Source organism: Chiloscyllium plagiosum, chromosome 21 (assembly GCF_004010195.1).
Source record: "Chiloscyllium plagiosum isolate BGI_BamShark_2017 chromosome 21, ASM401019v2, whole genome shotgun sequence".
NCBI classification, from domain to species: Eukaryota; Metazoa; Chordata; class Chondrichthyes; order Orectolobiformes; family Hemiscylliidae; genus Chiloscyllium; species Chiloscyllium plagiosum.
This window is the reverse complement of record NC_057730.1, coordinates 10,127,114-10,199,202: the sequence shown is the minus strand read 5'-3', so window position 1 is coordinate 10,199,202 and position 72,089 is coordinate 10,127,114. Positions and strand designations below refer to the sequence as shown.

Sequence of the window (72,089 nt, the reverse complement as noted above, 5' to 3'; positions counted from 1 at the left end):
CAGAGTTTTTGCCTTCCTTCGCACAGTTGTAATTATGGGGCACACATGGGATGGAATCGTTTTCATGTAGATTACAAGACATTACACACTGATATAATGTTTCAATGTGTAACATTCTCATCTCTGAAGCAGACAGCTGAAGGTTTAAGACCCATCCAGAAAAGCACGAGTCCTGTCACTTTCCTCTGGGAACCTTACAGTGGGACTATGGCAAATTTACTTATCTTCTGCCAGTTTGAAAAACAAACTTCTCCCATTGATCCCTGTGTACTGTCACTTCATAGAATCCCTACAGTGTGGAAGCAGGCCATTCAGCCCACTGAGTCCACATTGAGCATCTGAAGAGCATCCCACCCAGACCCACCCCCACCTATCCCTATAATCCAGCTTTTCCTATGGATAATCCACCTATCCTGCAAATACCAGGACACTTTGGTCAATTTAGCATGGCCAATCCACCTAACCTGTATATCTTTGGACTGTGGGAGGAAACCAGAGCACCCGGAGGAAACCCACACAGACACCGGGAGAATGTACAAACTCCATGCAGTCACCCAAGGCTAGAATTAATTCCCAGGTCCCTGATACTGAGAAGCAGCAGTGCTAACCACTGAGGCACCCCTTAAATCAACTTTGTATCTAATCTGCTATTGTCCCTTTTATCCTATATACTCTAACCTTGCTGACCAACTGTGACACTTTATACAGGTTTTCCATCTAGTGCCTGTGAGAAGCTTAAGTTAACTGTATTTTCAGTCTCTGTCTTAACATTTTAAAAGAAAATGGATACGTCAATACTTACAGGCCACCATGCCATATTTCTACCTGCAAGAAAGTATCCACTGAGTGTGTTCCTGCTTACTCTGCATGTGGACTGTAAAGAAGGAAAATAAGAGGCATTAAGCAGGATGTTGCTAAGACAAAGAACATTACATGACTGTAGAAACAAATCACACTAATCATAAGAATACGCTGGATTTTCATTATATCTAGTCATTCATGAGACTTGAGCTAGCATTTCTTATCCATCCCCTACCACCCTTGACACACGAGGCTTGTGAGACCATTTCAAGCGGCATTTAAAAGTCAGCCATATTGCTGTACGTTTAGAGTCACGTATTGGCCAGACGAGGGAAGGGCAGCAGATTTCCTTCCCTGAAGGACATTAGTGGGGCAGGTGGGATTTTACAAAAATTGTTGGTAGCTTTATGGTCACCATTCGTGAAACCAGTTTTCAGTTCCAGACTCATTCTTTCAACTTCAAATTCACTCACTGCCATGGTGGGATGTGAACCCATGTTCTTACAGTATTAATCTTCGAGGAGAAAGTGAGGGCTGCAGATGCTGGAGATCAGAGCTGAAAATGTGCTGCTGGAAAAGCGCAGCAGGTCAGGCAGCATCCATAAAGTTTCAACTTTGATCTCCAGCATCTGCAGACCTCACTTTCTCCTTCTTACAATATTACCCTGGTTTTCCCAGAATACTAACCCTGTAATATGCCACTACACCCCTGCCTCCTCCTTTCAGAAATTATTCTTAATTATACCCATTCTGAGGAAGAGTCACTGGACCTGAAACATTAACACTGATTTCTCTCCACAGATGCTACCAGATTTGCTTTCCCAGCAATTTCTATTTTTGTTCCTATTTGTACAGTCCCTGACATTGTTACAAATCTAAGGTGCTCCATAACTGAGGAAAAATGAATGCTGAGCCACATAAGGAGTTATTAAGAGAAGTGACCGACGGTTTAGTCTACGTGGTATGTCTTAAAGAGCATATGAAAGGAGGAGAAAGGGGTTGAGAGAATTAAGAAAGATGTTTGAGAACATAGGGTCTTGGTCATCTGAAGGTACAGCCAATAATGCTGAAGCATTAAAAATCAGGGATGCACAAGGAGTCAGAATTGGAGGAATGCAAATATCTCAGAAGTTTCAAGGGCTACAGGTCATTGTCTCAACAAACTAGGCTGAATGCATTTAAATTCCACATACCACAACAATTTATATTCATTTCATGAATATCTAGATAGGGGGAAGGATAAAAAACATTGAAACAGTATGTAAAAGTCAACTGGGGAGGGATATTTTGTTAAATTATTTACTAAAGATCTGTAACCAGTACAAAGGAATACATACAGCTAGTACTTACTGAGGAAGTATATGCGATTCAAATGGGACATTAAATTAAGGCCTCGTCTGTCGCCCCATAATAAGCTCCGATTTCAGTGGTGAGAAGTGGATTAAGCTTCAACCAATATCACGGAGACAGATTTTCTTATCATTATCACATTACTGTGTGTCATATATTGTTGTACAAATTGGCAACTGAGTTTCCTGTAGTAGTAACTACACTTCATAGAGTACTTGATCAGTTTTAAAGAGACGTATGGTGCTCTGAAGTCATAAAAGTGCTTTGGAAATACAAGCCTTCCTTTTCTTGCTCCAAGTAGCCCACAAAGCAAAGGCAGCAAATGAAGAGGAAATAGAAGAAGGTTCCCTTATCAGTTCTGAGTTCCTCAATAGACTTGATGGGAAAGGAAACTGAAAGGTGTGCAGGAACAAAAGAACCTCTGGGTATATGTGCACAAATGAGGATCTTGTCAGGTTGAGAAAGTTTGCAAGAGATATGGAATCCTTTGTAAATAGTGGCATAGAATACAAGAGTAAGGAAGCTATTTACAAACCATAATAAAACATTGTTTTGGCCTTGCCTGTGGTATTGTATCAATTCTGGACATTTTAGAAAATATGTAAAACTTTAGCACGGGTGCAGAAAAGAATGATGCGGATAGTTCCAGGAATGAGGGATTTTGGTTATAAAGATAGATTAGAGAAGCTGTTGCTGTTCTCCTTGGACAGAAAAGATTGAGACGAAATTTGATAAAGGTGTTCAAAATCACGTGCGTTTGTAATGGTTCTGTAAGAGTTAATGTTGGATACTGCATTAAGCTTCACCAATCTGAAGTCATAGCTTGAATGGGTGCAGAAGAGCTTTGGGGGACCTTTTGAAGTGAAGATCTCATAGATGTCCTCATAATTGATGTCAAAACATTGAATGTATTCAAGAGGCGGCTAGATATAGCACTTGTGGCACAGAGGATCAAAAGGTATTAGGGAGAAAGCAGGATTAGGCTGTTGAGTTGGACAATCAATCAAGATTGTGAAGAATGGCAGAGCAGGCTTGAAGGGCTGAATGGCCTCCCCCTGCTCCTATCTTCTATGTTCCTATGGCCGGAGTTACAATGTTTACTTCAAAAATGTAATTTGTATCTGATTGACATCATTCAATAAACTAAATCTTGCTCAAGACAAAATGTAGTTGTTGCTCTATCACTTAAACTGAATGGACCTTTAGATCCAGTCAAGGAAAGAGGATTGGTGACAGCATCCTTCTACTCCAAAGTACCAGATGGTGATCAGCAGTGGGCATCGTTGCTTAATGCTACGACTTGAAAACTTCTACTGGACCCAGAATAAGAGGTATTCAGAAGATTAAATTATAGCATTTGAGATTATAGTATTAAACACATTACTACTTGAAGAACCATTTATATAGACAGCCTGTACCTGCAGGCACTTGAATATACAAGCACTGTGGAAAGAACAACAAGGGAGACATGGCAATCTGGGCTAAAGCCCTTACTTCAGGCCTGAAAAGAATGCATAAGATACTGTGTGGGCTAGAAAGAGCTTAAAGCTGAGTCACACCCAATAGATGCAAGAATCTTTAGGAACATGCCTAGTTAGAGGTTCAGCTTGGAAGTAAATATATCAGTGCTCCCATAGGTAAAGTTAAAAATTCCTTTAGAGCAAAGATTAAAACTTTGAGTTATCAACACAAAGAACAAACTGAGAAGGCTACAAACAAAACAGCTCACAATAAGCTTTGCCACTATAGCCCACAGAAACCATGACACACAGCTACAGTAGAGAAATCAAGTGCCATAGAACCATTTCACATCAAGGTTGTAGAACCAGAGCTGTTGCAATATGGAATCCAGGCAACAATGGAACAATCTAAAAGCTACCACTGATAGAAACTAACGTTTGAGACTCTGCAAGAAATATGGTTGAAACTTTATTGCTGGAACAGCACAGCAGGTCAGGCAGCATCTAGGGAACAGAAGATTCGACGTTTCGGGCACATGCCCTTCTTCAGGAATGAGGTCTGCAGACCTCACTTTCTCCTCTGCAAGAAATATGTTATGACCAAGAAAAAAGGCCTCTTCTTGTTAAGACTTGTTCCCAGTTTAGGTTCACATACAAATATGGGTCACCTACTTGAGCTATAGTCTGTGGAATGTTTCCTTGGAAATGAAGACTGGCTTAAACAGTGATGCCCATATCCCATGAATGAATTTTAAAAAATATATTCTTCCACTTTTTGAGATGATACCCACTCAGGTTCTTTCAAGAGGACATTAATCTGGAGAGAGGACAGTATGTAAGAAAACTTCAACAGACTAAAGGAGAAACTAAACTTGGGCACAAAACAAGTGATTGCATACTAGGAATGGAACTAGTCCATTCAGTCCATCAAATCTACTACTTCATTTGATTAAGACATTGTACATCTATAGGCCAAATCCACATACTCATCTTCAACCTCAGCCTAGAGTATTTCAATTCCCTGGAATCAATCAGCTATTCATAAGTTAATAAGATTCAAGACCATTTGACCCATTGAGTCTGTTCCTCTGTTTGATCAGGCTGATATGCTCCTCGCCCCCATTTTTCTGCCCTCTCCCCACAACTCTTCAACCCATTACCAATTTAAAATCTAACTCTTTAAATTTACTCACTGTCCCAACATCCACTGCACTGTGGGGTAGCAAATTCCACAGATTCACAACCCTCTGGGAGAAGTAGTTCCTCCTCAACTCTGGTTTAAATTTGCTCCGCCTTATCCTATGACCTACGACTATGACCTCTCGTCCTAGAATGCCCCATAAGTGTAAGCATCCACTCCACGTCTATTTTATCCACTCCTTTTATCATCTTGAATACCTCTATTTGATCTCCCCTCGTGCTTCTAAATTCTAGACAGGATAGGCCTAAACTGTTCAATCTCTCTTCATACGACAAACCCCTCAGCTTTGGGATCAATCTAATGAACTTCCTCTGAACTGCCTCCAAAGCCGCTACTTATTCCTCAAATAAGGGAACCAAAACTGAGCAAAAATACTCCAGGTACAGTCTCACCAATGCAGTGTATAGTTGCAACAATACATCCTTTCCTTTATTGGAGGAACAAATTCTATATTTCCATTTTTCTTCATTTCCCTCCTAAACCTACTAGCTCTAAATTTAAATATTTGTCCCTCCTTGTTCTTGATTTTATTACCAGTGGAAATTGTTTCTCTGTATTCACTCTGTTGAAATGTTTCTAATATTTAAAACACCTTGATCAGATCTTCCATCAGTCTTCCACATTCAAAGGAATGCAAGAAATGTATTCAATCGGTATTCGTATTTAACCTTCCAAGTCCTGTTTCCATTCAGATTGTCATGAAACTGTACCTTGGCATTAATCATCCCACTTCAACATAGGAACTAAATTTGGAAAGTGAAATCACAAGTTACACAAACTTAAATAAAATGTGTCTACAAGAAACTGAAACTTGATGACAGTATTTGAGAGTTAGGGATCCATAGGCCATCCTAGTTGTTACCTTTACAATCTGCGCATGTCCAGAGTAAAGCTGTCAAGTACTGTCAGCTACATACAAAAATAGGAAAAATACTGGAGAATGCTAGAGATCTGAAATAAAAACAGGAAGTGCTGGAGAAACTCAACAGGTCTATCAGCATCTGCAATAGAGTTGATGTTTTGAGTTCAATAATATTACATTAGATTCCCTACAGCGTGGAAACAAGCCCTTCGGCCCAACAAGTCCTCATGAACCCCCCCAAGGGAGTAACCCACCCAGACCCTCCCTCTGACTAATGCACCTAACACTATGGGTAATTTAGCATGGCTAATTCACCTGACCTGCACATCTTTGGACTGTAGGAGGAAACTGGAGCACCCAAAGGGAACCCACACTGACATGAGGAGAATGTGCAAACCCCACACTGACAGTCGCCTGAGGCTGGAATTGAACCCAGATCCCTGGTGCTGTGACGCAACAGTGCTAACCACTGAGCCACCGTACCACCCCATATTCAAATGAAGTAATTTTAAACTCAAGAACACATGAAAGCAGAAGCAGACCACATGGACTGTCAAGAATACGGTGTCATTCTGTACAATCATGGCTTATGTTGGGCTTCAATTCCACTGCCCCATAACACTTGATTCCCTGAGAGACCAAACCCCAGCTTTAAATGTTTCCATTATGTGATTTCACATCCTTATGGAATACTGAGTTGGAAAAAAATTCACAATCATATCAGAGCCCTCACTGATTTTCATTATTTTTATTATTTTCTTTCATCAGTTCTGAATTGTGAGCTGGAAATGATGTGTGGACTTTGGGACAGTTATGATAAACAGAACTAACAAGTTTTGTTTGTGTGGCCAGGCCTGGAGGCTAATTGCAGGCTAAGCCTTAATTTAAAGGGGTCTAACAGACACAGCAGCGCCAGGAAGAACACTGTGGGTGCAGAAGTTGGCTGTTAATGAGGTCAGTACCTGGGAATTCGATCCAGCAAGTCTGGAAGAGACCCGATGTTCAAACAAATGGCTGTTGTTGAATGAGAACTGAGACCTCAGGAAAAGTCAGTCCGTCTATCAGGGTGGAAGCAGAGTTAAAGTTTTTTTTTAAAACTATGCTTTCTGAGAAATGGTTCTGTGCTGCTGCTCAGACAGCATGTAGATTTGAAAACTCCCTGCCTAATCTGCTACACCATTAACCAGAAGCCCAAAGAGCAGAAAGCTGAGTTAGAAGTATTGCCAGCTTTGCCTGGGTGAACTGAGAGGATGATCCTAAGCAATGTTGTGAGAAAAGCAACCAATGAACCCACATTTATGCCTGTGAAACAATGCATTGTGAAAGTCATTTATATAATCTGGCCAGATCTGTTATCGTTTCTTTATCCTCTAACTGTATTCATTATTTTTGTGTCTGAACGAGGGCTAAAAACAAAAGTTTTTGAGTTTAATCAGTTTACTATGTTATTTAATTTTCCCTCTACTAAAGTTATTGTGTATCTAATAACTGGTTAAGTCTGTTAAGGTACAAACTGTTGTCTAGAAATTAATTATTCACAAAGTCGAGGATTAATTATTCAGGAGCCTGGTTAGTAACTAATGGAGTAACTATTTGAAAGTCTTCCATGGTTTAATTTTACTGTGTTGTGAATACAGAGGTAGAAAGGTTGATTTGGTTCCGCTGTCAAAAAGTGTGGTGATGGAAAAGCACAACTGGTTAGGCAGCATCCGAGGAGCAGGAGAGTCGATGTTTCAAGCATAAGCTCTTCATCGGGAATGGATGAACAGTTTATGCTTGAAATGTCGACTCTCCTGCTCCTCGGATGCTACCTGACCAGCTGTGCTTTTCCAGCACCACACTTTTTGACTCTGATCTCCAGCATCTTCTGTCCTCACTTTCACCTCCTGATTTGGTTCTGCTGTCTGTCTCTATGTTAAAACAACCATTTAAGTGAAGAATTTAACCACATCTCAGTCCAACATGATCACCCATTTATCCTGGGATTCTGCATCCCTGTTATTCTTCCCAAAGTGAATCACCTCACATTTATCTGCATTGAACTCCATTTGCCACCTCTCAGCCTAGTTCTGGTTTTTATCCAAATCCTCTTGCAACCTGCAACATTCTTTAAACATTTAGTGTATTGCCAACAAAATCTTTTTCTTAAATTTGGGAAACAAAACTGCACACAGTAGTCCAAATATAGTGTTCCCAAAACCCCATACACTTGAAGAAATTTATTTACTCTTGTACTCCAATCCAATAAAGACCAACGCAGAGTGGTAGTCTAGTGATAATGCCACTGGACTGATTAAATCAGAGATTCAGGCTGATTGCCTTGGGATTATAAATTTAATCCCACAATGGCAATCTTTGAAATGTAAATTAAATGCAACATCTGGAGTTAAAAACTATGCATCCACAAAACCATTGTCAACTGCTATAAAAATCTATATGGTTCACTAATGTTCACTAAGGAAAGTAAATCTGCCATCCTTGCTTTTATTTCCCAGAACTATAGCAATGTGGTTGACCTACTGCTGAATGGTCTAGCATGCCCATCATCAGATCTAAACATTATTAAACATATTTTTCTGCCTCATCTTCAAAGTCATTAATTGAAGATAAGAAATAACTAAGGCCCCATGCCTTAATTGTGACACACAATTCATTGCCCTGTCAACATGATGTGGGATATAAATGAATTAATGTTATTTCTGCAAGTATAAATTCTGATACAGAATAGGAATGAGAAAATACATATTCAGCAAAAAGAAAGCATGAGACATGAATACAGAACAATGGTGGATATATGGGCAAACAGGAAAGCATCTGTTTCCCCCTTACACGGGGACACAAGAACAAACCCTAATCAAAGAGGTCAAAGTGGCCTCTGGATGGAAATAGATGCTGATAGAAGAAAAGATATGCCTAATCAATAATCTACAATAGACTGACGTAAAACACCCTTATGGGAGTCAGAGATAAGAGTTTGTCACGGACAAAACAGGATAAACAGAAGTTTTGTGATCAGTCTTAAGGAAATGAGTGACGTAAGCGAAGCAGGGAACAGACAATGGAATAAGGAAAAATATGGGGATTCAAACTGTATAAATTTCGAGAGTTTGTTGGATTTAGTGTGCATTTTGTCATTACCTTACCAGGTAATTAGACAAAGCACCCATCTATAGGTGTACAAATAAATGGCTGATTCAGAAATTAGTCTCGGACTGAAATTATTAAAGTGAGTGAGCTTTTGTTTCTCACAATGAGAATGTCTCATTTCTGACCACACGCTGCTTCCTCTTTTTTAACCAGTCTTCTTTCCATATGAATGTATTATACCAATCTACATGTGGCCTTAATTTGTATGTTAGGCTTTGTGCAGCAGATTATCAGATACCTTTTGGAAACTTAACTACACTATACCTACTCATTTCCCTTTATCTACCTTACTAATTACATCCTCAACACACTCCAATAAATGTCCATCAGGATTTCCCTTTAATAAAATCAGGCTGACTTGTGCTAATCATGCTATTCTTTTAGAAGCACACTGTTAATATTTCCTTATTAATGCATTTCATCACTTTCCCAACAATTAATGTCCAGCTCACTGACATGTAGTTTCCTGTTTATTTCCTCCTCCCGTTCTTGAAATGTGATGTAATATTTACCAACTTGAACCTGATGGGACCATTTCAAATCTAATGAAGTTTTGAAAATCATAGATAAGACCATAAGACATAGAAGTGGAACTAAGGCCATTCGGCCCATTAAGTCCACTCTGCCATTTAATCATGGTTGATGGGCATTTCCACTTACCCGCACTCTCCCAGTAGCCCTTAATTCCTTGAGAGATCATGTCTGAAGCAGGAACGTCAGAGACCAGCCACCCAGTGTGAAGGGGGTGGGGTGCAGAGCAGTGTGTGACAGCAGCCAGGGGTCAGACCATATGGAGCCCCTCCACCCCTGCACTGGTCTGTTGTGGAGATCCCATAGATTGAGACTGTGATGGTTGTCTTTTAAATTTGATCATAGAGTGTATAGCTATAATGTGACTTTTATTTTCTTCATTTCTCTATTCTGTATCTAAACATCGGACCAAGTACTTTATGCCTAAGATGGCGCCGTGTATCGGTGGCATTGTTACACTGTAACTAATCTTGTAATTAAAGGAGCTGTACCTCCGTACCTTTGCATCTAAGATAGTGCTTAAGTGGCGAATTACAAACTTTTCACTGTACTCATTTGAGCATGTGACAACAAAGCTAATTAATTCATCAATAAAGCTATTACATTTTAAATCTCAAAGTCTCCAGTTAAGCAAGAACAAAGTTAATTCATTACTTGATGTTAAAATAAAAATCAGTGGCTGTATTGAGAAACTGGGAAAGCCCTAGATCATGAGACAGCAAAAGGAAAGTGCAAGCTAAAGAACAATTATATACTCAGGTGAGACAATTAACAACCAGAGGTTATAGCTCTAAAATCATTGATGAAATAGGAAATCGTTCGTTTAACCCCTGAGTTGTAGGGTTCTGGAAAATTGGTGTAAACTAATTCCATAAATAACTATGCAAAGGAGTCGAACAGATTGTTGAGAATATACAAATTACAGAGAAAAGGTGAGGATGCAAGACAAGGCATGACTGACTACTCTTTCAATATACAGCAAGCAAATGAGTGGGCTGAATAGCCGCCCTTATGTGCTGTTCTTTTTTAATGATTCTAAGTTTTTCTTTCATTATGTCACAAACATTCTATTAAAGTCACATGAACTTTTCAAAGAAGTCAACGCCCTGAATATCAGTGCTGTAGCTATTGACAGTAGTTTAAATAATTTAGAAACTGGAGCATAATGTAGTTTCTTTCCAGTGGTTTCAAATGGAAACATTTAGCAGAAGACTATTGTGCAGCATATGAACCTTAGTCTAGCATTAATTGGTGGATAGGATAATTAAAACAAATTCAGTTGTCTAAACTGGAACAGTAAAAATGCCTATTAAACTGCCAATGGCTTTCAAGATTAAAAATATTAGTGTCAAAGCTTTCTATATACTGGAGATGCAGAAAGGTATTTTAAGCATATCTTGTATAAGACAGAAGATTAAGAGTTTTCATGGTGTAGTGATAATGACCCTACCTCTGACCCAGGAACCCTCGGTTCAGACCCACCTACTCCAAAGGTGGGTACCAACATTGCTGAACTGGAATCACAGGTAGACAGGATAGTAGAAGGGCATGTGGCATGCTTGCCTTTATTGGTCAGTGCATTGAGTATAGGAGTTGAGGTCATGTTGTGAATGTACCGGACATTGGTTGGGCCAGTTTCAGAATACTGTACTTGATTCTTGTCTCCTAGCTAGAGGAAAGATGTTGTGCAACTTGAGAGAGTTCAGAAAGGATCTAAGCGTGTTGCCAGGGTTGGAGGGTTTGAGCTACAGAGAGAGGTTGAATAGGCTGGGGCTGTTTTCCCTGGAGCTTCTGAGGTTGAGGGGTGACATTACAGATGTTTATAAAATCATGAGGGGCATGGATAGGATAAATAGACAAGGGTAGGGAAATCCAAAAGTGGAGGGCCTAGGTTTAAGGTGAGATGATAAAGATTCAAAAGGAACCTAAGGGACAACTTTTTCCACACAAAGAGAGTTGCGATTATGGAATGAGCTAGGGGAAGTAATGGAATCTGGTACAATTACAACATTTAAAAGGCATCTGGATGGGTATATGAATAGGAAGGGTTTAGAGAGGTATGGGCCAAATGCTTTCAAATTAGATTAGATTAATTTAGGATATCTGGTCAGCATGGACAAGTTGGACCGAAGGGTCTGTTTCCATGCTGTACATCTCCATGATTTAAGGTAAGAGGAGCGAGGTTTCGAAAAGACACGGGGGGCACAATTTTACATAGAGGGTGGTTCACATGTGGGTTGAATTCCTGAAGTGGTGGTGGATGTGGGTACAATTACAACATTTAAAAGAGAGTGGATAAGTACATGAATAGAAAAGGTTTGGAGGAAGATGGGGCAGGAGCAGGCAGATGGGATTATGTTCTGCATGGACTGGTTGGACCGAAGGGTCTGTTTCCATGCTGTGTGACTAACTCTACGCTTAGAAAATATAAAAGACAGAAACTTGAATGGTGATTCTTGAATCTCAAATGACTGTGACTACATTTATAGTCCACTTCATTTGAAAGTTCCTTTGTGGAAAACTACAAAAGAAAATCTTACCAAATACGACAAAGCTAATTCATCATCTACAGTCCTTTCTACTAAAGGTACATCCGCGATCCGGATGGACAAATCTCACAATAAATCAATAATCCCGATTTAATTGCTAATTCCCTATTTGGTCAGCAGGACCGGTGCTAACAGGCCAAAGTTAAACCCAGAGTGCAGAGATTAGTAAACAATTGGCAATAAGTCTGTAGCTGACAGCGATAAGAAAGTTAGGGCAAATACTTACCCATATTCCAACAAATACATTCAGCACAAAATATGCCACAATGACTATAATATCAGAGATGCTGAAGGATTGAGCAGAGAAATAATAGCCGCCAGTTCCATTCATCTCCATTGCTTCCCTTGAGTTTGTGTACGTTGAAGCTGTACGAATACAGTTCGAGTTTGGCTACCAGTGGAGTCTCTGGTTAACATATAAAAAAAAGAATGTCAATCAAATGTTGTGTACTAACCCAATGAGCCATTGCAAGAGAAGTAGGTGCCACCTATGCGGTAATTGATGTTTGTTCTTCAATTTCAAAAGCAAAGCTTTTAATCACTGTGACAGGAATCTCTGTAAACACGCAGAAAAGTTAATTACACCACTCACAAACAACCTTTTGCTTTTCACACTTGATGCAGCAGTTTCCACATGACTGTCATTATCTATTAACTAGCAAAGACTTCCTAAAATGTTTTGAGTTTGTTGCTATCCTTGCAAAATTTTTGGATGAAAAGTGTCTCCGCTCTGAAATAGAAAAAAGCTTTTCTCAATGGAGACCGTATGCTGATGTAAGACAGTCTTTAAAGGTGGTGACCTATTTGTTGTGCGTTGTCAGTACTTTTAGCCTTTATTTCAGATTTACTATTTTGTCCCTTGTATAACAATTGGTTCAATTATTGTGTTGTTCAAAATACACAGAACGGCTCTTTATAGTGTAGTGGTAGTGCCCTTAACTCAAAGCCAGGTCATCTAGGTTCAAGCCCTATCTTCTCCAGGGGCTAAGTGTTTAGCACTGTTGTCTCACAATACCAGGGACCTAGGTTCAGGTTCACCCTCGGCTGACTGTGTATGTGGAGTTTGCATATTGTCTGTGTCTGCATGGATTTCCTCCCACAGTTCAAAGATGTGCGGGTTAGGTGGGTTGGCCACGCTCAACTGCCCAAAGCATCCAGGCATGTACAGTTTAAGTGGATTAGCCATGGGAAATGCAGGATTATAAGGCTGGGGTGGGATGCCTCTATGGAGGGTCAGTGTAGACTCAATGGGCTGAATGACCTGCTTCCACACTGTAGGGTTTCTATTCTATGGGTATGTAATAATGTCGCTAGACGGTTTGATTAGGGATACATCGAGGAAACTGCAGCAAGGGTTGGGAGGGGTCGAGTTTAGCTCAGTTGGCTGGACAGCTGATTTGTAATGCAGAGAGATACCAAAAGCAGGTACTGCACTGGGTGTATAATCACAGAAATCCCACCTTCTCAATCTTGCCCTCACCTTAGGCATGGCTAAACTCACTACCAGTTGTCTCTATCCAATGATAGCTTTGGTCTATAGTGAGTAGAAAAGTGTGGCACTGGAAAAGCACAGCAAGTCAGGCAGCATCCGCAGAGCCGGAGAATCGACATTTTGGGCATAAGTCCTACATTCCTGATGAAGGACTTATGCCCAAAATGTCGATTCTCCGGCTCTGCGGATGCTGCCTGACCTGCTGTGCTTTTCCAGCACCCCATTCTAGACTCTGATTTCTCCAACATCTGCAGTCCTCACTTTCCCTGGATCTACGGCAACTTTAACTTTCTTTAGAACAGAAGCTCTTTTTTTTTCCCAAATGTTTTCATATTATGTTTCGTCACCTTTCACTGCATGCAACATTAACGTTTTTGTAAATTGAAAGAACAAATCAATTAAGATCAGAAAGCAGGTTTGGCTTATTATTTCCATTAACTGAAGGTTCTCTTTTGCAATATACAATAGAACAATACTGTTGGGGCTTGAAATAAAACCAGAAATGTTGGAAACAAGGTCAAGCATACGGGCAGTTACCACGGGCTGGATTTTCTGTCTCTTTCTCTGGTTTACCCTACCTCTGGTACAAGCAGTGAAATGATGGAGGCTAAATAATTATCTCCAACTGAAGGCATCACTTGTTTTATTGAATAACCACTTTGAATTTTGTAACTATCCTTTTCTTCTTTCCTTTTGATAAATTTAAGCTGGTTGAGTTCAGTCTGTGGAGTTTATCGCATGGTGGTGGAATGGAACTTTGAAGGAGGAATGGGACCCTGGTTGAAGAACTATTGTGGGCATTAGAACACCATCAATCTCCAATGCTGGATCCATTTATCTGGTCTGAAGTCTCAGCACCAACATAGGCTTAAATCAATTTGAAGAGTGCTGGTACTAACATACTTGTGCCTCACCTGAAATGTCTATGATGCCTTTGGGTATTACAGACAGCATCATGAAGAACTACCTGTGTTTATTCAAGCATGAGGCCCAGAGAAAGTAAACCTGACAGTCACGACATACAGGACACTGATGTAATAAAAAACAAATCAGTCAAAAACCTTTCATTGCTAGAAAGGAGAATAAAGACAGATCTTGAAGACAATGTTACAGCGGTAAGTGAAATGGTTCAGGTCAACCACTCCGGAGATGCACTTGGGAGATCGGTCAACTGATTGGCAAGTTAAGTTTTGTCTCAGATGGTCATCCGCACAACTAGTGCTGTTGTATGCACTTTTGCTTAGTAGTTTAAATAAATTTACACCATTTTTAGTGGAACAGTTTCCAAGTTATGTGCCATTGATAACAGGGTCCAGAAATGTTAGCTGAAAATGTGTTGCTGGAAAAGTGCAGCAGGTCAGGCAGCATCCAAGGAGCAGGAGAATCGATGTTTCGGGCATGAGCCCTTCTGCAGGAATCAGCATGTTAGACCAGGGAGGGAGTCCTACAGCATTAACCATCATAATTTACTGGGCCTTTCTGTGGCACATGCAATCAAACCTATTCCCAAGCTGGCCCTGGAACATTGCTCAGAATCAGAGATGGATAACCTTTCTGGCCCTTAATTCTCCTAACACCAACCTCTAATCTTCAGGTCACCTACTCGGGGACAGAAAAAAATCAGCTCAATTTTCAGATCATTGGCCTTTCATCAGAACTGGACAACATTAGAGACAGGATTAGAGTCAAGATTAGCGTGGTACTGGAAAAGCTATCCAGCATCTGCAGTCCTCACTTTTGCCTAACATTAGAGACAGAACAAGTTTTAAAATGCAAGGAGAGGAGGGTAAAAAGAAAAGGGTAATGGAATGGAAGGCAGGAGAGATTTTCAGACAAAAAAAGAATTGGTGCAAGGAATGGAACAAATAAAGAAACAAAAAGACAGAACTAGAAAAGGGAGAGTCAGTTTAAAAAAAATTGCTCTGCACAACAAGATCTCAGACAGGACAGGGGAGGATGTAAACGTGGAGGTACTGTTGCATTGTTTGTTATGGAGTCGGTAACTGCAGTGAAGAGGAATTGGTATTTATTGAAAGAGTCACCAAATGAGGATTTATAGGCATAATTTAGGAATATGAAGGGGTTAGTCATACTGTGAGGAGTGTATTTATAGACCTGAACCATCAACAGGCAATTGATGAGCAGGTGCATAGTCAATTCACTAAAGCATGTGAAAACAATGATAGTAATTATGTGAAAGGATTTCACTACCCCAATATCAATTGGAATTATCATAGCATAAAGGACTTAGAGAGGCAGAGTTTTCAAAATGTAAACAGGAGAGCTTTTTATATCAACATCCTATAAGAGGCAGTGCAGTGGCAGATCTAACTCTGGGGAAATGAGGCAGGACAGGTGTTCAAAGGGATAATAACTACAACATTGTACGTTTTGAGTTTGTTATGGAAAGGAAGAAAGATGGTCAGCAAAAAAGGGGTTTGGACTGGGATAAGGCAGATTGTATTAAAATAAGACAGGATCTTGCAAAAGTAGACTGGGAACAGCTAGTGGAGGATAAGTGTACAGTAGACCAGTAGGAAACATTCAAAAAGGGACTGGGGGAGTACAAGCCCAACATGTCCCCTTTAGGGTGAAATATAGGAGTAACAGGCCCATGGATCTCTTGAAATATTCAAAACTGGATAAAAAGGGGAAAAAAAATGACATAATAGGTAAAAAAAGGAGCAAAACAACAGATGCCCGAGAGGACTTTTGAAAGTGGAGGGGAAAACTCAAGAAAGGAATTAGGAGAGGAAAGGGTGGGGGGGGCGCATGAAAAAATGCAGGCAGACAAGATTAGGGAGAATTCCAAGATATTTTACCAGTACATTTGGGGGAAGAGAATTACCAGGGACCAAAGGGTCAATCCGTGCGTGTAGGTGGAGGACATTGGTAGAGAGTGTTAAATGAGTACTTCACATCGGTCTTTACTTGGGAGGAGGATCCAAGTCCTTGGCAGTCAAGCAGGCGGCCAGAGGAACACAGCAAGCCAGGCAACATCAGGACATGGAAAAGTCGGAATTTCAGGTATAACCAGTCTTCAGGACTTCTCCACCTCCTGATGCTGTTTGATTTGCGTTATTCCAGCCTCCTGCTTATCTACTTGGGATTCCAGCATCGGCAGTTTTTTTGTCTCTAACTCTGTTAAGCTCTTGAGCAGATTGATATAAGCAGCGAGGTGGTATTAAGGTTTTGATAGATTTAAAAGTGGAGAAATGCCCAGATCTGGACAGGTTATATCCTACGAATCCTCGCCCAAATTTTCAAATTGTGTCTGGCCACAATGGAGGTGACAAAGGATTAGAGAACTGCTAATATGGTTCCATGTTACAAGAAGGTGGTAGAGTTAGCCTAGGAGACTGTAAACCAGTGAATCCCATTGGTCATCAATAGGGAAACTTTTGGTGAAGAATCAAGCAATCTCCATTTGGAGGTTACATTTGATCAGGGATAGTCAGCATAGCTTAATGGAGGGAAATCATGCCTAACAAAGCTAGAACAAGTTTTCAAGGAAGGGACCAAGTGTTTGGATAAGAGTAGGGCAGTTGATGTAGTTCAGACAAAATAAATGATTGGTCAGATAGGCAGGTGGAAGTTGATCCTGATAAATGTGAGGTTATGCACGTTGGAAAGAGCTATACAAGGAAGTACTCAACAAATGGAAAGAGACATGGAAGCAGAGAGGAATAGAGCGACCTTGGGATACTTGAAGGTGGAAAGGGAGGTTAATAAAGAAGTCAAGGTGGCATACAGAACAAATACCTTTATCAGTCATGGCATAGAGTATACGAGCAGGAAGGCCATGTTGGCGTTGTCCAGAGCTTTGGTTGGGCCCCAGCTGCAAACTGTGTGCAACGTTGGTCACCACACAATAGGGAAGATGTACTTCATTAAAGGGCAATCATATCACCTGCTGTCTGATCAGTCCTTGACCTCTTGCACGGTTTCAAGGAAGTTCAAAGAAATCTGCAGGTCTGTTCTGAAAATGTGACCCCTAATTTTAAAAGTACCCCCGCATTCTAGACTGATCCAAAACAAGAGAATATTTTTCACAACCAGTTTGTCAAGGTCATTCAGGACCTTATACAGTTCAATCAAGTCACCCCTCACTCTAACTGCAGTGTAAATAAGCTTAGCCTACCCTCATAAGAAAACCTCCTCCAAACCATCTCCAAGGCACTTCTTTCCTTAAATAAGGAGACCAAAACAGCTCACACAGCATTCCAGATATAGTCTCTCCAATGCCCAGTGTAACTGAAGTAACAGAATTGTAGAGTTCAGGAACAGGCCCAATTCTGCACCAACCATGCTGCCATTCTTAACTCGTCCTGAGTGCATATGGTCTGTATCCCTCTGCTTCCTACCTGTTCATTTATCTAAATGATTCTTAAAACATTGCTATCTTATTTGCTTACATCATCTCCCTTGGCATAGTTTGAGTATCCTCTCCTGGTCCTCTCCTTCAAACTTTCCCCGGCTCACTTTAAACATACGTCCCCTACTATTTGACATATCTACCCATCCATGCCTCAATTTTATATATTTCTATCAGCTCAGCCCTTAGCCTCCAATGCTCGGATGTTAACAATCCAAATTGTTCCAACCTCTCTTTGCAGCTACTACACTCTGATCCAGGGAACATCCTAGACAACCTCTTTTGCACCTTCACCAAAGCTTCCGCATCTTTCCGAGACCTGCAGGTTGGAAGGGTGTTAAGGTCTTGAAACCAAATATGAAATGGGAAGTACTCCTTCATTCAGGAGGTTAATGAAATTGATGCATGTGCAGGGAAACAAATTAGATCAGTTGGGTCGAGGGGGAGGCAGAGATGAGAAAACAGGTCATTCATTCAAATCAGACAAGAATTGTAATTAAATGTATTTCCCATTCATGGCCTCTTATAATTCTAAATGGACTTGGACTTTGCAATGCAAAACATATATAGGGGACAATTGTCCATTAAAGCCAACATTTTAAAAGGCCTACATTTTAATCCATAACAAATAGGAGATAACAAAGGATGTCATGAGGTATGCAAACAGTATAACAATCTGCCAGCTGGTCACTTTACAGCATCAGACATGATTAACAGAAAACATGCTTACCACAGCTTAAATTATGCACAGCTAAGCTAAAAGGCATTTTGTAACTTTATCTGTAAACAGCTCTCTAAAAAGATCAAGTACCATTTGAGAAAAATAGAATATAAGAGGTGAGCTTGGAAATTTACCATAATAAGCACTTGGACAAATGGTTAGATGAAATTGTATTTTATTAATCTGCAAGTTCATTTTTCTGCTTCACTTATTAAAGTGCAAGTTAGTCCAGACAATTTTATGCAACAAAATGAAACAACTTTCTGTAGTGTGATGCTTAACACCCCACAGTATAGTTTTCATCATTCACTGAATTCTGATCAAGTCTTTGGATTTTCATCTTTGGGACGTTGGAAATTTGGTGCCAAACCCAAATCCGATTATCCATTGGACAGTTCCATTGATCCACCAGAGAGGATGGCAATCTCATTAAACAATAAGGCAATACTTATAAAAAGGAACATCTCACACTGGTGTATATTTCTATTGATGCCTGTTGCATTCCGTAGCCATTTTGCTTGTGAACCAAGACAATGTGAACAGAACCTTAAAGTACAGAACGAGTGGAAAGGAACCATCACTGCTGAATTTGACTAATTTTGTGGTCCTGCAATATCTACAGACAAAGTATTTCCTGGAGTGCGAAAGACATAACAATTGCTGATTTTATATTCACACTACGTTAGCTTTAATTTTGATCTGGAATTTATGTTGTACTAGGCTTTTCAGCATCAAATGTCAAGAAACACTTCATGCAAATGGCAATGAAAATCTGAAAATTGGTCCAAAGAAAATAAACAGCTTTTGTGCCTCGAGGGAGGCAATTAAAAATGTCAAAATGGTACGGAAAGATCTTATCCATTATCAGGTGTAACTGGGGTGTTGAGGTACAGATGGGTAGATAGCGTTGAGATACAAAATCACCAGCCATGAAAAAAAAAACTTGCATTTATTCACCTTTCACAACCACTGGATATACCTACATTTTGCACAATGAAATACTTTTGAAGAAGTGTGCTAGTCAACTTACATAGCACTAATAATAAAGGTGTTAATAAACAGATAACATGCATTTGATATTGTTTAAGAACATTGGCCTGGACAACATTTCTGGCCGCCTTCAAAATCACGAAATAGGATCTTGCACTTAAGACAGACAAGCATTTGCTTTAAAGTCTACTTCAAAAAAAAAAGACACCAACAGCAGCACATTTGTTCAGTACTGCACTTGAGAGTCTGCCTTGAATGTGATGATGTCCTGGAATATGATTATCTAATTGAACAAGAGGCACATATGGTGCGTGGCCCACTCCTGCTCCAATATTCTCAAATTTGCAATATGTCTCCAGTTCAACCCCCTACGATCAAACTTGTGATTGTTGTTGTGGGCAGTTAGAGTAGTTTAATTTTCTAAGGGCCTTCCTTGAACCTAATTGTAAATTAAATCTTACCAAAACACAGGAATAACTCAGATTAAAATTTTTGTTGAGCCAGGTGACATTTCAGAGTCAGTAAAAGTCAGATCAAACATGTGAGGATTATTAATCTTGCTCACAAAAATAACTCATTGTTTAGATCTTAGCGAGTTTTGAGAAGATTTGTAGCTCAAATTTAGGTTCTGGATGTAGGTTTGCTTGCTGAGCTGGAAGGTTCGGTTTCAGATGTTTCGTCACCATACTAGGTAACACTATCTGTGAGCCTCTGGATGAAGCACTGATGGTATGGCCCGCTTTTTATTTGTGTGTTTAGGTTTCCTTGGGTTGATGTTATTTGCTGTGGCGATGCCTTTTCCTGCTTTTTCTTAGGGGGTGCTAAATGGGATTCAAATCAACTAGCCACAAAAAGCCATGACCCACTCTCAAGTATCTTTACATACAGGTGAGGAAAGACACCACTTCGACTGGGAGAACACATTCATCCTCGGAGAAGCTAAACAGAGTCACATGCGAGAATTCCTAGAAGCATGGCATTCCAACTGGAACTCTATCAACAAACACATTGACTTGGATCCCATTTACCACCTCCTGAGAGAAAAAAAAGAACAGGAAATGACGTCACCAACACAAGGAAACCTAAACACAAAAAGCAGGCCATACCACCAGCGCTTCATCCAGAGGCTCCTTAATTATGTTTATGTCTATTATAAAACTTTAACAGTGATAATAATGTATGCATAACAGAATAAACAAGATGAAATTCAGCCACAATGTAGCATACCTATCAATTTATCTACAGTAGGTCTGAGCTGCATGCGATCTGCACAAGAGCATCGATAAGCAGACCGAGTCTGCAATCCTCAAGCCAGGAATTCCTTAACAAAGGCACCAAGGTGGAGGATGACGAGGTCATGGTTTCCTTTGACCAGATGGCTCTACTCACATCAATAACCATCACCTAGCCAAAGAAACACTGGCCTCACTGTTAGACGATCCAAAGAGACAAACACCTGACAGCGCCAACTACATCAGCAAGGACAACATCCTCAAATTAGTAGACCTGTGCCTCACAACCCATTTCAGTCAACACCAAGACCTACAAACAAATCAATATGGATGTCTATGGTATCACCAATATCAGGACTCTCAGCAGAAGCAGTTATGCAGAGGTCAGAATGAATAGCCCTTCCCACAATCCTGCCCAAACTTTGGGACCGCTATGTGGATGACACCTTTGTCATCATGAAAATGCAAATTAGAAGAAACCCCACAAACACAAACAATATCCTTCCCGGTATAAAGTTCAAAGAAGAAGGGAACAACAAACTCCCCTTCCTAGATACCACGGTAGGGCACAAAGCCAATGGAGCGCTACAGACCAGTGTTTACAAGAAAATCACACACACTGCTCCTGTAGTTGGGTATCTGATCAATCGTCCGAACACCCACAAACGGAACTGCATCAGGACATTATTTAAATAAGCCAGAACATGCTGCAGCACCCAGAGAAGCATAGGAAAAACAACAGATCAACGACTTCAGGAATGGGTACTCGATAAGCACAAACCACCGATTCTTACACAACAGACCGAAACAAGATGACAACTTGCCCAGAAACTCTAGCCACCCTACCATACATTAAAGATATCTCAGCCCCCAAGGTATCATGGAGCCCACAAACCTACCACCACACTAAAACAGCTCCTTATGAATTTAAAAGGACTCTATACCAACAACCAGCAAAATGAATGTCATGTACAAAATACACTGCAAGGACTGCAAACATTATACTGGACAGGCGGCAGGAAACTAGCCACCAGGATACATGAGCACCAACTAGCTGCCAAAAGACATGACCAACTATCACTAGTATCCACGCACAGACGAAGAGGGCCACTAGTTTGACTGAGACAATACATCCATCCTGCGACAGGCTAAACAAAGACACACACAGGAATTCCTAGAGGCCTGGCATTCAACTGCAACACCACTAACAAACGTATTGATTTGGACCCCATTTACCAATCTCTCAAAAATAACTGAATGTGATATCACCCACAACAGACCAAAGTTAAAAATCACAACACCAGATTATAGTCCAACAGGTTTAATTGGAAGCACACTAGCTTTCGGAGCGTCGCTCCTTCATCAGGTGATAGTGGAGGGCTCAATCCTAACACACAAAATTTAGAGCAAAAACTTAGTGCGATATAACTGAAATTATACATTGAAAAACACCTTCAACATATTGTCTAGCTATCACCATTGTTAACAGCTAACCTGAATGCAACTTGTTAAAAGAAGGTTGTGGTCTACACATGAAAGAAGTGAAACTATCATGATATTCAAACAGTTGAAAGACTTAATCAATTTTTCAATGTATAATTTCAGTTATATCACATTACATTTTTGCTATAAATTCTGTGTTAGGATTGAGCCCTCCACTATGATGAAAGAGCGACGCTCCGAAAGCTAGTGTGCTTCCAGTTAAACCTGTTGGACCATAACCTGGTGTTGTGCGATTTTTAATTTTGTACACTCCAGTCCAACACCGGCATCTCCAGACCAAGACAGATAAATAGCAAGCAGAACAAAACACCAGCACTGAATCGGAGGCTCACTGATGTTACTTAGCATGGTGACGAAGTGTCTGAGAACAAATCTACCAGCTCAGCAAACAAACTTACAACCTAACCTGAGCTGCAAATCTCCAAAACTGCTAGCCCCTTTGTGTGCAATATGCTTAAATTAGCCTGAAGATGGGAAACCAATGCCATTTGACTGAGCACCACCAGCTAACAACTGTTCTTCCTACAAGAATGTCTCAGGAAACAAGTATTACCAAGATGTATTCAATACAAACCACCTCAACACCCTACAAGCCAGGAGAACAGCAGAATGGCCACAGGATGCCATGAGAAATGATAAATGATGCCCACAACTGACACCACAAATACAAATGAGAAATTTCACCAAAAAAACTCTGTACACTAACTCGACTGACCACGAATGGACAAGTACCCTAGAACGAACCATCAACACTAAACAACACCAGACCATGATAAAGAAAAGACAAGCCCTATAAGAAAAACTGGCCAAGCTTACACACAGCAATAATATGGACAATTCAGAGATTTGGATAAAGAACCTGTCAGACCAACCACACACAGACAAGGAAAAAGCCATCCTAGCACGAGGGATGAACTTCAATCATAGGGACACAGATAAAAGGACTTCCTGGACTGGAATCCAACTGGAAAGACAACAGACTTCTGGGAGTAATCCAGCAGACCGACAGACAGTAGCACCAACACTAAGCAGAAAGAAAGAAGGGAATACCCTCAACACACTGGAAAGGAAACCCTGGAAGGACTTCTCCAAAATTGCAAATCTTAAAGTAATATATATATATATATATATAAAACACACACACACCCACAGCATAGTAGCAGATTCAATTTTACAAGACAAGTAATCCTGAGATCTGAACTAATGCTCCAGACGTGAACTCAAATCTTTGACCAAACTCTTAGTCATCTGTCCCATTACCTCTGTAAGAGTTCACCGTTTAGTTTCAGCTGATAAGGCTTGTGAAGCCATGTAAGAAGATGCTATATAAATGCAAGGTGTTGCTGTTCACATTATTTCGGATTTTATTTCCATTGATAACTTAATCCACACCTGTTGTTCTGTTATAATGGCCATAAAAAAACACAAGCCCTTACCAATAAAATGCCTGGAGCTTGAACAATTACTCTTCTGAAACTGACAAGTTGGTGTGAGTGATTATAAAATTACTCAAGAGTATGAACTTTCCACCAAGGCTGCACTCAAATATAAATCATTTGTTCTTTTACCCAAGTAATCTAATTATAAAATCCTGCGAAAGTTGTTGAAAGAGATATAACTGACACTTGATGCCAAGTTCTTAATTTCTGTTGAAATAGTGCAAAGTAGGTTTATTTCCTGGTTTGCTGACTGTGAGAAGTTAAATGTCATTGGCTTATTTACCTCAAATGACACATTTCCGTTTGACTTGATGTTAATTGCAATCAAATGTTAGCAAAAGGTAAAAGCAATGCCACAGGAATCACTAGATCTTTATGGCCTGTTTTATCCAGGTCAACAGCAAAAAACATTGCTCCAACCATAAAATCTGACTCAATTCTTTCAGCATTTAAATTTTACCTGAAAAAAATCTACTAACACCAAGTGGAATTGTGCAAAGAAAAAAAAAGACCCCGTTGAAAGATTTCTCCCTCCTATTAATTTGACAAGCCCAAAAATATTTTTAAAAGTATGCAGAAAGTGGTTAGTGTGGCTTTACAACCACCTCAACAGTTGAAAGTCACACAAATAACAGTTCATAGATTTTCTTTTTAAAAAGGGCAAAGAGTTGAGTTGTAGCCTGCCTACTGATACATACAAATGAGGATTTTTAAAAAAGTTAGTCACAACAAGGGGTTATAACTGAAATCCAGCTTTTAGATATGCATTGCTGCACATTAATCACGCAAGTGAGATTTACAGGTAATCATTCAGTAATGAAGACCCACTTTTGAGATTTAAGAAATATAATTAATTAGGCCACTACGACTTAATTTATGCTTAAGGTAAAAGTTTAAAAAATTTCAGATGTTGCAAGTTATCTTTACCTGCACATAATATTCAATCTTTGTGAATAAATCTCTAGCACAAAAGAGCTCTTATTCCAAATCTTTAATATAATATCTTAACCAGATATACTTAAAAAAATCCTCACACATTACAATTTAGTGCTTTTTTCTCCAAACTTTTAATTAATTTTGTTACACTTCAGCTAAATGCAAGACGTACAAATACCAAGATTCTGTGGAAACATGGCCGTGTGGCCCATTGCAAAATAACAGATGGGCAAGTGCACAGAAACCTTTAATAGTAATTTTCAGTGTTTTGTAGACCTTTGCAAAGCTGTGTATAATGCATACGTTTCTATTATAAATATACAAAGACATCAAAATCTAAAAAATAAATAAATTAAAAACATTCATCTTTCCTATTGAAGCTTTATTAGATTTTATCACAGCAGAATTGGCAAGAGATGGAGCATTATGCAAGACCTTGTCCTTGTACATCAGGGACCATGCTGTTGATTTTGCCCAGGCTCAAAGGCAAAATCTCTCTTCACGCTGATATTATCAGTCCTACATAAAAAGAATATGAACAACCTCAATTTGTTTTCTAGCAAAAGTCCTACTGCAAACTGCCATTGAAAAAAAAGCTGCAATACTTTCACTCTGCCTATTTGTGATTTCTAAATTTTGAATGATTGCCTTCAACAGGGAAGCAGTAACCACATCACTGAAACTGCATTGACAATTAGAAACACTCAAAAGAAGATACAGAGTTGAAAATGAAGCTTCAAAGCTTTTGGATCAATGACAACCACGACTGATGCTAACAGAACTTGATCAGCAAAAGTTCTTTAAGTCCTTCCAGTCAGTTTCGTTGATAAACAGAAATATATTTAAAACAAAGTCCAATTTAAAGCTGGGAAGTTAGGGGAAGAAATGGCAGAGAAAATTTTTTAAATTGACACAGTTGCACAGTAATAAATAATCAAAATCAAACAAATTGTAGCTATCAAGTAATGGTAACACTACTACTTCCACTGCCATTTACTTAATATAACATTGAAAAATCTTATAAAATTGTTAAGCCAGTCAATATATACTTTGATCAGTGAACACATTTACCAGCCAATTGGGAACAAATTATGTAAAAACCCAGAAAGTATGCAAAATTCCAAGCCTATTTTCTCATATTCTCTAGTCTTATTATTCAGTTACATAGTTCTAATAGAGCAATATGATAACCAGATAGTGTTTGCATTATCTGCAGTTGATCACACATTTAACACGCAAACAAGATATTTTTTTAAAAACTGGTTCAGGGCACAGTTGGTGAAGCACTCAATCTATTAGAAAGCCAGGGAAACGTTCTGGTTTTGAATTCTCTTCTGAGGTGGAGACATTACTATGCTGTACATGGCGGGAGCAGGGGTGTCTTTGGTGCGATCCCTGGGGTCCACTCTTCAGCAACGTTACCTCATACACACATAAAAAGTCTACCTGCCTCAATGGTCACTTGACCATTAATCAGGAAACCTTCCTGAATTTTAGAGAAAAAAGAACAAAACACACAAAATAAAAAAAGTTACTTTCAAAGGATTGCTAATTTCATCTGCACAACTGCGCACGACAATTTACAATCACGTATCCTTCATTACATTCTCAATTGCAACATTTAAAATTTACTGTTAATTTGCAACTTATTTCTGAACATTTCCACTTTAGCTCTTCAATTCTGAAGTACACGTAGTACCTTCAGGTGCTCTAAACGAGCAATATTTCTTACGTGAAAACAGGAGTGTGGATTTTGAGAATATTCAAATATTTAAAATGCGAGAAGAAATGCTGAAGGGAAGCATGCAAATCCCAACCAAAAAAAAAAATCATGCAGAATAGGGAAGAGAAAAAAAAAAGGATTTCACTCAATGTTGATTAAAGAAAGTTAGACTTGGATATTGATTTATTCTCTTAAGCAGCTTTAAAAAAAAAGTTTAAGGTTTAGCATAAACAGATGATGGACAAGTAACCTCCTCCAAGCACAAGGCAAGCTGTAAAAAATATCGTACAGCAGCTGAAAGAATGTTTGGATTTAGCATTAGACCCTTTCATCAGCACATAGGAGAACTGTATCAACTATGGAAAGTCCCAATGTTCCCTTTTTAAAAACAGACCCACAACCTGCTAAGAGAATATCACTTACAAACTCTGAACTTCAAAAGCCAATTTACAAAGTACATGAACATACAGATTAGTATGCATACAATTTGCAGTGAGCCATTTTCCAAAATACCGAAGCCAGACAAGAATCTCATACTATGTGGTGAAAAGTGAACCAGATAGTTAATGACAAAAAACCTCAAGGTGCCCAAATATATGCCAACATTATTTTAATAGTTAACCCTAAGTATCAGATGCTTAAATCTGATGAAAGGATCAGTAAACAGCCAAATAAACTTTCTGCATTTATTGTATTGATATAATTGATATTTATTTATAATAAAGGAACTTCTGTAGTCGTGCTCACGGCAAGATGGAAAATTTGATATGTATTGTGATATACTACTACATCCATAATTCTTCATCTGTTATTAATACAACCAATTCCTCCTAAGGATAATGTAACTTTTAAAAATAGATCCAAAAGTCAATTTGATGCCAATTTCTGATGTGATACCCAGAAATCAATTCAGGGATCATCCCTGAATTTCTTTAATGATCAGCAGCATTTGTCGCAAAGCTCCAGCTTTGCCTCTGATCAACTTTCACAAAGACTGAGCTTTTTTTTAAATTTTGCTTTTAATTTGTTTCTGCCTGTTTAAAACAAGTGTAACATTTTCAATCTGATCGACAACTGTGACAAGTTCTAGAATAGATCGCCCTGCATTAGTAACACTTCAATATTACCTTTCTTACCTATTATGTAATACAATTGCAAGTTTTAAATCATCCAAAGGATGGTGCTGTTACCTCATGAATGTGACAAGATATTCAGTTATCCTACTTGCTTCTGGGAGAGCAATTTAAGCTTGTTGTAACTAACATAGGCAAATGACATACCTGCCCCTTCAAGTAACAATGAGCAACATCACAGAAGATACTTCATTATTAACAGAGGCACCAAAGGCTCCCAATCCTTCTACATACAGAAGAAATACAAGTCTATGACTTACAAACTGGTGGGAAACAAATTTTTTTGGGGCAGGGCCATACCATCACAAACTGCTCATTTTAAGTAATGGTAAAAAGAGTCCAGGAGGAAAGACACTCATTAAAATGAGACAGATAGGACAGGTCTTCATCAGTACATAAAAAGGCCAAGCCAGCTTTTGATTAACCAGTTAAGTGTGATGCAAGCAACAGGATCCTGATCTGTCTAGTTAAGTCAAGAACATGTATATTGACTGGTGTCCCAAGGCATCACTCAGTTTCATTCTCAGTCAGAAACTAACAGGATCCAGAGATGAAGGTATCTTGTTTCTTTTCACTAAAGTGTATTGGGCCACTGCAGTCAGTTTCCCAATGTGGCCTGTATCAAGTGAAAATTGACAACAATCAACAGTAATTCCATTCCAGAATAGATGGGGAACAGAAAATACTTCTATATTAATTAGGAAGGCTCGAGGTCAAGATTTTTTCCTCGGTTGGAAATGGAGGTTTAACTAAATCTAATACTCGAGTCTGTTATGTTACAAATAAAATTCCACCAAGCAATCAAATAACATTGTAGGAAAACACTAATGTCCACTTCTGCCTCATTAATGCTTCACAAATAGATTGCTTATAATAAAGCGTCATGGCTCCGCAAATAGCTTTTTATCCTTACTAGAATTTCTGTTGCATATTTTAGAAAGGTGGTACTGTGTTAGCAATGCTTACATTTGCAAGCAAATCATTTCTTACTACCTGGCCTGAAGTCTTTGAAGACCATGGAAAAAGATTTGAAAAATTACAGCACAAACCAATTCCCTTTAGAATAACTAATCTTCAAAAAAAAAACATATTTCTGGTATGGCCATGCTTGTAACCAAGTGCTAATATCTTTTTCAGGTGCTAACTGAGCTACAGTGCATTTCTTGTTTAATTGATAACTGATTATTTAATTAATTCAGTTATGTTCATTGAAGGAGTCCAGCACAACGAGAAACTTACCCTAAGACCATTCTCTCTCTTATTTTGTCAATGTTAATAGATCTAGTTGACAAAAAAAAAGTTATTCTTACAGGAGAGGATCCTCAATGCATTTCACCATCTCACATTTATACAAGGACAATCCAAAGCTATCAAACTGAAATGCAGTTTGCATTTCGACACTGTCAAGATTAACCAAGCACATATTACGCTACGTGCACTGATTTTGTACTGATGTATGAATTGGCATCTACACAGAGGACAAAACTATGCAAATATGTTTTCTCAACTCAAGCCACAAAGCCAATAATTCCTTCTACAGACTCCTACACAATTGAAGTGGTTGTTCAGATCTTAATGATTTTAAAAATTGTGGCTCCACAATTTTGCAATGAGTGATAGACTATAAATTTGGAAACAAAATGAACAGCTCCCAACATGATGCAGCCAGTTTAATAAACTGCATGGTGTAGAATTTAACAATATGATTAAAAGGTTCATAGATTTATTCACAGTTCCTACAGAATGTGATGTTAGCAGTCAGTAAAACATCACAATTGTTGCCAATGCCCTTGGGCTGCAGAGGTAAGAAAGGATGTAGGATCAACTTTCCCACTCTTAGCTGTTGTGTGTATATCTAGTGCATGGTCAATTACAATGTTAGAAAACAATCTGACTCGGATGCCCTGGGGCCAAATACACTGAGAATCTTGCCTAGTTGTCCATAACTAATAATAGAGGACCATGTTAGCTGTAGAACTGTGCTTAAGAAAATGCAGCACTAAGCAGGAGGTTTGAGAGGATAATCCTTGAAGGTATAGCAATATTAAAAGTTCCAAAAAATTATAAAAGACTTTCAAAATGGTTAAAAGCCACACAGATCATTTAAAATGTATTCCTTATTGAGAAGGAAAAACCAAGTAATTAAATTTAAATTATTCAACTAATTCACCATCTGCAATATGTAACATTTACTTTTAAAAATCCCAGTTTATACAAAGAACTTGCATTTATATAGCTCCTTTCATGACTTCAAACCATCCCAAAGTGCTTTATATCAATCAAGAATATTGAAATATAGTCACAATATAGCAAGTTTGCACAATCCAGGTTGGCTATTTCAGGTGCTTATGTTTATTCCTTTTTTTTGTGCTTAGCTTGGAGCAGGTTATCTTCAAGAGCAAATATGCAGCTACGACATGTAAAACATAATACAATACTCCTAAATACAAAAGCAATTAAAAACAAACAGGGATTTTGGTCATACTTCTTAGCTTTTACAAAACAGCAAAGGAAATCTGAAGTCTTATGTAGTTAAGTCTCCGTATTCAGCATGGTTTCTTAAAAATTCACTTTACAAAGTTGGCCTTTTTGATAGAAATTTTAAGATTTTGCACCAGTGAATCACGATACTTTCTTGCCAAGTTAAGTAAAGGTGCACTTCAAGTTGGCCTTAGGGATCATTTCAATCATCCATACCAATATTTCGGAATAGATATGACATTGATTCACCATTGTGGATTCTTCGAATGGCCTCAGATAAGATCATGCTGATGTCAACGGTCTTTATTTTATGGCACTGGAGTTTCTGGATTTCATGTGGGATTGTATTGGTTACTACCACCTGTGGAAGAGCAATGTGTATAATTAACAGGAAAATGTTAATTCAATATCAGAACTCTGCCAATGATTTATAAGTCTGCATTGTTGAATAATGAGCTGTAATAAGGAATGGCTTCCTCTCCTTCCCCCTCAACAAATACACTTTACAACAAAATGGATTAAATTACATTTTTCTTCAACAAATACAGAAAAAAAAACCTATAAATATTAATTCAATATTGTCAACTGCCTATTGCCAGACTTTAGTTACCTCATCAATTGCAGATTCTTCTATCAATCGGGGTGCATCAGATGACAAAAGTCCATGAGTTGCCATTACATAGATTTTGTAAGCCCCTCTCTCCTTCAATGTATCTGCAGCTGCTAAAAAGCTATCAACGTCATCAATTATGTCATCCTGTCAAAAAATTCAAATTTAAAAAAAATTTACTTTAAAGTAAAATTAAAGATGAAGTTAAAATTTAAATTAAATAAAGCATTACATGTTTCTCTAGATCCTGATACAGAAGTTTAAAACGACTGAAAAAGGCACTCTGTTGACTGGTGAAGAATGCCTTAACTGAAAGAAGTTTGGGACAATATTAAACACATTTCATTCTCAGAAAGCAGTCTGAGGCACAAACCCACTTATTATGTGGCATCAACACCTAAAATGACTGATCCAGGAAACTGCAAAACATAACTTTCGATCAGTGGTTAGATACTCAATAAGATTCATGAAAATCCTGCAACAAAGTAGGGACTTGAACTGACGGGATTTGTTAGGCTACAGATCCATATGATCTCTCTAAAAATAAATAATGACTAGAGTTCAAAGTTCATTTACAAAACATGCTTGTTGTTTACAAACTAAATAAATTGCCTATTATATTTGATAGACAATCTCAAGATTAGAGTTAGGACTTTGTTTAAAAAAAATCCCCAGGCTAACCTGCATTGTCATATTTCCCCACTCTCACTAGATTATTTAAGGGTAATTGCAAGAAGCACTGAGCATTCCCTGACATGAATGAAGCTACTGAACTTGCTGAAATTTGGATGTCAATAACGGTTAGCATTAAAAACTGAACATTCTGTTCCCCTCTGCACAAACAAATTAAAGGAGAAATGTACTGACAATTAGTTTACTATGATGAATAACCAAATTATAGTTTTGTTGGTTTGGCAAAGCACAGTGACTTTATTCTGTTACTAAATGAATAATGACTAACACAAGGACCTCATTGGTTCTGTGCCAGTATACAGTGAAATCTGAAATGTTAACGGTGAACCCGTTTGTTTACAAAAGACGAAGAAGAATAACAGGCTTTACCACCAAACTTCAAGCTTTAAAATCAAATTAATGTGAATGAAGCCCATGATTCCCATCAAAAAGGTAATAAATAAATGACAATCCTTTAACAGTTCTAAAATTCTTTGACTATGTTTATAGGTTTTCATGAGTGTTAAAACCTAGCTTAATGAATCCAGACATTCCAAAAAGCTGAAATTCTGCATCTGACCTTAGTCAATGTACGCTCACTGCGATACTAAAAATGTTGAATTATAAATCAAGAGTGGCAATCGTTATTAATTTGACTCACTAGGTTTGCTAATAAAATTCAACTAACCTTGAAGAAACGTACATTTATTCTGGAATTGCTGCATTATGGGAGAGGTTTGAGGATAAAATCATCAGTTCATTTTAACTGAAGATTGAGTTCCCTTAACTTTCATCGCAAAAGTTAAAAGCTAGCTTATTCTAAAAGTCTCCATCCAGTTTGCCTGCACTATCTTTGCAAAATGAGTGCCTTTTTAAGAAAAAGGGATTTTCAAGTTTTGATAAATTGGTACTTTCTACAATCTAACATCAGTTGCCATCTCATTTTCCAGCATTAAACTTGTTCCATCTCAACAATGGTGTGTAGGTCATAAATTAAAGCAATGTATTATAAAAATTGAGAAAGAACTTCCTTACTAAAAGAGTGTTTAAAATGTGCAATCTTCTTCCACAGGGAGTAATTAAGGTGTACAGTATAGATGCATCTAAGGGGAAGCCAAATAAATTGCAGAAGGGAAGCCCAAGTTAAACAAATACCTGCATGGACTGGGTGAACATATTCTACTTAAAAGCTGCTTTTAAGAACAAAAAACAGCTAATCTGTTTTGCTATTTTACATTTTCAGCAACCTTCTGAACTTATTTCTTAGAAATAGAAGATCTTTCCTTATGACTGACTATTTTTAAACATTTCCTTATTATATATAGTCTTACTGTTTGCCAAAACTTTCAAGGGTAAACTCACCACAATAATAGCTATCCTTCCTCCTACATCTCCAACAACTGTGATTGGAGGCTTTTCCTTTGGAATTGCCACTGATGGGAAGAAAAATAAAATGAAGATAATTTCACCTATGGCACTGCATAAGCTTCATTCCAATAGAAGCAAGCAATTCATTTCACACCAAGCAATCTCTCACTGAAAATTATTAGGCAGTGACTAAGGTAAGTTTTAAGGTATTTTTAGAAGGACAAACAATACAAAGCTTGTGGGAATGCCTTTAAATCTTCATATCCAAACAACACCATTGTACAGTTCGTAATAAACATTGTAGTTAGTAATAATGCCTGGTGAAACAGCATTTAAACTTGAATGAAAAATGTTTTTAAACATATTGAGAATATGGCTTGGAATAACACGATTAACCTACCTTTTGAAATAGAATGATGGAGTATTATTTCATTTATCCAAAGTATTGATTAATGTGCATTAGCATTCAATTTGCACAACTTAAATAACAAGGATCTATTACACTGTAGACTCACTAGGTATTTCCAGGCTGGGATGTATAGCAGCTGCATTTTTCACTGTAGGTGGTGAATGCCGGCCATCAACCAAATCTGACTCTGCATCCTGCACTTCACCATGTATCACTGCGATTCCTAAACGTAACCGCTCAGCGAAAGACTGTGCTCTGAAATAGAAAACGATTGGTCTTCAAAGAAACAGCCTGCCAACAAAAATTGTCTCATTTGTAACATTACACAATACAGGAATGTTTGCTTTAAGCTCAAAACTTTCGCTTGTTTCTTTTTTTTTAAATTGAAAGAACAAAGCAAAATATTGTATCTTTTGATAGAATTAAGAGGAAAATCATTAATGCAATGTTACAAGGTTTCTTCGATCGTTCACTACTTCTGGTCAAAATACTGGAACAGACTCACCTGAATAGCAACATGCATGTACCTTTAACCACAGAGACCAGAGACAATTAGAGGTGGGCAATAAATGCTGGCCATGTAGTCATCAATGCCAACATCTGAATCAGAGATGTACAGCATGGAAACAGACCCCTCAGTCCAACCCGTCCATGCAGACAAGAATTCCCAACCCAATCTAGTCCCACCTGCCAGCTCCCGGCCCATATCCCTCCCAAACCTTTCCTATTCATATACGCATCCGAATGCCTTTTAAAATGTTGCAACTGTACCAGCCTCCACCACTTTCTCTATCAGCTCATTCCATACATGTATCACCCACTGCGTGAAAAAGTTGCCCCTTAGTTCTCTCATATTTTTCTCCTCTCACCCTAAACCTATGCCCTCTAGTTCTGGACTCCCCCACCCTAAGGGTGGGGGAGTCTATTTATCCTATCCATGCCCCTCAATTTTATAAACCTCTATAAAGGTCACCTCTCAGCCTCCGATGCTCCAGGAAAAACAGCCCCAGTCCGTCCAGCTTCTCCCTGTAGCTCAAATCCTCCAACCCTGGCAACATCCTTGTTAATCTTTTCTGAAGCCTTTCAAATTTCAAAACATCTTTCCGATAAGGAGATCAGAGTTGCACACAACATTCCAATAGTGGTCTAACCAATGTCCTGCACAGCTGCAACATGACCTCCCAACTCCTGTACTCAATACTCTGACCCTAAAGGAAAGCATACCAAATGCCTTCTTCACTATCTTATCTACCTGTGACTCCACTTTCAAGGAGCTAGGAACCTGCACTCCAAGGTCTCTTTGTTCAGCAACACTCCCCAAGACCTTACCATTAAGTGTATAAGTCCTGCCAAGATGTGCTTTCCCAAAATGCAGCAGTCACATTTGTCTGAATTAAATTCCAAATGCCACTTATCAGCCCATTGGCCCATCTGATCAAGATCCTGTTGCAATCGGAGGTAACCTTCTTCACTGTCCACTACACCTCCAATTTTGGTGTCATCTGCAAACTTACTAACTATACCTCTTATGCTCACATCCAAATCATTTATATAAATGACGAAAAGTAGAGGACCCAGTACTGATCCTTGTGGCACTCCATCTCATTAATAGATTTTTTTTTAAATCTATCTTGACGCATACATACCTTTTGGCAGATGCTGGTGACTTTGCGACAATCACTGCATTTCTGTAATCAGGGATCTGCACAAGGAAAGATAGATCAGGGGAGAGAGAGGGAGAGAAGTAGATATAAATGACTTAAACCCTTACATTCCATCATGCATATCATCAACATTATTTGAGCTCAGCTCATATCACATTATAATTAGTTTAATATTTTAAAGCCAGCATTGACACATTACAGAGAAGCACACTATGAACATTAGATTTAGTTACTGGTTTCAGCTGTTAAACTCATCAAATCACACCCGGTCCTTGTATTTCTAGAGTGCTATGCATATCTTACAGTCAGTGCTGTTTACACAGTTCAGCTACAACAAAACAAGCAGTTTTGATTTATCTTGACTAGATTTCTACATTTATATGAGAAATCAACACTAATGTACTTTTCATATCAATTTTATAAACTACACAATGTGAGAAAAGCAACAGACATTTTTGTAGCTTGGGGATTTTTCTCAAAACAGATTCTCTCATTTCTATTTGTTCCCAAGTTGCTGATGTCAGAAGAACAAATGTAAATAGCGTTGGAATGGTCATTTTATGCAGTATAACCCCTTCCATAGATACTTAGACACCAATACTGGTGAATCTTGAACTGGGCTCTGCAAGTGCCATATGTGTTCAGCACTAAACTACACTGAGCAATTCCACACCTTTATACATTTGGTAAGCAAGTGGTTCTACAATCTATGTTGCTATGCTAAACTGAAACCTAAATTTTATACGCAGCACAGATCAGAGGTTGTTAATCATTTTAATAAAATTTATTCAAAACAGTATAACCTACTGCCAAGTTTAACTTCTTTCAAAAGTATAGCACTGAACTATATATACATTTTTTGTATAGCAAGTGACAGTTGTGCACATAATTGGTGACAGCTAACAGCGCATCTCATCTCTGAAATCATACAGTGTCAGTGAATAATTCCATTAACCTCACCTCTTCCTGAATGTATTGTAAGAGGAATGGGGATGCTCGCAGATTATCAACTGGAATATTGAAAAATCCTTGGATTTCTTTCTGATGCAAATCCATGGTAATCAAGTGAGTCAAGCCTGAGGAAAGTGTGCAAATAAATACAAATAAATGCAACAATTTGATTTATCAAGATAGTGCCCTAGTAGCAGCAGTCAAATCACAAAATAAATAAGACAGGATATCATTAACAGTGTTTAATTTGCCTTAACAACTGCATGGTTAAATTAATGTCTCATTTCAGAATTCTTTTCATTCACCCCAAACTATAATGCAAGTTAGCCTTGTTCACCAGGAGAAATTGTTGCCCTTTCAAAACATGTCATTGTTGAAGTGCACTTGCACACTTCGGTCTTCATATTCAAAATACCTTGGAAAGGTAAGAAAAACACTGGCAAAAGATACATTTCAGAGAAAGAAACTCCCAAACATACAGTATGCATATTTTTACTGTATTTACTCTGCAAATTTTAAGAACATATATTGTGCCCAAAGAAAATGCTCAAGAGAATATGAACGAGTTGTTCAATATGGCGCTTTGCGAATAAAGGTGATATGCTGTAATAGAGGGGATGACAGCTCATTTGCAATAAACACCACTTTTACCCATTTGTTGACTAGCCAATTCACCACACATTATCTCAATCTATTCTCACTTGATGCAGTAATCTAAAATTTTATTGCCTCTTAAACTAAATTGCACATTACCTTAGCTGCAAATCATCTTTGAACGCCAAACAATCCACACTTCCAAAAAATGACATTTAAGAAATAGTAAAAAGCAGACATGCAAGAGTTAAATTGAACATTTTCAGAGCAACTGAACATTTAACAGAAATTCTAATGGTGACTAAATTCCTCAGAATTGCTAAGATACAACTAGCAACTGAACAATCAAACTTTTTGAAACAGTTTTGCACTGAAAATCAAAATACTGGAAAACTTCAGTTATTTTCTGACTAATGCAACCTGACTACACAGATTACCACTATTAAATTTATTTCAGAAGGACTGTAGACAAGTAGGATTCTGATTGAAGAGTCATAACATCATTGAATAGAATCATAGAATGGATGTAGGTTTGCTCGCTGAACTGTAAGGTCCGTTTTCATTGGGAGCAAACGTACATCAAGAACCTCAACCTGAGCTACAAACCTTCTTAAAACTCACTAGAATTATAGATTCACTACAGTGAAGAAAGAGGGCATTTAGCCCTTCAAGTCTGCACTGACCCAATGAAGTGTATAAAAAACTGGATCAGAATTAGGCCATTTCGCCTTTGAATTGCCTCTGACATTTGATCCTGGTTGATCTGCTTCTCAACCTCATTCTCTTGCCTTCTCCCCAAAACCATTGATCCTTTTCCTAATGAAGATCCTATTTATCCTGGTCTTAAAGACAACGACTTTACCACAGAAGGTTATGGAGGCCAAGAATTCCACAGATTCATTGGACTGAAATTTCTAATTTCAATTCTAAACTTCAAGGCCGTGCCCTTGGGTCAGAGTCTCTCGTACTCGTGGAAACTTCTTCTCCATGTCCACTCTATCTAGGCCTCTCAGTATTCTGAGAGTTTCAATCAGATTGCTGCTCCTCCTCCTAAACTCCACGGAGCACAGGTCCCAAGTCTTCAACCACTCCTCATTATGACAATTTCTTCATTCCCAGGTTCATTCTTAAGAACCTCCTCTGGTCTCCCGCCAAGACCAGCACATCCTTCCTTCGACATGGGACAGAAGCCTGCTCACAAAACTCCAAATGTGGTCTGACTACAGCCTTAAAACAAACAGTCTCAGCAGCACATCTCTGCTCTTGCATTCGAGCCCTCTCAAAATTAATGTTAACATTGGATTTGCTATCCTAACTGCCAACTGAACCTGCATGTTAACCATAAGGGAATTCTGAACTAGGATTTGTAAGTTCCTTTGTACTAGATTTCTAAAGCCCTTCCCCCATTTAGAAAATAGTCTATATTTGTATTCTGCCTACTAAAGAGCATAACCTCACACTTTCACACATTGTACTTCATATGCCACTCCTCTACCCACTCTCCTAGCCTGTTCAAGCCTATCCTATCCTTCTCCAACCTCCTCATTTTTTCAACATTAGTGTCACTCCATCTATCTTCTGTTGGTTCTTAAAACATTGTCAATTGCCTGGTTTACATGCATGACTTCTTTCTGTATTTTTGATATGAGCCTTACCTTCCTTCATTAACCTTCAGCAGTTTATCCATTTCCTATAATCCTTCACAATGGGATAAATGTTTGCTGCAAGTCATGAACTATTTAATTGTTCAGTCTTTTCTGCTAAATTCCTTTCTTAGTACACTCCAGTCAATTCTGCCCTCATCCCCATGTACATACCCTTATTTAAGTTTACACAGTTCTTTCGGACTCAAGTTTCTCATTCTCAAACTGAATGCAAATTCTATGTTATGGTCACTTTCCTTCAAGGAAATTTTACAAGATGCAAAATAGCATATGATTTTCTCTTCTTGGCTAACTTTGTCAAATTTATTTTACCCCAATCTACACGAACAGTAAAGTCATTCAAATAAAAATGTAGTTTTTTTTTTAAATCACAACATTACCACCAAACTTCTGTCCTATAGAAAATAGGTTAGGAGGCCTATAGACTACTCCCACCACGGTCCTCTTCCTCTTGTTATTTATTATCCCAATCCACACAGATCCCACATAATCCGATCCAAAATGTTTTTTTTACTATCTTACTTATTTCACATCATACTAACAAAGCTACACCACCAGACCTTGCTTCCTCCCTATTCTTTTGAAGACATACACTCCTGAATATTCAATTGCCAGCTTTGATCACCTTGCACAAATGTCCACAATGGCTATAAGGTAATACCCATTAACCTATATTTGTGCGGTTGGCTTATTTTGCTCCAAATACTATATGTATTTAAGTAAAGAACCATAAAGTTTGCCTTTTTACAAATTCCCTTGCTTCAACTCCATCTGCTTTTGTTTTTATGTTGGTGTATGCTGTTCCTTCCTGACCCACTCTGGGTTTAATTACAATAATAGCTGCCCTTCAATGATACCAAAACAAAACATCTACTCATTTACGCACGACCACCACTAACCTCACAAAACACGAAGACTGGACATTCTATCACCATTCTAGGACTTGATCAAATAACCTTGGGCAACATCAATGCAACACAGAAAACAGCATGGACAAACATGGTCATGATTTTGAAATCTCAACTGAAAGGCTCTCAGTTCTCAGTGAATGCAAGGCTTCCCACAGCATAAGAGGAGAAAGTGAGGACTGCAACTGTTAGAGATCAGAGTCAAAAGTGTGGTGCTGGAAAAGCACAGCATGTCAGGCAGCATCCCAGGAGCAGGATAATCGACGTTTTGCGCATAAGCCCTTCATCAGGAATTGGGGGGGGTGGGAATTGGGGCTAGAGGTAAGGTATGTTGGAAAGGGGATGGCTAGGTGCCGGTGGGGTGATAGCAATAGGTCAGAGCGGAGGGTGGAGTAGATAGTTAGAAAGGAAAATGGACAGGTAGGACAGTTCAAGAGGGTGATGCTGAGTTGGAGGGTTCGATCTGGGATGAGGGGAGATGAGGAAACGGGTGAAATTGACATTGATGCCATGTGGTTGGCGGGTTCCAAAACAAAAGGTGGAAGATGAGGCTTTCTTCTTCCAGGCATCGGATGGCTAGGATTTGGCAGCGGAGGCGGATGAGGACTCATCTTTGGATGGCAAAGTGGGAGGAGAATTGAAGTGAAATAGTTGGCCACAGGGCGATGGGGTTGCTTGGTATGTGTGTCCCAGGAGATGTTCTGTAACGTTCCATGAGTTGGCATCCTGTCTCCCCAATATTAAGGAGTTCACATCAAGATCAACAGACACAGTAGATGAGGTGTTTTGATGTGCAGGAAAATCTTTGCCGAATGTGGAAGGATCCTTTGGGGCTATGGATGGAAGTGAGGGGGGAGGTGAGGGCACAGGTTTTACACCTCTTGCAATGGCAAGGGAAGGTGCCAGGCGTGGAGGGTGGGTTGGTGGGGGAGTGTGGGCCTAACGAAGGAGTCGCAGAGGGAATGGTCTCTGCAGAATGCTGATAGGGGTGGGGAGAGAAGTCTCTCTGGTGGTGGGGTCTGACTGTAGGTGGCAGAAATGGCGGAGGATGATGCATTGTATCCAGAGGTTGGCGAAGTGGAAGATAAGAACCAGGGAGGTTCTATCCTTGTTGCAGTTGTAGGAGTGGAGATTAAGGGTGGAGGTGCAGGAAGTGGAGGAGATGCACTACAGAGCATTGTTGACCACGGGTGAAGGGTAAATTGTGGTCTTTGAAATGAGGCCATTTGACAAGGTGTGGAGTGGAAATGCTCCCCATGGCAGCAGATTCGGCAGAAGCACTTTTGTGGGATGAGGGTGGGGGGATGGGGGGGTTTGTCAGGTTGAACTACACCTCCCCTGGATGATGATAGAAAAGTGTCAAAGGTTGGTGCAACATTGAGGGCTGAAGACCCTGTTCTGCACTGTTGTGTTCTATGTTCCCTTGCCGCTATAAAACCTGTGCCCTCACCTCCATCCAAGGCCCCAAAGGACCCTTCCAAATCAAGTAGATTGTCCTGCGCACCCAAGTACCTCATCTACCGTATCCGTTGCTCTCTACGTGGTCTCTTCTACGTTGGGGAGAAAGGACACCAACTATCGGAATGTGTCAGAGTACGTCACCGGGACACACATACACACACGCACACAAAACCACCACACCAGCCTGTGGCTGACCACTTCAACTCCCCCTCCCACTTCGCCAAGTCCTGGGTCCCCTACACCACCCAACCCTAGCCACCTGACGACTGGAGGGAGAATGCCTCACTTTCTTCCATGTGACTCTCCAGTATCAATGGCAATATCACTAGTTTCCACACCTTCCCACCCCCTCCCAGATCCAACCCTCCATTCAGCACCGCCCTTTTGAACTGTCCTACCTCTCCATTTGCCTTCCTACCTAACTGCTCCACTCTATCACCATCACCTTCCCAGCTATCTTCCCCCAACCACTCCAGTCCCACCTCCTCATCTATTTATCTCTCAGACCCACCCCACCTATTCCTGATGAAGGGCATGTGCCTGAAACATCGATTCTCCTGTTTCTCGGGTGCTGCCTGACCTGCTGTGCTTTTCCAGAGCAACGCTTTTCCAGTTTCACAGCATATGTAGAACACAAAAGATCACCCAGTGTTTGATCAACATTTATCATTGATGATCACCAAAAACTGATCAACTGGTTATCACTCAGTGCTGTGCTTCTGGATTTCAGCTTTGAACAAATTTGGTATTGCACTTGCCTACACTTTCTCCTCTAAATAAAAAATACTCTTCTCCAACACAGTTCTGGTATAGCTCCATTGAACATTGTTGCAGAATAAGCAGCTCAAACACAACTCACCAGCTTTACACATCATGGATGCGAGAAGCTTGGACACAATGGAACCTCGTTTCCTCATTTTACATTGCTTGCTGTATGGAAAGTAAGGGATTACACCAATGATATTCTTGGCACATGAGGTCTTACAGGCATAGATCATGATAAGAAGTTCCATAATGGTGGAATTGACATCCCTGTTATTAAAAAAAAAGTTATAAATTTGTAAAGTAGTTCTTTAATCATATTTATATTGAATTGATATCACTTGCTTTCCCCTTATTTTGCCCCCTTTCAAAAAGTCACCCTCAAACAAGATCAACAGAAAATCTGAAATCTGAACACGACTTCTTAAAACTGCTAAAACTATTTAGTTGTAACCACTAGGCCATTCACAATAACACTGTTCCCCTGGTGTCACATGAAACTGAAAATTAATAGGCAGAGTGACAAACCTGCTCCTTTGACAAGGTTAGATTGTCCTTGGTTTGTCTCAGAGGTTGTAAATGGCCCAGACTCAATAGATTTTAGGGCCCATTTGTTCACAGCTAACAGAAGACTTCCATGTTTTAAAATAATTTGTATAAAGAAAAGGGATGCGGCCAGTCCTAGCAGCTTAGTTGTTTTATTCAATTTAGCAGCAGCATGCATGTAGAAAGGCTGCTGGAGCAAGTCCAACCTGGTACTCTCCGTCTTTCTGATTTGGTAACCTGCAAGCTTTTTGTGTCATTTTTGCTCTTTGTGCTAAGGGGTTTGTTTATTGGGACTGTTGCAAGTATTTTGGAGCAGATTCATTAAGTCAGGATAGCCTGTCGAGTTCTGATAGGATATTAAGTTATTTGGGTATTCTATTTTTGGTTCATTGTGTTTCATTCCATAATTTTGGAAACAAATTCTGTTTGTTTAAAACTCGACAGTCTGACCAGCTAATTCACAGCAAGAATATCCACTATACACTTAGCTAAAACAAATAGCAATGTTATGGTCTGGGCTACCTGCTTAAAAATGTTTTGAGGTGTTGAGTCTGGTCCATAACAGCAGACATTCCTAATGTAGCTCTGCACAAGTTATCAAATTGATAGACTGGCAATCCATTTTTATGCAAAAGCAGAGATACTGTTAGGTTTTTTTTGTAGTCAGGTAGGTTGACCAGATCACTGAGAATAGAGGCAGTCATTCGTAGGTTTCTTTTAAATAACAAAAGGCCGGTAAAACACAGTAATGTTTCTTAGAATCTATCAAGAGTTTCAACTTATGCCAGACCTGTAGCTGAGACTGATTCTTTGAAGAAAACCAGATTAGATCTACAAGTATGACCAATTGTTGTGAAAAATGATTCATTAACATAGAGAAAATGACCACTTAAGATCAAAATAAGTAAGTCTTTTACATATTGGATTTTGCCCCGTTTTCTATTTTAAATTTGGTACTTTGCAGTTAGAGAGAGTTCCAAGTTTTAAAATGTATATGCAATCTCTGAAACATGAAAAAGGTTAGTTTAATATTTATTCTGTTGTAAATCAAGTAGCAGAAGTGGTGTTCTTGCTTTGGTTGCATTTAAATACTGAAATTACAAAACCCAACTTTAAATTCAAATCAAAAGGAACCAGAGATTGGAGTTAAAACTTCATTTTCAAAATATATCTCATGCAAAAGCCATGTGCAAATTGCACAAAATTACGTTCCTTATTTGATCAGTGAAATGCACAGTAGAGAATTACATTTAATATTACTTACTTTGAAACAGTCTGAATAATAAACACATCTTTTCCTCTGACAGACTCCTGAATCTGTACTATTGTTTCTATTAGAAAGAAGAAAATTAAAAAGTTAACTTAAAAATGGAGTTTAAATTTACATTGATAATCACCACTTTTCCACAGATTAATCCCTAACTACTTGAGTGCAAATATCACAGCGCAAGATGGAGAATAGGTTCATTTGACAATTTAGGAATATCTAACATTAATAAAAAAAAAAGGAACATTGGCCAGTAGAAGCAACTGGAGAGAGATGGGGAAATTCTACCTGGGTAAAATATTCCATGGTTATATATTCTACATTTTCAGGAAACAAAAAAGAGTTTGGACCACAATCACTACTGATATTTCCAGGACCTCTTATTGCTCAAAGCAAAACAACAAGACAATATATTTGTACGTGAAACCACTTTTCTCTCATCATACTGTAATTTGTGTTCTTATAGATCCACATTAGGTAGTTGCAAAATCAGCACAAAAAAAAAGGTCAGGCTTCACGTTTTTGACAATGGAGTCACAGGTAGAAAGGATTTGATGTGGGTTTGATAGTATACTTGCCTTTATTGGTCAGTGCATCAAGTACAGGTTTTGGGATGTCATGTTGCAGCTGTACAGACTATTGGTTAGATCACTTTTGGAATATTGCATTCAATTCTGATCTTTCTGCTACAGGAAAGATGCTGTTAAAATTGAAAGGATGCAGAAAAGATTTAAGGATGTTTCCAGGGTTGGAGGGTTTGAGCAATAGGGGGATGCTAAATAGGCTGGGGCTATTTTCATCAGAACATCAGAAGTTGAGGTTTATAAAATCATGAGGGGTATGGATGGGATAAATAGACAAGGTCTTTTCCCTGGGGTGGGGGAGTCCAAAACTAATAGGTGAGGGGGAAAAGATTTAAAAGGGAATTAAGGGGCAACTTTTTCCACACAGAGGCGGGTGCACGTATGGAATGAGCTGCTGGAGGAAGTGGAGGAGGCTGGGGCAATTATAACATTTAAAAGGCATCAGGATAGGAATATGAATAGGAAGGGTGAGAAGGATATCGGCCAAACGCTGGCAAATGAGACTAGATTTATTTAGGATATCTGGTTGGCATGGAAGGATGACAAATTCGTGAAGCGTTCCACATTTTGGAACGATACAGAGAAGATTAGCATGGACACAAGTGTGTTTCCATACTGAACAATGCCATGGAAAATGACAAGCTTCTGGAGTCCACTCATTCAAAAGTTAATAGTGAATCTGTGGTTTTCTAGAGACTGTGATGTTGAGACACCATTTGATGAGCAATTCTTTTATGTTGCTTGTCTCACTGTAAAACTCCTTTAAACCATCCTTGTCGAGGGGGCTAACTAGGTTTTTTAAATGACTGTCAAATGCTACGATTCTTAAAAATTGAGTAAAGGATGTAGGTGTCAATAGCAAGGTTATTGGACATTTATTACTCATTACAATATATACTGCAAAGATAGTTTTTAAATATAGCTGTGTAGCTTATTAAGCCATTTCAAGGGGTATCCAAGATTCAACTATACTGCTGTGGATCTGGAATCACATACATCAAATCAGATGAAGAATGAAGATTTCTCTCTCTAAAATGCATGAATAACTTTGAAAATACAATTCAATGGTTTCAGGATCATCTTTAAGGTCATGAGCTTTTTATTCCAGATTTACTTCATTAATTGAATTACTTATAAAGACCCACATAGTCCAGAAAGGCAAATTTTCTATTAGAGGGATATCAAATTTCTGGCTTAGAGACAAAAATATTCCAAAATACATTTTTAAAAAGGTTTCTTCATTTTAGCTTCTGTCTTAATCCAGTCAATCAGCTCTTTCATTATCTGAAAAAGGAGAAGTGAAGGAGAACTCAACATTTAAAAGGATTCTGTATGGTGCTGAGTACTTCAATGCACTTACTGCTCATGTTTGGTGACAATATTGCATCTGGAAGAAAATACATCCTCTCAACTAAATTGAAATTGCTGCTGGGAAAGGCTAAAGCCAAGACAAAGAAATCACTAGATTATCTGTGGAAGACTTTTTTCCAACGTCCACAAGCACTATTGTTTCACCACGGACTACAAATTTGCACGTGAAAATTGGTTTACAGCAGAGAAGATCAAAATATGATTCAAACACCAAACAGACGTCTCTGCGATTGATGTTAAATACTTTAGGATACTGAAGATCTTGGCCAAGAGTGAGAGTGAGAAAAACTTGTTTACATAATCCAATGATTCTTTACATTCACTCAGTTCACAAGTGAAAAGTAGTCTTAATACCAAGTTTCTCCTGTTTCAGTTAAGTTAGTTTAGAATATTGCAACCCATCAAGCCATACTGGTCAACGGTCCATAGCACATAACTGCTCACAAATACGATACTACAATTCAGTCATTACGATTGGAATGACGAAGGAAGAAAGATGACTCTGGTACAGGACAAGTGCTGTTCTGTGACAGAACTACAAAGGAACTGTACAGGCACTTCATTCTGCAATTGACCAAGCTTTGCTTCAGAAAATGGCATCTCCCATGGCAGGATTTGAACCCACATTTACCTGGGGTTCTGGATTATTAAGCTAGTGATATTACTACAAAGCCTATATCTCAGCATTCTGTGCGATGCCGTTGTACAAGATGGAGCAGATTAATTTTAGTTCACTTTTCAAGTTCAAGGGTAACTTTATAGAAGTTTATAAATTCATGTGAGGCACCGACAGAGTAAATAGACGAAGTCTTTTCCTCAGGCTGGGGGAGTCCAGAACCAGAGAGCATAGATTTAAGGTGAGAGAGGAAAGATTTAAAAGGGACCTAAAAGGAGAACTTTTTCCCAAGGTGATGTGTGTATGAAATGAACTGCCAGAGGAAGTGGTGGAGGCTGGCACAATTACAACAACATTTAAAAAGGCACCTGGATGGGTATATGAATAGCAAGGGTTTAGAGGGATATGGGTCAAGTGCTGGTGAATGGGACTAGATTGACTTAGGATAACTGGTCGGCACAGACACGTTGAACCGAAGGGTTTGTTTCTGCACTGTATGTCTCCATGACCCGATGATCTGCAAGTAATGTTTCTCTAGCACTATGGTTTGCAAATTAAATTATTTCACACCACAGAGGAGTACTGCTTTGTTCTGACATTACAAACTGCAGCAATCATTCCTAGATTACATGCAGCCAAATCCATTCTTGCAACCAAGCTCATTAGCAGCAACACATTCTTGCTGGCAACAGTCAACTTATTACAGACTATTTCTAAATGCATGAACTTAATTTTCTGAATGCCAATTCATCGTCTGTTTATCCCAATTCACAAAAGTGCAAATCCTAACAGAACAAAATTAAGTAATGTTTCAATTTTTTTCTCTATACAAGATAAAATGGAGCAGAACTAAGTGATCTTTCCCTTCATAGCAGTTGTTCACGCATGACTTGCTGATAGAAATGTTTACTTTAAAAATGCTCTGAAGTATTTTCATTATTAGGAGCGTGGATTAGTAAATAAATGACAAGCAAGGTTACTGGTTGAGTTTTCAGTAATTAACAATGTCATTCCTCAGCAAATTAAGCCGCCAAAAATGTCATTCAATAACACAAGACAACCTGTTCAATCTAGTAGAACTGGGACTTTCTGCACAGAAGTATTTTACTTCACCCAGTAGCAACCATAGCTTACATTTCTATTGACAATCTGCCACAGAAACAGAATGAAATATGTAACTTGAAGCACAGAATCAGGCCTCTTTGCCCAATTTCACTGTGTACTGGTGTTTATACTTCAAATGAAGCTCCTCCTACACATACATAAATACGAACATTTTTCTACTACTCCTTTCTCATTTATACAATTGAACTTGCCCTCAAATATCATTTGCCTCAGCTAGCCTATACAGCAGCAAGTTGCACATTCAAACCGCACTCTCGCTAAAGTATCACCTCTATATCATCTTATTGGATTTATGTAGAATGATCATATTTTTATGGCACTGATGTTTGACTCTGGCAACTAGAAAGATTCTTTCCACGTTAATCCATTCACACCCCTTCACAATCTTGAAGATATATTATAAATTGTCTCAGCTCTCTCTTCAGAGAGGAGAGCCAGCCTTCTGGACAGTTCAATCCCACCGCAATTCCAGGTTCTTTGCATGCAGTAAATATTTTTTTGCATGGAGTAAAAACGGTTCTGGTCCAGGATGCCATGAAATGTATGCCTGTATAGTGGGTGGAATCAGTATCTGCATAGCTGCAGCAGTCCTTGTTTTGATGAGTCTCCCTTTCAGAGAGCCTGGCACTCAAACACAATCACACATCAGTTCCCTCAGACAATGAAAAGTCAAATAGGAAGCAAAGTCAATTCAGACCATAGAACAATTCACATGCAAATATATATCCTCATGTTATGGTCTGCAATTAAATATGCTAATCTTCAGATGTTGGATCTAATCTGTTCTCTGACCAATGAAACAGAATTTTAACAGTTACTTAATCAAAACCCAATGCTCTTGCATTTCAACTACTAAAAGGACACCATTGTAAAGGAAAAATGTTTAGCAATTGTATTTTGCAGCTATCACAATGCTCACAGTTCAGAAAAGCAGCTATGACAATAATATTCCTTCAGAAAAGCTACCAGACTCAATTATCTGCATTGGATAATAACTGGAATGAGAAATAGAGTTTAATTTGGCTATAGGAGGTACTGCATTTTGGTAAAAACAAAGGCAGGACTTGTACAATTAAAAGTATGGCCTTAAAAGTAGAGTTGTAGAACAGCGAGACCTAAGGATTTAGGTATATAATTCTTTGAAGTTTGCATTACATGCAGACAGGGTAGTTTAGAAAGCATTTATAGCACTTGCCTTCATTGCTGAGACTTTTAAATACAGGAGTTGGGATGTCACGTTGAGGGTGCACAGGACATTGGTTTAGAGTAGAGTGTCCAATTCTCGTTGCCCTGTTACAGGAAGATTATTATTAAGCTGGAGAGGGCTCAAAGATTTACCAGGATGTTGGTGGGAATGGAGGATTTAGGGTAGGAGAGGCTAGGACTTTTTTCACTAGAATGTAGGAAGTTTAGGGACAACCTTACAGAGATTTATAAAATCATGAGGCGTGTGGAAAAGATCAATATCAGATGTTTTTTCCCTGGAATTTCAAGACCAATGGGTGTATTTTTAAGGACAGAGGAAAGATTTTAAAGACGACATGAGGGGCAACTTTTTTTTTGAAAAGCACCATGGTTTGTGTGTGAATGTACTTCCAGAGGAAGTGGTGGATGTGGGTATAGTTACAATATTTTCAGACATTTGGATAAGTACATGAATAAGAAATGTTTGGAGGGATATGCGCAAAGTGTAGGCAGGTGATAGTGGCTCATTTTGGGATTAAGGTCGACATGGGTTGGGTGGACAGGTCTGTTTCCATGCTGTATGACTTTATGCTATGCTACCAGCAAATTATTCATTAATTAAGGAAAGCATTTGCCTAAATTAGAAAAAAAAATACAAAAGTTCCAACAGGACTTTTGGTCCTTCATATCCATGTTAGCAGAAAGCAGGCTAGCTAGCTAAATCACATTCTTCAACTCTTGGTTCACTACCCTGCAGTAATAGCACTTCAGGTCCATAAGCAAAAGCTTCACTCCTCCACCTCTACCACCCTTCTTGCTAAAATACTTATTTCAACTGCGCTCCTAAGTATTCTTTCAATACTGTAAAGCTACAGTCCCTAGTTATTGACCTTATTGCTATGGTCAATAAGTCTTTTCAATCAACATATCTTAGCTCTTCATAACTTTATATATCTCAATTAAATCTTCTCTACCTTCTTGATTCCAAGAAAACATATTTCCTTTACAATGGTAACTAGAAATTATAGGCAATACTCTAGGTATACCTTATTAAATATTTAATGGAGCTCTAGCATAACTTCCCTTACATTCTAAACTTCTGATAATAACAGAAGTATCCCATCGGTTGCATAAAGCCTGTATTCTATCTATCTCTGTACCCTCAAGGATCTGTACTCCACCACAGTCTGTTCTTCTGGATTCACTAAGGTCAAACAGTGATGTCTTGCTACATTCAGGCTCCCATCCATCCTGCTATCTTATCAGCAACTGCAGAAAGACCCACATGCCCCCAAGATTAACCTGCTCTGCAAAACAATCATGAAGTTTGTACTTTGATCCACATTCCAGAACACAACAACAGTGATTTCAGTTAAGTGATTGGAGAAACTTACCTTTCACATTTATGCATCACTACCATTCTCGGGTGCCCCTCCTTTGGTTAGCTCAGTACTACAGACAATTTTAATTTGCAAAGGAGGAATTATTTCTAATGCGTGCAATGATTTCAAAGAAAATTTGCACAACTTAGTTCAATATACAAAAGGTACTTAATTGATAATATACAAAACATTATGCTACAAATTAAATACATTAAAAAAACTTTGACCAATGGTAAAAATCCATTTCCATAAAACAAATTATATTCAATTTTCTTGTCTTTCCAAATGTATTAGAATTCAAAGCAGAAATCTATGGGTTGCGCTTCGGCAGGTCGGTGTGGACTTGTTGGGCCAAAGGGCCTGTTTCCATACTGTAAGTAATCTAATCTAGTCGAAATCAAAAGGGCCTTTTTCATACACTTACATTTTAATACAACACATCACTGCTGAATTTCCTGGGAATAGGAAAAGGAGCACACGATGATCATGTTCTCAATAGTCCAAATTATTTTACTACGTTACAATTGTCAACTACTAAACAGAAGTATTGGCAATGCAAGTTCAGACATCATTCAGACCAGAGGCTTTTGAAGTGTCAACAACCACATCATTAAAGGACTATCAATCTATAAATACTCCTGATAATTTATGCCAATTTGTTTGTACAAGAATCAGATAGAAAGTACTTGCATTTAACCAGTGGGAATTACTGGGGAAGTGGGAAAAGTGGAACATGCAACCAAATCCATATATAGCCAATTCAGTCTCATGCTCACTAACATACAAACACCGTAGTGAACAGGAAGGTATGACTGCACTTAAATCATGCATTTTATAAAGTGTCAGAATGTTGTCTTGCTTTTCGCCCTCAAATTGCCAAGGACAAAGAAAGCACCAACTGGCACTAACTACCACAAAGAGAAAATAAAATTTGCAGGGCAAATCACACCCATTTTGCTAGCATGGCAAGAGGCTGAGGGATGACCTTATACAGGTTTATAAAATCATGAGGGGCATGGATAGGATAAACAGAAAGTCTTTTACCTGAGGTGGGTAGTCCAGAACCATAGGACATAGGTTCAGGGTGAGAGCGGAAAGATATAAAAGGGACCTAAGGGTGAACTTTTTCATGCAGAGGGTGGTGTGTGTATGGAATGAGCTGCCAGAGGAAGTGGTGGAGGCTGTACAATTACGGCATTTAAAAGGCATCTGGATGAGTATATAAATAGAAAGAGTTGAGGGACATGGGCCAAGTGCTAGCAGAGGGGACTAGGTTAGATTAGGATAACTGGTTGGCACGGACGAGTTGGATTGAAGGGTCTGTTTCCATGCTGTACATCTCTTTGACTCTATGTTACTGACATGCAGGACAAAGTTTCCTTAGAGCTGATTAATCCCCCAATCCGGCAGCCAAATAAGAGAACATGCAAGTTACTTCAATAGGTTTGAGAGACTACAGATGGTAGGACTCCTCTAATTTTGTAGTAGTTTAAAGTGTAGATACTGTGAGAACAAGATGTTTTAATTTATAATTTAAGTTAATGCAAGTGGATCATCCAATGATTAACACTAAGAGGCAGCCAAGATTCTGTAGAGACAGTTAGATATTTTTTAATTTAAGAGGTGCTACAACCCACTTTGGAAACAGATGGGATTTGCATTCAGACCTTCCAACTCAAAGCTAGGGGCACCATCACTGTACGACAAGAGTCCTTTTGTCTTAATAGTGAGATAATTTCCAATCAACCTGTTCAGCAATATTATTACACAGCTCTGGAGCAGATGATACTTGAATCTTAGTGTTCTAGCTCAGAGATTAGAACATGACCATTGCACAAGAGACCTTTGCCTTACCACTTATAAGAATTCCTCACATTGTGAATAGTATAAACAGCACTAATTGTTTGTTATTCCCACTGAGATTAATTATAAAGTCACAGCCTTATTAAAGCATCAGCTATTTCAGGCAGTGGCAGATCATACTAGTCATATTATATGTGTGATTATATCTCACACATTATTCAAAATGTAATAAAATCTCTAAAATGGAACAAATGTAGTCATGAAAGTTTACCTAACAATGAGCAGGTACCTGCACGATCATTGGTTTCTATCTGCCACAGCTGTCCAATTAGAATTAGCATCATACATCCTTTGTTTCTTACTTCCAAGAGTGTAATTGCACTTAGAACAGATACTTCCAAATAACTTCCCTTAATCTGATTAATTTCTTGAATATTCTGCCAGAGGAATGATCTAAGGTTACAGAATTTAATGTAAGGACAGGTCAACATGGTCATCTTGACTGGCAGAAGTGTTGAATAGTTTACACTTTTTTTTAAGTTATAGGAACTTGTTTTCACAAATATTCATGCACAAGAATGTTAGGTGCAATCTGACCATTCTATTTTTATAATGGACAAAACATTTCAATTCCTACCAACATTCCACTATAAACTGTGGGAATGTATATGAATGCAAGAGTTGAGAGAAAAGAAACCATCTTCATAAGCGCATTAACACTTGAGTAAAAATCAAAAAGTACTCCACACATTTAAAAAAAAAATACCTAGGAAGGCCTAACTAGCCGGATAGCACTGATAATCGGCAGTGAAAAGACTTCCTACACAATGTGGCAAAGCTTAATTCCAAAAGTATCAACAATAACATGAGATCACATGCTCAGCATTCATACAGATTTTGTACATGTAGTTATGCTTCAGTAATTATAATTAAGTCTATGGTTGATGAGATAAAGCCCATCTTTCTTTTCCTAACTGTAAAGCAAGTATTTGTTTCAGAATTTTTAGAATAGCAGTTTCTAACAAACACATCCTGACCAAAACTGTGCACCATACAAATAAGAAGAAAAAAAACAAAAATTACTCCTACAGCATAAACAACTCTTCTGCAAGTATATTCAAGACAAATCATTGGGTGAAAATTGAAGACACCATGCCAGAGATGCCCAAAACTAAAAATAAGCGCTCAAAAAGGCAACTTAGTGTTGCAGAAGAGTAATATTAGCTATGTTTTGCTGCGAACTACTGCCTAATGGAATGCGGATTATGGGCGCCCAAAATTTCAACCAGGTCTCTTGCCAGACAAAACATCATACATCAAGTAAATTGTGCAACACCTGGTGACACAGTAACATTTGGAAAATTTCTCAAATTATTTTGAGGGCACAAAATCTGGTGAGAAAATAATTAGAATTGGTAATTTTTAAACTAAAGAAAACAGATATGGAAGCAACAACTAATTTGAGTATTGGCTCAGGCCACCTAGAGATGCTCCTGGGGTCTTGTGGAAGAAGTGGCAGTGTTGACGACTCTGGATCTTCCGGCCCAGAATTAAGTGCCACTCAACCTGGAGGTGTATCATGTCCAAAGAGATCGATTTAAAATCAAACATAAAAAAGGTGAAATGCATTTGTTCGACTTTTTACTGTACATTATGCACATCGGTATCTCAAATACAAATTATATTATTCTTACTTTGATAATTCATTACGGAATTCAAATAAACATTTTGTACACAAAACAGTTGCTATGGTTTCACCACAGATCTGAGGTAAATTCACATTTCAGGAAATACAAAGTGGGATGTTGACTAGGAACTCTTGTATTTATGTTAAATAGCTCAACAACAGTTGTGCTTGTGACAAGTAACCTGTACCACAATCATCCCCCTTGCCAAATAAAAATCCTGCAGTCTAAATTTGATCTGGCCCCAAAATAAAAAAAACCTGCTGACACCAATTGCATGGCCTTTTTAACACACGCATGCACTCTGGATATGCAACCACTCTGGCAAAGGTTCACCAACAGATACCTTTTCAAACACGGAAATGGAATGAAGATGGTGAAGGCGATCCTAAATACTAGCTAAAAATCAGCACAATTGTAATGTATGTTAAACACTTGCGCATCTAATTCAAACACCATCTTAAAAAAAAGCTTAGTACTATACAACACACTGAACAATGAATATTCTTGTAGATTTTTTATTTCAAACTATCACTTTTGTCTAGTGGTACAGACAAAACAGATAGCACATTAGCTTTGTCTTATGTGTTCTTGCAAATATGTAGCTGTGCAATAGATAGACCAATGCATCAATTTAGGATTAGAGTTTACAGGGTCTTGGGCTCATTGCCAGAATAATCTCAATTTCAATGAAGTTTCTGCAGTTAAAAAACAGCAAGTTACTCCTTTCTGTTTAAGAGAATGTCATGCATAGGCTAACTGTTGTCACTATTTACATTTACTGAGCCTAAGTTCAAGAGAATAGGTTTTTTGGTTTACTCATGAGATGCAGAGCTCAGTTCTACTGAGAGAAAGAGAAACCAAATTGCAACCTAGGGGACAACACTGAAAACCGGTAGCTTTAGCCAGCTTCCCAAGCAATAAGCTGCACTGTGTCACATCAAAATATACAAGGTCAACCCTAGCTCAACATATCCAAGTAACAGATCAGAAATATCATTACAATGAAAACGCATTCCTATATTCTGGTATTTTCACCTCCCCTTTCTTCTGAAGGCATCAACATTTGCAATTCCAGTCACTGAGAGCTTCTAGCATTTCATTCAAGGGGACACGAGATATCTTTGGATTCTCCTTAACCCTATTGGCCAAAGAGATTTTACAAATTCATTAAAGGCAAAAGAAACGTAACTAGGGAAACAATAGGACCCCTTAAAAGATCAAAGAGGCCAACTGTGTGTGGAATCACAGAAAAAAGCTAAATACTAAATGAGTATTTCACCTCAGTATTTACTGTGGTGAAGGATATGGAAGCTAAAGAATTTGGAGAAATAAGTATATAGTGGCCATATTACAGAAGTGGTGGTACTCAAAATGCATAAAAGGTGGATAACCCTGGGACCTGATTAAGTGTTTCCACAAGTTTGTGGGAAGCAAGGGCCCTTTGCTAAGATACTTGTATCATTGATAACCACAGATGAGGTGCCAGAAGACTGGAGATTGGCTAATGTATTTCCAATATTTAAGAAAGGTGATAAGGAAAAGCCAGAGAACTATAGACTAGCGAGCTTCACACCAGTGGTGGGCAAGTTGCTGGAGGGCATTGAGTGACAGGATTTACATGCATTTGGACAGGTAATGACTAATTAGGAGAAAGGTGAGGACTCCAGATGCTGGAGAGTCAAAGTCAACAAATGTGGTGCTGGAAAAGCACAGGTGGTCAGGCAGTATCCAATGAGCAGGGGAGTTGAAATCTGGCCCATCTGGTGAAGGTCCCCTTGTATTCTGCGGTAACTTTCTTCACTGTCCACTACACCGCCAACTTTGTCATCTGTAAACTTACTAATCGCGCCTCCTATATTCACATCTAAAATCATTTATGTAAATGATGTAAAGCAGTGGACCCAGCGCTGATCCTTGAGACTCTGGATCCATTCGTCACAGGCCTCCAGTCTGAAAGACAGCCCCGTCTCTTAACTTCAAGCCGTTGTGTGTCCAACTGGCTAGCTCCCCTTGGATTCGACACGATCTAACCCTGCTAACCAGTCTACCATGCAGAACCTTGTTGATTGCTTTGCTGAAGACAATGATGAAAGCAGAGCAGTAGACAATCTTCTTGTCACTTAGAAAAATCTCAACCAATTTAGTGAGATGCGCTTTCTCGCACATAGGGTCAATCAACATGGCTTTGTGTGCGAGAAAGCGTGTCTTGCTAAATTGATTTGAGTTTTGTTTGAAGTGAGAAAGATGATGGATGAAAGCAGAGCAGTGGATATTGTCTATATGGTCTTCAGCAAGGCAATCAACAAGATTCCACATGGTGGACTGTTTAGCAGGATTTGGTGTTGCTGAAACCAAACAATTGTGAGCTAAACAATTGGGTACAAAATTAGCTTGAAGTTCAGAGACAGAGGACTCTCTCTCAAACTGGAGGCCTGTGACCAATTGAGAAACCTAGGGGTCCAGTTGCATAATCCCTTGAAACAGGTAGATATGTGGGGGAGCTTTTTTGTACTCTTGCCTTCATTAGTCAGTGCATTGAGCGTAGGAGTTGGGATGTCATGTTGCAGCTATATGGGTAATTGATTAGGCCACTTTTAGAATACTGCATTCAATTCTGGTCTCCCTGCTATAGAAAAGATATTGTTAAACTTGAAAGAGTTCTGAAATGAATTACAAGGATGTTACAGGAACCGGAGGGCTTGGATAATAGGGAGACGCTGAATAGGCTGGGGCTTTTATTCCCTGGAGCTTGGAAGACTGAGGGTGACCTTATAAAGGTTTATAAAATCATGAGGTGCATGGATAGGGTGAATAGCCAAGTCTTTTTTCCCCCAGGAGAATGTAAGGACTGCAGATGCTGGAGATCAGAGTCAAAAGTGTGGTGCTGGAAAAGCACTGCAAGTCAGGCAGCATCCGGAGAAGCAGGAGAGTCAACATTTCAAGCATAAGCTCTTCACCTTTTTCCCAGGGTAGGGGAGTCCAAAACTAGAGGATATAGATTTAGGGTGAGGAGGTAAAGACCTAAAACAGACCTGAGATGCAACTTTTCCGCACAGGTTGTTTGTATGGAAAGAGCTGCCACACGAAGTGCTGGAGGCTGGGATAAATACAACATTTCGAAAAGACATCTGTATGGGTACATGAATCGGAAGGGCTTAGAGGGATAGGTGTCAAATGCTGGCAAACTGGACTAGATCAGTTTAGGATATCTGGTCAGCATGGACAAATTGTACTGAAAGGTCTGTTTCTGTGCTGAATAACAATGACTCTCAGTGGCGGTTTCCAAATTGAAAATCTTAACTGGGATGAATTATAAAACATCTTCTACCAGATGCTTCAAGCTTAGCAAATGTAATGTAACACTGCTGTTTTGAAACATTTGCTCTATTTCATCAGTGTTAACCTTAAAGTATTCAAATAATCCTTAAAATTACATGTCTTGATGACACAGCAATTTCACCTCTTGCATAACCCCAGGTCAAATGTTATTTTTAAGAGACAAAAGCTATACATGAGGAAGAACAGTACTTCACAAAGCAACGCTTAGAGTGCAAATAAGCCCTGAAAGCAAAGTTCCCAAGAAACTTTATTAAACTAAAATATTTTACACTGTGCACTTACCTCTGTTAGCTTCTTGGTAGACTTGAACTTTACCCGGTTCTACGCCAAGTCGCCTAAAATTGAAGATGAGGAATAACCCTCAAATAAATCGTTCCTCAAAAACCATATTGTTGACTTTTACATAAAATTATGGCACAGGACATGTCTTTAAAAGGGTAATCAAAAATACTGAGATTAAAAAAGTATATAACTCTTTTGGGGGAGCAGTGGGTCAGAGATAGAAAGGAAGTACTAATACTTACCTATAAAATTTACATTCAAGCATATTTATTATAATAGTCACTATAGAATAACACTGACAACAACTGGCAATCTTAATTTCGTTCATATGCGTGACCAAACTAAAAATGACATTTAATCAACAATGTGGTGAAGTGGCCCAGCACAATGAACACCTAATCCCAGAATTGACTATTTGTCTGGGCTACAATGCTTCTTCATCTTCCTAGTGAATACATGGGTAGACACCACAAATAAGCTGGATGCTCTAATAACTGGAGGAAAGCGGAATAGAGAATTTTTTTTTAAAATTGATGGCTTGTCAGGCATAATCACTCAATGATCACCTCAGTTGGAAACTGTCCATGCTGCTTAATGGGCAAATGACAGGTCTGCCTTTCCTATAATGGCACATTATTGTTGAATAAACTGCTCACATTTGAAAACTAGTGACTTCACTGAGGTAGTGGAAATCTTTTATACTTGCGGCACACCTCACTAGGCTTTATACAATGTTCAGTTCAGGAGAAAAAAAGCTCAAATCTAGGGCAGACCAAGGTAAAGTGTATTCCAATAAAGCAATAAAGTCACAAAAGATTTTTTAAAAATCAAATTTAAAAAAAGTCAGAAGAAAGCCTTATGTTCAAAGTGAACATAAATGAATTATTTGAATAACTATATCCAAATTACTAGTAAATATTCACTCTGCGGCAAGCATATTGAAAACCCATTCAACTGGACAGGATGTAAAGATTCATTCTTTGAAGAGAAATCAGTGACTCATCGAGCAACATGACAGTCTGGGCTCCAGAACAGGATTTTAATAAGGTGCACAAATCCAGTTACTTTAAAATTACTTCCTGGTTAAATTAATTTATAAAGGTGCAAAATCCCTACCAAACCTACAATTCTTTGCATGTTATTTTCTTTGACTTTCAATAGTTAAACTCCAACATTTAATAGCCATTCACAGAAGCCAGTGTTTTCTAAGCATTTTGTAGCCCCCTTTCATGAAAATGCTTTCTCATGTTTTTGGCTGCATGGTCACTGATTGCCCCCTGTTAATCTTCAGTCTGTCAACAGACTTTGTAATCATGGGAGCAGCAGGAGGGAAGGTCAGATTTATGTAATCCACCATTCTCCTATAGAGGGCAGTAGCAGAATCTTCAAGCATTGTAGCTATTATAGACATGTCCTCACTTGACATGTCCACAAGCCCACTTTCAAAGCTTCACTGGATAGTGAACAGAGCAGGAAATGTTGCCGACTTCAGCAACTTGACAAAAATCAAGGGCATGGGACCCATTTATGACATTTGAACTGCTGGGGTTCATCTACCACAACAAATACCTGATCTTTACAATTCTGCACCAGCAGGTGGAACAAATGTTCACCATGTCATCAAAGTCAGCAATGGTGCAACATAGAGGTACTAAGAAAATGCTATAATCAATTCCTGCTAGATACACTCAATTTACTTAAAAAGACTGCATTACACACAATTAAAATGCTGAAGCAGCACAAGTGGAAAAAAAATGCACACCTTTCCTCTTAAAATTTGTAAATATTAAAATGTAAAAAAGGTACTAAGTTTACTGACCAAAAACAGTTTGAACTGAACAAGAAATGAGGGCGAAAAAAAAACACTTCATACTCCCTCCCAAGAATAAAAGATGAAAAGGTAGAAATAAGCTGAAATAAATCAGTATTACATCTAATTGTTCTTTTAGAATACATAGTCTATACTGAAGTTTGCATCTTCAATCTACTGTGAAATCTAGTGTCCAAATAGTACTTTCGTTCACATGATACAATGCAGAATAGTTTATTCTGTTTGTAGCATTTTTATTAAGGGACATTAAAAATACTGGGAGTTTGCATAACATTTTATAGTATTCAAGAACATATGCCTATAATTTGGCAAATGTTATGATTGCTCAATAAAATGAGCACCTCTATCAAGCAATGAATAGCAGTTAACATACTAACTCTCCCAAGGTGACTCCATACATGAATCAGTTGCACATATATACGTAGGTCTATATAGGAGTACGCAAGAATAGGTTAACTCCGCTGTAGCAAACCATAAGCAAAAACCAAAAAAAGAAATCAGGCTTATGATATTAATAGAAGTAAAAAGGAAGTAGCAATATGTGCCCATTTCATTATGAATGGTAAACATTCACCAGGATGTTGTCTGGTATAGAGCATTTCAACCATGAAAAAAAGATTGGATTAGCTCAGGTTATTTTTGGTGGAGCAGAGACGGTTGAGGGAGGAACCTGATAGCGGTGTATAAGATTATGAGGGGCATGTAAAGCAGTTGTTCCCCTTAGATGAACTGTTAAGTCAAAGAGGCACACTTTTAAATTGAAAGGAAGTAGATTTAGAGTGGTTTTGAGGAAATGGTTTTTCACCTACATGGTGGGTGCCTGGAATGCAGTACCTGGGAGAGTAGTTGAGGAAAGTAACCTCACAACCTTTAAAAAGTACTTGAATGTTATGATATTTGGTATTTATCCAAGGCTGCAAGCCTAGTCTGGGAAAGTGGGACTTGCGTAGGTAGCAATGTATTTTTGCTTGTACAGACTCAACAGGCAATAGGGTCTCTTTCTGTACAATTTTATGATTTATAAAAAAATGCTTTAAAACATAGCACTGCACAGATTGTTTCTAAAATAGAAAAATCAGTCAATCCAGAGTAATATATAGTGATAACTTTATAAAAAAAGAATATTTGCTTACTCTGAAATTTTTCTGGCTAATTCTGTGTAGGCTGAACACGAGTTGGCAGAGAACAGTGCCAGGCCACCTTTGATTACGTTCATGGCTGGTGGGTCCTGTAAGCCTCCCCTCAATACGATCCTTTTTGCCAATCTTCACCACCACCACCCCCCAATGTCAATTCACCTGCAATTTAACAAAAACGTATTTTATTACAAAGTGGGCACAATTTTTAAAAGGAATTCACAGCAAGCACGACACGTATGAGACATTCGCTCGAAAATAAAATTGCAAATATAAAATACACTTTAAAAGGGCAGCTTTAAAGAGATAAAACTCCACCCCTTTTCTCTCTCTCTCTCTCCACGCTGTAACTACTTGCAAAGCCACAGTGGGTCTGCTGCAGTTCCTGTCACATGTGGAGAACCCCTTCGCCTCCTCTGCACGATCAGCGCCCATTTTAAGCCGCCCCGAGTATTGGGCAAGGCCCAAAGGCCAAACGACAACAACAAGTCCTGACTCACTCCCCCCGCAAACCATTTCTCCTCACACGCCAGCCCCCAAACATCAGGCCGGACACTCGCTGCCCACGGGACTCCGTTGGTAATCAAGGCGACGCACTCCCACCCACTCGTTGGGTCTTTTACCCACCGGTTCTGAGGAACGGTCGGTGTGACCGTTAACGGGAACCAACGGCCGCGTCAATTCCCCAGAACGGTGCTGCTCACCTGCACCCGCCAACACTGCCGCTGCGTCGACGCTGCCACCGCGCGCTCCCGTACGCTCAAGGACTGCGCGCCCGCCCCTCACAACTAGGGACCCTCCCATGGCAACTTGGCCACACCCCTGACAACCAAGACACCTCCCCTGGTAACCTGGCCACACCCCTGACAACCAAGGCACCTCCCCTGGCAACCTGGCCACACCCCTGACAACCAAGGCACCACCCCTGGTAACCTGGCCACACCCCTGACAACCAAGGCACCTCCCCTGGCAACCTGGCCACACCCCTGACAACCACGGCCCCTCCCCTGCAAACCTAGCCGCACCCCTGACAACCGAGGCTCCCTACCCTGGCACACGGGCCAAGAACAGGTCTTCTGCCTCCTGGGTCCTCCCGCAAGCACGTGACTACTGGGCAGGGACACATGGTAAGTCTGGGATGGGGCGGAGCTACATGTCGTAAAGTCGTGACGTCGTGAGGTTCCGCACGTGATGTGATGACGCTGTTTGTGTCTGAGTTTGCAAGTTTTTCTGTATGTGTCAATTTGCAAAGGGCTTGAATGGTGTAATATTTTAGATGGCGGTAGAAGTTTTTTGAATAAGAATGTTCTGTGTGTATTTTTAATCAACAATTTAAGGTTGTGGTGGGGGAATTAGTGCGTTATAACGAATTCAGGAGCTGATTGTGAAATGCTTTTCCATGAAGCAGCTCATTATCATTTGTCTATCCAGAATAAGCTTGCAAACTGGACTTTTGTAGCGTCCTTCAATGTGGAGAAGATGTCCAGTGGTGTGTTCCATAAGTCAGAACATTACGAATGCCATTTCAAGGAAGAAAATGCTATATTCATAGTTTGTTGCATCTAAAGACCCTAGGTTTTGTTAGTCAACAAGATAAAAACAATGAGTGCAGATGCTAGAAACCAGACTCTGGATTAGTGTTGCTGGAAAAGCACAGCAGGTCAGGCAGCATCCGAGGAGCAGTAAAATCGACGTTTCGGGCAAAAGCCCTTCATTATTCCTGATGAAGGGCTTTTGCCCGAAACGTCGATTTTGCTGCTGCTCGGATGCTGCCTGAACTGCTGTGCTCTTCCAGCACCACTAATCCAGAGTTTGTTAGTCAACAGTATAGCGATTCATTAGGAGAAAGTGAGGGATGCAGATGCTGGAGACCAGAGTTGAAAAGTGTGGTGCTGGAAAAACACAGCAGGCCAGGCAGCATCTGAGGAGCAGGAGAATCGACGTTTCAGGCATAAACCCTTCTTCAGGAATGAAGAAGGGCTTATCCCGAAACGTCGATTCTCCTGCACCTCGGATGCTGCCTGACCTGCTGTGTTTTCCAGCACCACACTTTTCAAGTATAGCGATTCATTGCAATTACGCTTTTCCAGTTTGGGAAGGCGTGCAGAGTTCAAAGCCGGAAATGTATAATTAGATTAAAATATGTTAAATCAAATTACATTTAATTCAATTTAAAGTCTTAAGCAAAATAAAGAACAGGACTGAATTGTAAGATTTGAGAGTGATAAATGACAAATTAATTCTAAACAATAATCAAAATTTTATGGTATGGAATGCAGTTCAATATTTATAAAGTTGATTTACCAGGTTCTAGATTAGAGTGGTGCTGGAAAAGCACAGCAGTTCAGGCAGCATCGGATGCTGCCTAAACTGCTGTGCTTTTCCAGCACCACTCTAATCTAGAATCTGGTTTCCTGCATCTGCAGTCCTTGTTTTTACCTGATTTACCAGATTGTTTGGCATTAACTAAGAACTATCGCAACATGAGCATTTTACTTAGAATTCAATATACAGGCCAAAACCTCCATGAAATCTTGAGAGCATGTAAGTTCCACAACTTTGTTCCCTTTATTCAAGATCTTGGACATAATAGGGACACAGAGTACAAAAGCAAGGTGTTAGGCCTGTGTACAACACAGGCACAACCTCATTTAAAGACCTGAAATAAATCAGAAAAGCCTGTAGAAACTCAGCAGCTCTATGGACAGAGGAGCAGTTTACATTTCAAGTCCAATAGTACTCTTCACTGTATCGCCTCAACTGAAGAATGGTGCCCAATTTAGGACACTTTAGGAAGGATGCAAAAGCATTATAAAAGATCCATTTAAAAAAACACGAGAATGGTTCAAGGGATGAGAAACTTCAATTATGTAAATAGATGGAGAAGCGGGGACTGTTCTCCCTGGAGAAGAAAAGGTTGATAGCAAATTTGATAGAGGTATTTAAAATCAAGATTACAACAACTCGCTGCATAAGAAAAAAGGTTTAAAGTAGCTTTGCTTATTGTATTCTGCCCCTATCAAAATAATGTTGTAGTGGACTGCCCTTGTCACTAGATGATTGGTTGATTTGTTTAAAAACATGAATTCAATTTCCATAAAGCTACAGCTTGATAATATTGAATAGTACATTATTATTCAACAGCTGTATTTTCTCTGTAATAAAGAAAAAACATGGTTGCTGAAGATCTTGAAACAGAAACAGAAATGGCAGATGAAACCCTGCAGGTATGGCAGAATCTGTGGAATGAGATCAGAGATAACATCTTGAATCCAGTGCCCTTCTCTAGAACCATTCCAAACAGTTCTGAAGAGGAGTCACTGGACTCAAAATGTTAACTTTTCTTTCTCTCTTCCGATGCTGCCAGACCTGCTGAGTTTCTCCAGCAATTTTTGTTTTTATTTTCTCTGTATCCCACTCCTTCCACCATTTGTAAGTGACAAGGAGTCAATGTATGAGAGTGCTGCACTATTGGAGGTCCTGTCTTTCAGATGAAATATCAGACCAAAGAAACATCTGCTCCGATCATGGTACCTTGGGTTTCGTAATGCACAACTTCAAAGAGCAGAGAAGGTTTTCCTGGTGTTCTGTATTATGAACCATCAATTGACATCACTCAGATTATCTAGTCACAACAATATTATTGTTTGTGGGAACTTGTGGGCTGTTGCATTTCCTACATTACAATGGTGACTCACTTCAAAATCCATTACATTGGCTGTCAGTACTTTGTGATAGTTTGCAAACATGAAAGGTGCTATATAAATGTAAGTCTTTTTCTTTCAGAAGAGTTTATCTAACTTTGACTTCCCAGTCACATTAATTTTCCCATTTGTATGCTTTTTAATTTAAAAATGTCTCCATGCAAAGAAAGTTTTGCACGAATATTCCTACTTCAAATTCCCATATGCCTTCTTTAATAATCTGGTCTGATGGTCTCACCAGCAGCAATCAATCAGTTTGCAACACAAAGAAAATGAGTTTAAAAGAGCTACTTTAATAAAAATGTGCTTGTCAAAACTGAACATGATATAAAACATTAATAAAATTCTCACACATTTCTATTTGCAAATGTTCCCTTTAAAATGCAATATTTAAAATAAAGGTTTACTCCTTTAATATTGAGAATTGTGCCTCATCCCAGTTCTTTGATGAAATGCACTGTAACGTCTTAGCTTTTATTTTCTCTTTCTATTCTGAGCAATGTGTCATTTATTCATGTGCGTCATAAGAGTACTCTAAAATTAAGGAAATGGCAGCAGATTGAAGCCAACTGTGTCAATAATGAATATTTTGATAAGTATCAGAAGACAAACATTATGAATAGCATACACTGCAAGGATGGTTAGCATCTGCATCATGGCCATATAGATTCTTTAGCATGGTTTTTCTTCAACTCTTGAACTCGTCTGAATCTGCATTCAGCCAAAATTTGCTCTTTTCATTTAATTAATTGGACGAATGACACTGCAGTCTTTTCAGGATGTTCAGCACAAATTTTTGATTTATCAGATCTAGAAGGTCTGAGGTCTTTGAATGAAATTTTAAAAACATCAAAAACAATTAGGTGCTGATTACTCTCAACCCAGTCTGAAGTCATGAATACGTTCTTGTATCACTTTGGCGAAAGTAGGTACTGCAGAGGCTGGAGATTAGAGTCAAGGTTAGAGGAGTGCTGGAAAAGCACAGCTGGTCAGGCAGCATCCGAGGAGCAAGAAAATCGACGTTTCGGGCAAAAGCCTTTTGCCCGAAATGTCGATTTTCCTGCTTCTTGAATGCTGCCTGACTCTTGTATCACTTTGGCCAGTTTGTTTTTTGCAGTTTTAAAAATAAAAAGAAGATTTGATAGATTGGGAGCCCACCCTGTTTCCATGCAACACATAGTCCTTCCAAACATTACAGCTGAGAGTAACAATTAATTATTGAAATTCTGATACAACCAATCATCTAACCCTTTCTGGCTGTCTATAGCCAGTGTTAAAAATAAGCACTACCGCAGTTAGGCGGTAGTGAGGGGGTAAAGAAAAAACAAAAAAAAGGAAAAAAAAACCAGGAGTGTCAGGGGTTCTGCTCCTGTAAAACAAAAGAAAAAAAATAAAGCCAGTGTTTGAACTCCCCTACCCAGTGTATATTTTATTACTTCACCACCCTCAGTGCTTCCTTCCAGTGTTGTTCAACATGGAGGAGTACTGATTCATCAGCCAAAGGAAGACAGTGTGGGGTCATCAGCAGGAGTTTTCCTTGCTCATGTTTGACCTGATGCCATGAAGCTTCATGGAGTCTGGAGTCAATATTAAGGACTCCTCCGGCGGCTTCCTCCGAAGTGTATGTGACTGTGCTGCTACCTTTGCTGGGTCTGGGGTCCTGCAGGTCAGACTCGCATATCCAAGGATGGTAATGGTGGTGTGTGGGACACTGTCTGTAAGAGATGATTATGTACGTTTGACTATGTCAGGCTGTTGCTTGACGAGCTCTCCCAATTTTGCCCCCTCCCCCCCGCAATGGATGTTAGGAAGCAGAACCTTACAGGATTGACAGGGCTGTGTTTGCCTGTATCCTTTCTGGTGCCTTAATCAGATGAATGCATTCAGTTTCATTTCTGTTTTGAGACTTTCTAGTGATTGTTACAACTGAATGGCTTGTTTAGTTAAGAGCCAACCACATTCATACTGACACTGGAGCGTGTCCAGCAGAGATTCACAAGGATGATCCTTGGAATGGTAGGTCTAACATAGAGGAACGGGTGAGGATCCTGGGATTGTATTCATTGGAGTTTAGAAGATTAAGGGGAGATCTAATAGAAACTTACAAGATAATACATGGCTTGGAAAGGGTGGACGCTAGGAAATTGTTTCCGTTAGGCGAGGAGACTAGGACCCGTGGACACAGCCTTAGAATTAGAGGGGGTAAATTCAGAACAGAAATGCGGAGACATTTCTTCAGCCAGAGAGTGGTGGGCCTGTGGAATTCATTGCCGCAGAGTGCAGTGGAGGCTGGGACGCTAAATGTCTTCAAGGCAGAGATTGATAAATTCTTGATGTCACAAGGAATTAAGGGCTACGGGGAGAATGCGGGTGAGTGGAGTTGAAATGCCCATCAGCCATCATTGAATGACGGAGTGGACTCAATGGGCCGAATGGCCTTACTTCCACTCCTATGTCTTATGGTCTTGTGTGTGTCTGGAATCACACGTAGACCAGATGAGGGAAGAAGAGCAGATTTCCCTCCCGAAAGGACATTACAAAGCAGATGGGCTTTCCCCACAACTTACAACACACAAGATTGGGGTTGGGAAACATATCAACAATGATTGAATGACAGAGCAGACTTGATGGGCCGAATAGCCTAATTCTGCTCCTCGATCTTATATAGTCCCCAAAAACTGTCAATGTTTTCATGGTCACCATGAGACTTTATTTCAGGTTTTTTATTGAACTCAAATTCCATCATTTGCCTTGTCAGGATTCAGTACCTGGACCCCAGAACATATAAATGTCTGGATTAATAGCCTTAGAGACAAAAAAGAACTGCAAATGCTGGAATCCAAGGTAGACAAGCAGGAGGCTGGAAGAGCACAGCAAGCCAGGCAGCATCAGGAGGTGGAGAAGTCAACGTTTTGGTTGTAACCCTTCTTCAGCTTAGCAATAATGCCACCTCCCACCAGTCCCAATTGTGCAATGGAGAGTTGCTACCCTTTAACTGGCCAATATCTCTCAGAGGGTGGCACTTGATCCAGATCTGGGGTCCATGATCCAGAGAATAGTTTACTGCTGCCCACTTTAGTGATTGGCACTTAATTCACTGAGCTTTCCTGCAAACATTCCCCACTGATAACAATAACTCTGCTGTTGACCTTGAAATAACGTGTCTCTAATTGAAAAATATGCCTTTTAAAAATTTGACGTGTTATGTGTGGATGTGGGATCATCAAGGTATTCAAAAGGGAGTTAGATTGTCATTTGTAAAAGAAGAATGTGGAGGTAGATGAGAAACAGGTAAGAGAGTGGCACTGAAGACTGTCTGGTGACTAAATAGCACTTCTCCAACCTACTTATCAGAGATTGTGAATCACTGATACAAATCCAAGATGCACTTTTAATACCTCCATTTCAAACAATAAGTGGTATAATGATTATGAATTAATATTTGGAGATCATGAACTATTTTATACCTATCACGTTACAAATTAATTACTAATCAAATTCAATTAATTTAGAAGGCTATAAGTTAAAACATTAGTCAAATTTGTTTTTATTTTCATCATTGATTGAGGAGAGGGACAGTGAAGTTGGTTGCGGAAGCTTGGATCAGTGGCCGACAGGATAGCATAAGCTCAAACCAATACATCCACCAGCTTGTAAGAGGTGGGACAATCTAGATGACCAGTGGGCACACCCCTGCCTGCAAGTTCCCCTCCGAGCCACTCACCATGCTAACTTGGAAGTATGGGAGAAAGCGAGGACTGCAGGTGCTGGAGATCAGAGCTGAAAATGTGTTGCTGGAAAAGCGCAGCAGATCAGGCAGCATCCAAGGAGCAGGAGAATTGACGTTTCGAGCATGAGCCCTTCTTCAGGAATGAGGAAAGTGTGCCAAGCAGGCTAAGATAAAAGGTAGGGAGGAGGGACTTGGGGGAGGGGCGTTGGAAATGCGATACGTGGAAGGAGGTTAAGGTGAGGGTGATAAGGTGAGGGTGATAGGCCGGAGTGGGGGCGGAGAGGTCAGGAAGAAGATTGCAGGTTAGGAAGGTGGTGCTGAGTTCGAGGGTTGGGTCTGAGACAAGGTGGGGAGAGGGGCAATGAGGAAACTGGAGAAATCTGAGTTCTACCCTTGTGGTTGGAGGGTTCCACCTGCATGTCCTTGGTGGAGTGGGAGGGGGAGTTGAAGTGTTGAGCCACGGAGTGGTTGGGTTGGTTGGTCCGGGTGTCCCAGTGGTGTTCTCTGAAATGTTCCATGGAAGTATATCACTGTTCTCTCATTGTCACTGGGTCAAAATATTGAAATTCCTTCCTTAACAGTATTGTGAGTCTACCTACACCAAATAGCCTGCAGAAGTTCGAGAAGGCTACCACCACTTTCTCAAGGGCAACTAGGGATGGGCGACAAGTGCTGGCCATGCCCACATGCCTTGGATGCATTTATTTATAAAGTGAGCATGCACAACTGTTTTCGTTCAGCAGCAAGAATTAAAAGATTCATTTAAATGAGGTATAAAGGAAATTATAATGGAAAAAGTTGGCACTGGTAATATGAGTAAAGTTAAGACTTTCATTATAGTTGATTAGCAAAACAGTTTAACAAGCAGAAAAGTTCATCACAGGTTGAGTTTTCATTGTGCTGGGTGGCTTAGGTGCTGTGAAATGCTAATCAAAATGCTGCAATCATAGGAATAGAACTGAAATGCCATAATATAAAGGTGGACATAGGAATTTGTAAAGGAAATGGCTGACACAGCTATGGCAAGAAAGTTAATAGCAGAGTACCTTTGGGAGTAGGCATTTCACAAAGACATAAGGTCTTCAAGTTTATTCCGGCCACTGCAAACTCTTTATGTATGAAGAAAGCAGCTATCATGGATCTATATCAAAGTAATGTTGAGTGCAAGAGCAGTATGAAGGAACATGAAGACTAGTGGCTCTGCTGTCTGTAAACCATCACTGAGCTGGTGCTAGGAAGCAGAAGATTTCTTTGTTGGCTGACTTGTCTGGTTTCATGAAGATTAAACAATGCACATCCCATTTTTAGCCATCAGAATTCTCCAAGCTGACATAACTTTTTCTTCAAGCAGTCTGTCAATAATTAGCCACATTCCTCAAGGGACAATTGACATTGATGTCTGTCAGATAGAAGCAAGTGGCTACAGTTTGACAATCATCATTCCACATCCAACATAGCTCCTCAGAAATCTCTACCACTCTTATTACTTGCCATGGGCACATTAAGGAATGTGGCCACTATGTCCTAGAGTGGGACCTGAAACTGGAACTTCTGATTCAGAGGCAGGAGGATTACCGGCAGGGCCACAAGATCTTACATTCCCCTTTTGAGGAATATCCATATTCATCCTTTTCTCAAGTGACGTGCCAAGATTCTCACTCACTATGGTGAGTTCCCAAGTGACAATCTTTGCTATTTGTTGAAAATCTTGTTAACGGGCCAACTCACCATGAATTGTGCTCTTATCAAACCTACCATACAAACTAGATGTCAGGAAAACTCGACATGGGATCCAGGGTGGGTTCAACATGCTGCTTGCTCCAGGAAACCCATGTTGGCCACATCTGAATGAGTGAGCAAGGCACAGTCCTCTAGCACCAGCCTCACACAAGCTTTCACCATAGACGTTGGCCACTCCACTCTCAAAGAAGCAATGCCACCATACTGGCATCCTCCAATACACTGACACTATGTCCCTCTGAGAGGGCACACCAGTAGCCAACAGGAAATGGCTACATCGGAAACAGGTACCACACAGGTAAAGGAACCCATTTCACTGCCTGGACCAGACTGTCTACCAGGGATGCTTCTTTGCTTTCTCAGCACACATTCACCTGGTACCCACCAGAATACCCATAGCATACATGTCTGCTATACTATGCCTTGCCTTGCATTGGCAACTAGCACAGTCAGATAACCAGGCAGGTATCCATGCTGTGCAGCAGTCCTTGATCAAGGGCGTGTACATCTTGTTGTACATCAGTATGCTACATCACTTTAGCATGTGCATGAGTCTGTTGTCTCCATAGGGGCCAGTCTGAGAGGTAGGGCTGTCATGGACAAAGTAATTTGTGTTCACCTGCCAGTTGTCTGGACAGGTCAGGGCCAGTGCTGGCAGGCCAGATCACATGAGGGAGTGGACACAAGAACACATTTAATACACAAAAGAAAAGAAAAACAAAACTATCCACATTTAAGATGATTTAGAAAGATCTTAATATGAAAGCAAAAAAGGAAGATTCAACCTTTTCCCAGCAATATCCTCTGCAATCATTCAATCCCAATGAAGTAGTATCATTTGTATCTTAACTTAAAGTTTTCTTATTGAACTGACTCTTTCCAGTTTAGATTCCCTACAGTGTGGAAAGAGGCCATTTGGCCCAACAAGTCAACATCAACCCTCAGAAGAGTAACCCACCCAGACCAATTTCTCCCTAACTAATGCAGCTAACACTATGGGCAATTTAGCATGGCCAATTCACCTGTCTTGCACATCTTTGGACGGTGGGAGGAAACCAGAGCATGCAGGGGAAACCCATATAGACGTGGGGAGAATGTGTAAACTCCACACAGACAGTCACCCAAGGCTAGAATCAAACCCAGGTTTCTGGCGCTGTGAGGCAGCATGGCTAGCCACTGAACCACCGTAACACCCTGACAGCTGAATTCTGACAGCTTTACCAACATTCACCACCTGGAGACTTCCACAATGTAGACTGTCACAACCTGGAGATTTTTACAACATTTAAAAAAAATCCTACTACTAGGATGAAGTCTCACCTTCTGAATTGAACTTATTTTTGGCCCCTGACCATTTGTTTCTGTGTAGGTCATAAAACACAACACTGTAAACATTCAGCAATTGACTCTCCAGGTAGCTGATCATATTATTTAAACTTAGGTCACATACTTTCTTAGAAAAACTGTCCTTAGTTCATTGCTCAGATTGATTTTCTAACGTTAGTTACAAAAAAGGTCACCTTGGTGGAACTGAAAATGTGAATCTAGTGTCATTCCTCTTTTGAATCTGAGTCCCGAAAATAACAATATCCTGTGATTGTACATCACAATACAAATAGGACAGAGCTAGACAGAAGATGTTTTCACTTCCGGTCAGTTGTCTGTTACAATATATGAACTGAATTTATTGTTTGGAAATTCATTGCAGGTTATTATATTCTATGATATTAAAGAAGCTGCCTCCTATTCTAAAGAAATATTATTTGGCATTATTTTTTTAAAAAGCAGCTGGAGACTGTTTGAAAGTGCTTCCAAGCTTATTTAAAAATAATTTCCATAGAAATTTGTGATAGATCTTGGTGCCCTAAGAAAGAGGCTTAGTCATGTGCAAATGCGGAAAGAAATTAGACTTTTGTCTTCACATCAAACGAAGTGTTTGCTATTATCAATGGGTCTAACAGCAGAAAAATATTAATTTGAACAAAGTCCAGAAATATAGTCAGATGATTTAATGTTTTTGAAAATTATATTCAAAGAGCAGTTGAATATTTGTGGAGGATATGTATGACCCAAGGAAGATAACAAAGTGACAAAAATCCTTAATTTCTTCAGTTACACAATGTTGATGACTGCCACAGTGACAGTGTCAGCACAACTCAGTGGGCACAGCGTTGTCTCTGAGTGCTGCAATATCAGAGTTTTCCTGAATGAGGCATTAAGATCTGTCAGTCAGGTAGATGTAAAAGATCCCATGGCAATCTATGAAGAAGGACAAATGTAATTTACCTTGTGTCCTGTTAAATATTATCTATCTATCTACATTATGAGAACTGCTTAACAAGTCGTTGTTTAATTATTGCTTGTGAAATCTTGCTGTATGCAAGTTAATTGCATATTACAGTGATGAATACACTTCAAAAGTATGTGACTGACTGGCAAGTGCATCAGAAAGTCCTTTTTAAATGCAAGTTCTTCCTTTCATTTTAGTGAATGGTTAAATAGACTTTTCTGTGACATTCAGGCCAGTGTTACATGCAGCAAGCTCTCTTCTCATATCCATTACCTTCCTCGTTAACTATATCAATATACATAAATTTTCATGATCAGAACATGTTTCAATTTTATAGTTAATTACTGTAGCTATTAATTGTTGAAAGTTAATACATTAAAAATGAACTACTCAATTTTATAAAGACAATGTATATCAAAGTACTTGTGGAGAGGGTTGCATTAAGAATATAGGTATTTCAAACTTTAACTATAGGCTTGGAGAGCCTTGCCCCCACATGGTCATTGTGCCAGAGGAGCTTTGCTCGACAGATGAGAAAGGCTGATGTACATCTGTTCACAGTTTGTATTCGGGCCTTTGCACAAAGGCACTAATGCTCACTTTCATACCTCTTTCCCAAATCAAATTACACTAATTGCTGTGGTTTGGGAGCTGGCTGAATTCAGAATAACCATGGCCTGTTGAGCAACTCTGACCAGGCTGTCACCAAACAGGTAAATGATCCTTTCAGCCCTGCAATTATCCCAAAGAAACTTGCCAATCTTTAACTCACTCTTGATTGCATATGTGACTGAGGGCAGTTGTGCTCTGAAATCTCATTAAATTTCACTGGTAAGCTGTCTTGGGATGCAGAGCAAGAGCCAGCTCCTCATAGCTGTAAAGAGTTCCAAAATGAAGTTGATCTGATTCTAGTCCAGGGATCACCTTCCATGTCTAATACAAGTTGGCACCAGGCTCCATATTTCTCTTCGGCATTAAAATGTTGTCCTCTCCTCAAGAACTATCAAGTGTGGAATACTGTTCTGACCATCTGATCTTGAATGTAGATGGAGTACCTATATTCTTTTAGCACAAACCTTCACTTGACTAGATAAAAAGATAACGCTGTAAGCCGCATCTCAGCCAAGTCTTGCTTCCTATTCTGAAGATTGTAGGTTTTAGTCTAATTTCAGGTTTGGGGAACGTTAAATGTTAGAGCAGTAGTCCAATGCTGTGATGTCTTTTGGATAAGAAGTTAAGACATGTCTGCCCTTTCAGGTGGATGTGCAAGATCCAGTGCACTATTTCCGAGAAAGGCAAAAGGATCAAGACCAATATCTATCCCCCAGTCAACTGGTCAACAATTATCAGGTCACTATCACACCAGTGTTTGTGGGAGTTTGCTTCATGCAAATTGGTTGCCCTGTCTCCCACATTACAACAATGCTTCCATTTCAAAAAAATACTGATTGACTATGAAGCTTGTTAGGATATCCTGAGAT

The 72,089-nt window shown here is 39.3% G+C and overlaps 2 protein-coding genes across 6 annotated transcripts in view; both read right to left on the bottom strand.

The window, feature by feature from the left end:
- Positions 1-17,213, bottom strand: part of slc5a10 (solute carrier family 5 member 10) — a 147,990-nt gene extending 130,777 nt beyond the window's left edge. The window contains exons 1-3 of the mRNA XM_043711228.1: positions 17,156-17,213; positions 12,128-12,307; positions 803-874 (exon numbers count right to left, since the gene is read on the bottom strand). Coding sequence (XP_043567163.1) covers positions 803-874; positions 12,128-12,238 — 183 coding nt within the window. The 5' untranslated portion in view covers positions 12,239-12,307; positions 17,156-17,213. The remainder of the gene's footprint in view (positions 1-802; positions 875-12,127; positions 12,308-17,155) is intronic.
- Positions 17,214-24,701: 7,488 nt separating this feature from the next.
- On the bottom strand, positions 24,702-59,949 carry prpsap2 (phosphoribosyl pyrophosphate synthetase-associated protein 2). 5 transcript variants are annotated; one of them, XM_043711222.1, is made up of 12 exons: positions 59,772-59,857; positions 59,142-59,306; positions 56,178-56,230; positions 42,800-42,866; positions 41,087-41,259; positions 35,610-35,725; positions 34,632-34,687; positions 33,092-33,240; positions 32,571-32,641; positions 30,537-30,683; positions 30,176-30,287; positions 24,702-26,075 (listed from the first exon to the last, which is right to left on the bottom strand). In XM_043711222.1, exons 2-12 carry the CDS (start codon positions 59,222-59,224, stop codon positions 26,059-26,061), a joined length of 1,044 nt encoding a protein of 347 aa, XP_043567157.1. In that variant the 5' UTR covers positions 59,225-59,306; positions 59,772-59,857; the 3' UTR covers positions 24,702-26,058. The 5 variants fall into 5 exon arrangements, with proteins under 5 accessions (XP_043567157.1, XP_043567156.1, XP_043567155.1 ...); XM_043711221.1 differs by having other exon boundaries at positions 24,702-25,108; XM_043711220.1 differs by lacking the exon at positions 24,702-26,075 and having other exon boundaries at positions 29,769-30,287; positions 59,849-59,949.
- Positions 59,950-72,089: the final 12,140 nt, after the last annotated feature.

Bases quoted from the DNA above. Each gene is read 5' to 3' on its own strand.
- prpsap2 (XM_043711220.1), bottom strand. From the start codon at position 59,224: ATGAACGTAATCAAAGGTGGCCTGGCACTGTTCTCTGCCAACTCGTGT. The intron at 32,642-33,091 runs GTGAGTCTACAG...TCTTCCCATCAG, and splicing joins TCCCAGCCTGGAAATACCTA to TGGCAATTCCAAAGGAAAAG. The intron at 30,684-32,570 runs GTGAGTTTACCC...ATTTTTTGACAG, and splicing joins GAAGGATAGCTATTATTGTG to GATGACATAATTGATGACGT.